This window comes from Antechinus flavipes, chromosome 1, assembly GCF_016432865.1.
Source record: "Antechinus flavipes isolate AdamAnt ecotype Samford, QLD, Australia chromosome 1, AdamAnt_v2, whole genome shotgun sequence".
Classification (NCBI taxonomy): Eukaryota; Metazoa; Chordata; class Mammalia; order Dasyuromorphia; family Dasyuridae; genus Antechinus; species Antechinus flavipes.
Window position 1 is genome coordinate 42,081,341 of NC_067398.1, and position 72,089 is coordinate 42,153,429.

At 35.2% G+C, this 72,089-nt stretch overlaps 1 pseudogene; it reads left to right on the forward strand.

Annotated features, from left to right (window-relative positions):
- The first annotated feature begins 45,190 nt into the window (after window positions 1–45,190).
- On the forward strand, window positions 45,191–45,797 carry LOC127548240 (60S ribosomal protein L14-like; annotated as a pseudogene).
- The last annotated feature ends 26,292 nt before the right edge of the window (window positions 45,798–72,089 follow it).

The following is a 72,089-nucleotide window of genomic DNA, read 5'->3' on the forward strand; positions in this document are numbered from 1 at the left end:
AGATCATCATACATGGCAACAACAAGATTATATGATGATCAATCCTGATGGACATGGCTCTTTTCAACAATGAGATGATTCAGATCAGTTCCAATAGTCTTGTGATGAAGAGAGCCATCTGCACCCAGAGAGGGTACTGTGGGAACTGAGTATGGAACACAACATGGCATTTTCACTCTTTTTGCTGTTGTTTGCTTGCATTTTATTTTCTTTTTCATTTTTTCCTTTTTGATCTGAGTTTTCTTGTACAGCAAGGTAATTGTATAAATATGTATGCATATATTGGACTTAACATATATTTTTAATATGTTTGGCAAATATCGTATTATTTGTCATCTAGGGAAGAGAATGGGGGGAAGGAGGGGAATTGGAACATAAGGATCAATCTTGAAAAATTATCCATGCATATATTTTGAAAATCAAAAGCTTTAATAAAAAGGAATACAACTCATTCCCCAATTGATAAAAATTGCTAGTGTCCACTCCAAGATATGCTACATTACACACACACACACACACACACACACACACACACACACACTTATTTATATGCATACTATCTTCTCCATCATAATGTCAGCTCTTTGTGGATCAGGGATTCTACATATTCAATAAATGTTTGATTGAGCAATACTACAAGATGCTTAATGATAAACAGATAGGTAGGTAGGTAGACAGACACAACAGACAGACGGATGGACTGATGGATGGATGGATAGATAGATATAGATATTCCAAATACCTCCATTTTATAGATGAGGCAACAGGTATTTGAAGAAGTGATGTAATTTACCCAAACAGCATGTATTAGAGGAATGCTTCAACACCAGGACTTCCAACTCAAAGACCAGATTCACTACTTCCCTCATGTAACACCCCTTTCTGGGCTACTTTATCCAACTTGTACATATTCACACTAGCACTTTAGATTCCCTGGGAATAAAGTCAAAGAGGGGAGGTGGAAAAGGTACCTCAGAGCAGTTTGCATTGACTCCTACTAGGACCGAAATAAAAATATCCAAAGAGTGGGAATTGTGTATCCTCTTGCTTTCTCCTTTTCTGCTGCATTTTTTCCTCTCCCTAGCCACCAGCTCCACATTCTAGAGGGACTGAAATCCCTAAATAACAATGAAATTCATCCTTGGAGCATGACATGGTCATTACTGAGAGGGTTAGTGTGTTCTCCATCACTACCACTTCCGATGCTCTGTGATTCCTGGAAGTCTGGCCCTCAAAGCAGCTGGTTAGGAAAAACACAGGCTCAGTTTGGCAATAAAGAGCTGCGGAAAATGGCTTGGGCCAGTGCTGGGGCCCCACCATGTCTGCAGTTTGTACAGCTGAAGAATTTGAAAAGGATCACGTTGGAAACAATCCTAAGGAATCTGCTGTGAGATCTAAATGACTGATGAAATAATTCACTGTTGCTGACACGCGGCACAAGGGGAGGCAGCTCAGGATATTGGTTTTACTGAGAGATCAAACAGCAACAGCAACAAAATATCAATGGCTTGGATGAAGTCAATGCAAAGTTCTTCAACAATAAAGAAACAAGAAAAAAACATAGGAGAGAAAATGAGATTATAGAAAATCAGAAAAGAAGGGAGAGAAGAGGAGCACATGATTGCTGAAAAAACATGCTCTATGAAGCCCAGTGTTTAAGAGATTAAAAATGTAACATACCTTTCTTTTAACTAAGAATTTCCCAGGCTTCCTTAGTAATGACTGGCAATCCTGGCTGGAGGTCTAGGCACCTGAGGCTCTCAGTAATCATGGTAAGTGGCTTGTAGCTCAACTCTCTCATACGATCAGACTTGTAACACTCATGTTCTGCAATCATTATAACAATAGATTGCAATATTTTTCATAAATATTAACATATTTCACCAATGAAACAATTTTTTCTTACCTTGCCCCTTTCCCACATTCTACTTTAAGTGGTATATTAATAAAGTGGGAGAAGAGATGGTCTTTCATCAGTGTGGGAGGCCCGAAAATGAAATTAAACAACTCCTCAGTAACTTCTAGCCTTAATTGTCTCAGGATATTGAAAAATCAAATGATTTGAGTAAAGTCACACACCCACTAAGTGTCAGGGGCAGAGCTTAAACCAACATCTGCTTGACTTTTGGGTGAGGAGCAAGCATTTATAAAGTGCTTACCATGTGCCAGACATTGTGCTAGGTTGCCCCTCCATCCTCTTAATAAAAATGTATTTCTCAAAATAATTAGATAACTTAAAATAGAGAAATAGGCCAGCACAACATTCTCTTTCTCGTTATTTTTTTTCTTCTATATTTCTAACAGGAATGGAAGAGAACATTGTTATTTGTCCTTAGGTGAGATAAGTAATAATGAACTGAATCAGTGTTCATTATTCAGGTCTCCTAAACAAGAGGCAATATTTTGCTGAAAGTGTTTTTTCCATCCTTGTCTTTTACTTCCTCCTCCTCCTCCTCCTCCTTCTCCTCCTCCTCCAGACATCCATCTTTACACTATGCTGAAGACACTCTGATGAGGTTATATTTATCTCTCTCCCACTGGAATGGTTGACTCTGATACTGGGAAGCTGGCAACGATGCGTGAGCTTTCATCATATCTTGTCAGGAAATCAGGCCTTCCAGCTATTTCCTAGCCATCTCTACATGCTACTACATACAATAACTGGCATAAAGGAAGAGATTAATAAATTGATAAATAAAAATAATTATCATCTATTTTTCATCTTTCTTTACATCTACTCCTTTTTTCTTTTTTTCCTCCCATTTCTCCTCCTCTTGTCTCTTCCTTTTCAACCCTTTGTCTCTTCTTCCTCCTGTTCTCTTTCTTTTCCTTCTACTTTTTCTCCTTTTCCTACTTCTTAGCCTTTTCTTCTTTTTGCTACTTCTCCTTTCTATTATAGTTGTTGCTATCATTATTGGTACTTTAGTAACATTTTAATTTTTTTTATCCTCTCCAGAAAATAGAAAGGAAATAGAGAAAGAAACAAAGAAAGAGGAAAAAGAAAGAAAGAAATGAAGGAAAGGAAGGAAAAAGTTTTTATTAAAATAAAAGTATATTAAAATAAAGAGAGGAGAGGAACAATGAAAGAAAGGAGGAAAGGAAGAAAAAGAAAGAAAGAACAAAAGAAAAGGAAGGAGGGAGGGAGGGAAGGAAGAAAGAAGAGAGGGAAGGAATGAAGGAGGGAAAGAAGAAGGGAAGGAAGAAAGAAAGGAAGGAAGAAAGCAGGGAAGAAGGAAGGGAGGAAGGAAGGTAAAGAAGAAGGGAGGGAAGGAAGGAAAAAGGGAGGAAGGGGGGGAGAGAGAGAGAGAGAGAGAGAGAGAGAGAGAGAGAGAGAGAGAGAAGAGGGGAAAGAAGCAAGGAAGGAAAACCTTTATGTCATATAAGCATAATCAAACAAAATAAATTTCTACATGGGTCAAGTCCAAAAATACATGTCTTATTTTGCATATCAATTCATAATAGTTTTGTTATTAGGTGGGTAACATTATTCTTTATTAATCTGGAATTTTGATTAATTATTTAGTTGATCAAAATCCTGTATTTTAAAATTGTTCATTTTTACAATATTATCATGATATAAATTATTCTTCTAGTTAATAACCATATTTCAGTTGTTATTTTTTTTTTGAGGAAAATCTGAGTAGCAATTTGATGGGCCCATTGTAAGCAGAATCATTTTTCAAATGTCACTTGGACTCTTGATGGCCTCTTAGATCTCTTACAGCTCTTAAATTTTGTGATTCTGTAATAATTCAAAGATTTGTGATTTCATTAGTGTGATTCATTCATGGAAAACACTTTTTATCGCTATACTTTAATCCCCATGTATTGCTGGGGGAGGAAGAGAAGGGGAAGCTATCAGTTGGTAGCTTCACCTCTCTCTCCAAACTTAAGCGGGTTGGTTCATGAACATTGATGGTTGAGAACAGCATCCAAATATTTTGCCCACTTTTGTCACACAGGCTTGGCTTTCAGTGATTCAGAATCACCTTCACATTGTGAAGCAGAACATTATGAGAGATTCCTATTATATTATTATTATTGGCAATAATAACATAAACTGAAATGAATAGATCACTTTACAAAGCATCTTTTTTTTGAGTTAATATGCTGCAATATTCACAGGAAAGGCTGTCACATACATCTCTCTGAGATGATTGTACATTACTTATTCAGAATTTTTCTATATTATTTCCTTTGAACCAAGAAAACTATAGTCCATCAAAATGCATCATTTCAGTGTGTTGTCCTTTTGATCTTGTTATCTTCATAGAATACAAAACATATCATTTTCTACAATGAGCTTATAAAAAGCATATTTTTTTTCAGTTTTTATTAAAATAAAGGTATATTCAGGTCTAATCAGGGGTGGAAGAGATCTTATTTAGTACAAGTCCTTCATTTTCAGAAGAGAAATTTTAAATGAGGAAACTGAAATCCACAGACTCAGAATAGCATAATGAATTAGGAAAACAAGATGAAGAAATGGAAATCCTGCTTCATAATGTGAAGGTGATTCTGAATCATTGAAAGCCAAGCCTGTGAGACACAAGTGGACAAAATATTCAGATGCTGCTCCCAACCATCAACATCCATGAACCAATCTGGTTAAGTTTGGAGAGTGGTAAATGCAGGTAAAGCAACCAAATTAATTGACTTATCTGGTATCGGAGACCAGATTTGAACTTTGGGAGATGTCTTTCTGACTACAAACAAGCCTGGCACTCTGTGCATTATGACACCACCTAGCCATCTCTGAGGTGCCTTTTCAACTAAAGATTGTGGATTCCTAAAACTATCAGCTATTAGCCCAATCAGATTTTCTTTAAAAAATAAATAAAACTGCACAAATTGCACAGTTAATGCATAAAAGTATAGTTTTGATAACAGTCCTCTTGAAGTTAGAAGATATGTGTTTGAGAGCTAGCACACAATTTGATATCTGAATGGCCATGGGGAAGTCCCTTCATCTCTCTCTCTCTGGTTTCCTTATCTATATGGTATAGATAAGGTTGCGTGCATTATCTCTTTTATAAAGAAGATCAAAGGATAAAACCCTTTACAAAGCTTTTTTATAACCACAAGGCACTTCAAGGATTATTAATATTAGAAGGTTTTGTAGGCAAGGGGAATTGGTACTACAACATAGAATTATTTTCTGATACTATATGACAGTTAATTTCATACTGAATTAGAAATTGCTTCCATGAATACTGGCATTTCCAATTATCACAGTGAGTATGTATATCATATTTCTATGAACTTTCTAGTTATCTAGTGAGAGTATATGTGTGTGTGTGTGTGTGTGTGTGTGTGTGTGTGTATGTATGAATGTATTTCTCTGGAGTTTCCAGTTATCACAGTGTGTATATTTGTATATCTGTTGATAATAAAATACTGTTGTATAGAACTAGACATGCTAGAAGCTGATGCAGGTTTATTTTAATTTTATTTCAAAATAAAATAGGATCTAATAGGAGACAAAAGTCTTTTCCTTTTAATCCATGAGCATATGCTAATATTTTTAAAGAGATGGAAAGTTTTAATACTACTCTGGGGAATATTGAATTATCTCTATAGTTACATTTATCAAGGAATCTTAGACTACCTTAACTTGAGAAACTACTTATTAAAGGAGAGAGATTTTAGGCTTTTTTTGCTTTACGGAATCAATTGTCTCTTTGCAATCAACAAAATATTGATATGATGGAAACTTTTATTTTCTTCACTTTTTAGTAAATTGTGTGACCAAAAGGATGTAGTCTGCTTCAGAAAATCATTGCAAAAGCCTGTCTAATCCCTTCTCCGGTTTTGGGGGTTTTTGTTTGTTTGTTTAGGAGATACTCTTGACGGCTGCTGTCTTTTACCTTTGTTGGAGTAACATTTCCTCCATTCTTTCAAGGGTTTTTTGTTATCATTGATGTTTTCTCTTTCTATAATATGTTGCAGAATGATCTTTAGTTCAGGAGTTTTTCACCTAGGACATGTGGACTTCCCAAGGAATCATAGAGTCTGTAAATTTGAATGGGAAAAAATATATATGCGTGTGTGTGTGTGTGTGTGTGTGTGTGTGTGTGTTTATTTTCATTAATCTTTAAGCATGTTCTTCAATAATTTAAAAACATTATTATGAAAAGACCATAGACTACTGTATTGCAAAGGGGTCTATAAGACATAAAAGAGTAACAAACTCTACCTTAATATTTTCAAGATTGGCTCACATACAATCTGTATTTACTTGGTGTTTATGTGGTTGGGTCTAATCCTTCTGATCTTATTTCCTAAGTTGTTTTTCTACCTTCTCATGTAGTACATTAGGACTGAAGTGTTTTAGATGGTAATAGATAGCAATGTGAATAGTGCATAGGATTTGAAGTCAAGAAGACTGGAGCTTGAATGCTACCCAGATGAGTGATTCAGGAAAAGTTCTTTCATTTGGTAAAAGGGGATAATAATAGCTTTACTGCACAGGGTTGTTGTTGTGAGGATCAAATGAGTTTGCATAGATAAAGCATTTTGCAAAACCTTATTTGTAGTCTACCAATGTGGTTATTCTGCCATTATTCAAGCTGAATATGAATTGTTGAAATATGACTATGCTGTAAGAAATTATGAATGTGATGAATAACATGGAAAGAACTACATAAATTGATGCTGAATGAATTAAACAAATGTGGGGGGAAACATATGCGATGATTACAAAGATGTAAATGAAAAGAATAACCATACACATAACAAAATGAAAAATGAATGTTGTAAAATGACAAATTTTACATGACTCAAAAGAAGAAAATGAGAAAACACTTCCAAATCACCTCTGCAAAAGGTGAGAAGTTCAAGTGTAGCACTGGGAACATAATTTCAAATTTTTGATGTATTGACTAGTTAGTCTAATTTTTCCTCTTAATTTTCATTTTTTGTCTTTAAAAATACTGTTTATCATAAAAAACAGTCTTCTATATCAAGGAAAAGAAAGGATGTTAGGGAAAACTACTGTAATATAAAAGATATCAATAAAAGATTGTGTTTTTAAAAGGGAACAAATAACTATAGAAACATTTACAAATCTATTTTGTTTCAGTCTATTTGATGTCCTTTTTCCAAATGCACTATGGAGATGGTTAGAAAGATTGGACCATTTAAATCCTCTGAAAACATATACTCACCAAAGGTTATATTATGGAGAATATCCTATTCATGGTCCAAATTTTAGAATAATTTCCAAGAGATAATTGTCTGCCAGTGTTTTGACTTACATTAGGCTTTGCATCAAGCCTTAACTCATTGGCTCAGTTATTAGAGTAACTAGGCTCAAATTTCATCTCCAATATTCATTAACTATTGATTGATGCTTAGTTACTTAATTTCTCTGGGTGTCATTCTTCTCATCTATAAAATGAAAAAATTAAACTATTTGAAAATGAGGTACCTTGCAGTTATATATATATATATATATATATATATATATATATATATATATACATATATATATGTATGTATGTATATATATAACCATGTGAAATTATTCTGAAAAGAGCGACCTAATAAGCCACAGAAGAATAACTATTTGAATCCTCCAATAGATGAATGAATTCTCCATTTCATCAATAGAGATGTTTCTCTAATGATACACATCACAACCTATCCATACCTGCCTATGTCCTCCCAGAAGTTCACCAGAGAAAGTTTATCCAATGTGCTAGGGACCTGTCTGACATTTTCTTGATAGTACAATCACACCAGTGGAGTATAAGGATTATCCATTAATTATTTCTCCCTCTTACCAAATGAATGGCCCACCATCTTTTTTCAGTGATAAATTTCTCTTCTGACTTCCTTTATCATGCTTTGCCTCTATCATTCCTTGTTCACAATGTTCAATTAAATCAAATTTAATAAGGATTTATTAAGTTCCTATTAGATTCCAGGAACTATGCCAGATACTAGGTATGCAAATTTTATTTTTAATTAATCATTTATTTGTTTGTTTTTTTGTTGAGGCAATTGGGGTTAAGTGACTTGCCCAGGGTCCCACACAACTAGTAAGTGTTAAGTGTCCAAGATCAGATTTGAATTCAGCTCCTCCTGACTTCAGGGCTGGGTAGATAGAACACCAGCACTGCACTACTTAGTTGCCCCAGGGATGCAAATTTTAAAGAAAAAGATATTCCCTACCCTCAAAGAACTTACAATCTAATAGAAAGAGAAAATATGCAAAACATGATGAATAGGTAAAGGAAGTCTCCAGAGTCATCCCCAATCTGGAAGTGGGGATGAGGGAATACAGTGCTTACTGGGGTTCAAATCAAGCAGAGTTATGAATGGAAAATAGAGAATTAGTTTGAAAATTCAGATCCCAACCCTTCATAAAGTAAAAATTTTAATGATCCCCTTAAAACAAAGGCCCATATTTTCAATATGATACTCTTCTAGTATTAATGCATAATGGTATATCAGAAAATAATGCAGGCTCTGAAAAGATAAAATTCAGCACTCACTAGAAGGCAATAAAAGGCTTGGAGATGGTGTGAATGAGCTATTGACTATGACATATAGTTGCTTAATAATTCCATATTACACTATTGAAAAGTTTTATTGAAAAAATGAAAATGAAAAAAATTTAACATGATTGATTCTTTGTTCATTTCAATAAGTTATGTATGACAACCTATATTTTTATTAAGTACTAGGAAAAATCATTTTAAAATAATTTCTACTTTCATTTTTTAAAATATCATAAACTTTTCACGTCTCATTTTCCCCCCACTACTATGAGATTTTAATTCCCATTGTAAAGGTATACAATAAGAGACTTATTTCTGTTTTTAATAATCCTAACTTAATAAAGATCTTTTTAAAAAAGGAAATAAGCAAACATAATAGTGGCTAATTGTTGATGTTTTGTGATTATCTTTGAGGGATGAAGGCTATCATAAAGACCAATCTTTTTTCCATGCCTTTAGTATTTTCTCTTGTCAGATATTTTGAGAATCAATCTCTCAAATCCTTTGATTTATAACATTTAACTCTCTGTGTTCATATTTTTTAATTATTCTTTTTAATACCAATTCCATATCTTCTAAAAGTATATTTTAGACTATGCCCTAAGATTCTAAATATTGCAGTTACACCATTCTTGATATTTCAGTGTTCATTATACATGTATTATATAAAAATATATTTGCAAATCTTTTCTATGTTTGCTTTATTTGTTGTTCTTTTTTCAGTTACTTCCTGAGATCTTGTCTGCATTTTCTTTAACTTATATTTCCCTATATTCCTTTTAATGTATTTATGAGATCATATTGCAATTAATTTTCCACCATCCTTTTTCAAAGCATTTTACATAATTTGTTTTCTGTGGTGTTGCCATTACCTATGGTATTATTCCAGTTGAACAACTAATTCATCCTTATTCAGGCCTTTTTTAGGTTTTTTTCAGTCTCCTTGTTATAGCAATTGATTTACATCATTAAACTTCTGCCAAAAATGGATGTTATCAGCATCAGTGTCTTTTCTTTTGTCCATTTTCCATTTTGTAACATCAAAAACTGTTTAAATAACTTGTGTTGTAATTGTTTAATTATGTCATATATTTTAATCATTTTTTTTATTTCTTCCAGCTTTCTATTAATTCTAATCTTTGCTCTAACTATCAGTAATCTATTTTACACAGATGGATAATTCCTTCTTAGTCCTAAATCAATAAAGAATGGATTCCTGATGATTAAAACAAAATTGGTTTCAATTTTTGTGATCCGATGTTAATATCTATTATGTCTAATGCCATTTTATTCTTTTTAAAGAAAGCGTTTCTGGTATATCAGTATGAGCTTTCTGTATAGTTTGAAAATCTTTGGTCTTCCTTATTGCTCATTCCTGAAGCATATTTTCCTAAAATATCTTTCATCATTCTCATCTATTGTTTTTTTTTGAATTCATACAATGAATACTGAATTTATTGAGGGTCAAATTTTAAGTTGATTTAATTTTTAGCATATTATCAAGATTTCCACAGAATTTCTTTATTTACTAAATAATTGTTAATACATAAAATGCAATTGTTTTCGTGGAGATCTTGCTGCAAATACTTATGAGCACTACAGTATGAAATGGCCAAATACACCATGAAATGAGATTTCTAGTTGCCTTTGGAAACACAATTAAACTAACTCCACCAACTCCTTTATTTGCCTAAAGGGAAAAAATATATGAGCCATCCTTCCTTTTAGTTTTAACTTCTTTCTGGCTTCTGATTTCATTTAGAGCATCAATTGCAAATTGATATAATTCAGTTCTTCCAGAATAGCATGTCCACTTGTTCCTCATCTCACACAGATTTTACAACTAAGAGTACCGTAGCCATTTAATGTTCATAGGTCTAAAAACTGTGATTCTTAGCACCCTCTGCTGTCTTTATCACTACTCTGCTACTGTTGTTGAGGAAAGAAGGAGTGCCACATGGGACTAAGAGATAACCTTGTATTTTTCTCTTTATGGTCAAGGAATTCATGATCAAATCACCAACTTACTAGTGTTCAGTATCTTTTACTTGTCTGACCTTAAGAAAACAGAAATATTCATCACAATGATACTTAAAGTTTTGTCACAATAGTGCAATGTAGTATCATCTTTAAGACTCAGGTTTACCTCCATAACCACAATGAGGCAACAGAGTAAGTAGTACTTGGAAAATGTCTCTTGTTCAGACCACACACATGTGGTTGGAAAATCAATTCACCAAATTAGTACCAAAATGTGTGTGTATGTGTGAGTGAGTGTGAAGAGAAAGAAAGACAGAAAGACAGATTGTGGATGTACAAATATTTCAGCCTAGAATTTAAAGGGAAAATTTGAACAGATTCAGATTCATTTGGGAAATTACACTGTGATTTTAATGACCCCACGCTGAACCCAACATATAAATTTATCTTTTTTTAATATGAATGCTCCCTCCTTGATGTTTTATGATTATGACTTTTCTAACAACATAATCTCTAAGGAATTAAAATGACAGATGACTCAGGGGCCAATGGAGAGATGACTTTTGGACAGAAGTAGATCGTACCATATTTCCAACAATGTGCAAGAAATGTCCCTCTGTAGTGGAACTACAGGCATGTGGACAAGAATCAATCAGGATCATAAGATATGAATGGTTTACAATCTACACCAATGAAGAAAATTCCTAATTAATGACATCAAAGATGCACTGAAATCTTTAAATAACAAAAAAAAATTATGAAGAGTCTAACCTTAAAAATGTTGATTAAAGAATATATGAGTTACAGAGTATAATAAAATATAATATGTATGAAAAGGGCTATGTTTCTCAAAATATCTGGGCTCAGAGTACAAATGATTATTGATAGAGGTCAAGATGACTTTTAGAAGAATAAATGAGGAATTACATGTTTGTGACTGTGGAGAATAATATTTTAAGAGGAATAGCAGGAGCTTTTACAGCTGAATTCTACATTGAAAGACTGAGAGATGAAGGCAATGAGACAACCTGGCTGTGGAAAAGTAACAAATTTTGGCTACTAATAATAGAAGCAAAGAGGATATGAAACAAGTCATGTAAGGAGTTATGTGGAGAGAGTGATAGTCATTTGTCTCCCTGTGAACTCAGCCTTTCACTGAAGTTAAAGCCAGCTGGTAATAACATAGGAACATAGTTACATTGCTGAGATTTTGCCCACCCCTTACCTGTCAGAACTTTGAATAAGAAGAATTAATTTCCCAGGTTAATTGGAGTGGTGGGAAGTGGCAAGAGGAGAAGGAATTAGATTGAACTCATTTAGGAAAAATACAGACTGATATTCTTTTCATTGATTTTCTAAGCATCTCCATACTGATGATTTATTTTTTCAATGTTGTTCTGTTGCCTTGGTTATTTAGCATGATAGATAACTGAGTACCTGGCCTTGAATTAACTTCAGAAGTTTCTAGTTTGTTTATTCTTGTTCAGCTGAATGAGGACAATAGTGAAACAGAAATAATAAGATAACATTGAAAATCTCTCATAATTTGAACTTGCACCCATGAAGTTTCTGAGGTTACTGTGAGGTGGCAAGGGGGAGGGTATATTGTTATTGTTGTTTAATCAGAAGCAGTTGGGTAAGTGTTGGAATCCTTACTAACTGCTAACTAATTGGAGTTGATCTAATCTTACAAGAAGATTTTGGCCAGAACCTGAAACAAGGTACTAAGTAGAACTAATCAATACAAGGCTTGTGTTCACACCTTTACTCATTGGAGTTCACAAGTATGCCAGCTTCACAAAGTAAACTTTCCAACTTAAAGGGAGTTCACACTCCCTTAAAGATCTTTGGACCAGAGAGCACTATGGGAGAAAACCCATAATCCCATTCTCTCAGAAGATTTGCATATAAGGAGAGAGAGCTATTCGAGAATACATTTTTTCCACTTGGCTGGCTGGTGGCAGACGAAGAGCTTTCAGAGGATAAAGCTACGAGTGAGAGTTCAGTGGACAACCAGATTCATCTTCATCTCACACCACTGTGGCTGAAAAAAGCAGAGGCAGAGGCTGAAGGACAGAACTTTTGGATTTGGAGATATTCGGAGGGCCCTAAGCTAAACCGGCTGTGTTTTGAGAACAAGAACTCCAACATTTGAACTCATAACAGGTAAGTTTATTAATTTAAATTATTTCAGCTTTTCTAAACCTCAATTTTTTTATCTGTAAAACAAAGTAATGTAACTCAGTTATCTAAGGTCCTTTCCAGTTCTAAATCAATATTTCTGACAAATTTAGCATTATATTATGTTACTATAAGTATTTAATATAAAGTATATTATAATCCATAATTCCATGAAAATATACTAAAAGAATATCTATGTATATCAATGAATTTGGAAGTTAATAAAGTTTACTAAGGGCCAGTTTGCTCAAACACCTGGTTAGTCACTAAGCTAATAACCAGTCAGTTGAGTCCAAAGTGTCAAAGCCTACCTTTTGTACTAAACGAAATCGAAAGGTATGGTACTGATTTTCCCTGAAGTGACTTCCTGTGGAATAAGTCGTAACATCAAAAATATAGTGGAAAATGTCTAGGGTTACTAATCTCAGCTTCTGAGTAAGAAAGCCGCCCAGCAGCCACACACTATAGAAAATTTCACAAGGAATCCATTTTCTACCTACTTACTAAAAAGGACTCATTTCATGAGGAGCACCAAAGGCAATAATCCAAAAGGGGACAAACTTTTAAGCGTAAGGCTACCTGCTAAGTAGAGAATAGTATCTGAAACTCTTTTTTGAAGACAAAATATGTCCCAAATACTAACCCCATACCACTAGTACCTTATTTCTTTGAATATTGGAAAGTCAGAATGTGAATTGTCATAGGCATCATTGTATAGTAGATAGAGGCCCAACAAATGGAATTTTACCTGAGCATGAAAAACTTTAGCAAAGACCAGGTAAATTAAAATTTTGCTAGTAGTCTTTGAAAGAAACAAAAGGGAGCTTCCAGGATATTGGGACTTGGGAATCGGTACTTCAATATTTCAGAAATCTGTGATGTCTCTAAGTCTCAATCAATCCATCTATAATTTGGAGATAATAATGATAGTACCTACTGAAACACATTTGATGTGAGGTTCATATGAAATAAGTGATGTAAAGTACTTCAGAGCTTTAAATGTCATTAAATTTCGTTCTAATATGGTGAGCCAACACATTATCAGGTATGCTGTAGCATATATGGGTTGAAATAGAGAACCAGTGATGTTCTTTTCAACTCTCAGATTCTGTGATTATGTGGGACATATAGGGAAGTAGTGACCAGGGAAGAAAGTATTGATCTAGGCAGTTACAGGAATTATGAGTGGAGCCATGTGACAGTCAATTACAATGTTTCTGCTAGGAGAAAAGGTAAATGGTACTTTGTCAGCCTGTCTCAGCTGTCTCCTCACTCTACTTCTCTGACCCCTTCTCCCACTGTGAATTCCTCCTATAATCTCCATTTTGCAGAAATCCCCAAGACCAGCTATCCCTTATTTTCTGCACTATAACATCATACCCATTTATGGTAACCTTTCCTCCATTTTTCAGCTTCTTTATTATGTGTTGCCTTCCTTCATTATAAGTTCCTAAAGAGCAAGGATTGTCTTTCTTTTTTGCTTAAATTTGTATTTCCAATGCTTAAATTAGTGCCTGGCATACAATAAGTACTTAATAAATGCTTATGGATTAAGCGACATTGATTTGATTATCATTTTCAAAGCAAGAGGAAAAAAGTGGAGAGTAAAGACAAGTATGTACCTGGCAAATTCAAGTAGGCTTGGGTTTCCTAGTGGAAGATGGGATGGTATGTGAAACATGAGGTACAGATGGATTAGGGATTATGGTCCTCATTCACTCACCAATGAAGTCAGTTCATCCCCAGAGCAGAATTCCAAAACTGAGTAGTGGGCCAACTCCTCCATGGGAAGGGGCAATGAACTCTGGAGGTTTAGTCCAGAGGGTGCTTCTTCAGGTAAGGAGAAAAGCCACAACAGTAGGTTAATTGGCATAATGATTTATTGATGGGTGAATTCTTTAGTATAAAGAATCCTTCTAACAATGATGACAGTTGGGGCTTTAAGAGATTAAGTGATTTGATGAGGACCTCATAGTCAGCATGTGTTAGAGGCTGGACCTAAATCCAAGTTTTTCTGACTAGATGATCAATTGCTATAATATAAATTAATTATTTGCTAATGCAAAGGACAGAGAATTAGCCTCAGGATAAGAAAAAAACCTGGGTTGAAATTTAACTTTTGATTCTATCTAACCGTGTGACCTCAGCATAGTCACCTTAATTTCCTGGGCCTCAGCTTCCTCATCTGCAAAAGAAAGGGTTGGATTAAGTAGCATTTGAGATCCTTTCTAGATCACATATTATATTCCTATGAAATCCTACTTGTGTAATCCTTGGCAAGTCATTAAATCTCTCAGTTCACTGGACAGCCTTCTAAGATTATCATTGGCAGAGGATGTTCTAAATTGCATTAATAGAGTTTGAAAGAGTTTCCTCTTTGGAGCATCCTTCCATCAGTGAAATAAGAGATCTGTACCCCATCCCAAAGCTTCACTATCAGCATCATCAGTACCATCATTATCAAAATCACTATCTTAATTATTATAAGATGATATGCTTTTCCAAAGTCAGCAAATATTTACTAAGCACTTATTATGTACCAGGCACTAGCTCTCAACCATGTGCAATCTCTTTTTCTTTGGGCAAGTACTTTAATCCTTTAAAGACCCAGTTTCCTTGTCTTTAAAGTGAAGGAGATGGAATAAATGGCCACTAAGGTCTCTTCAAGTTTTCAATCTATTACTCTATGATCAAACACCAAAAATTTGCTGAACAAGTTCTACTGAAGCATGAGGTGTAAACATCCTCTTTTCCAATCTCAGAGTCCTCAGGTTACTCAATGGGGTCCTTAGTATGAAATGTTAAATATTTGAGATTCCCCCCTTTATCATTCTTTTTGAAAGAAAAGATTATTTTCTTAACTCTCAGCTGATGAGTATTCCACATTTGCTCATTGAGTAGAAGTTATTAGCTTCTTTTGATTATATTTAGGAAATAGATGTCTTTGATTTGTACATACTGCAAAGGAAATAATGGTTCTCTTCCTGAAAACCTTAGCAGCTTCCTGGTGGAAAAAAGACTTGTGGTGGTTTATTTTTTCTCCCTATGTGCTATTTGGATTTAGGGAAAGAAAAAATATTGAGCAATGCAAATAATTATTATCAATTGTGCCAAGTCTATGTCCATTTAAAAGGACATCAATACTCAAAAAGCTTATGTTCAGAAGGCATTTCTTTCCTTTCTTATCATATATTAACCAAAGGGATTGGATTCTGGCCTCCTGGAGTTTAAAGACATGTTAAGATGGAAAGCATGAAAGAGAACACTAAAGTCCTTTGAAGAAGTATCTGGAAATGAGGACTGGAGGAATGGGTTCAAGGCAAGCCTATGTATAATCCAAAAGGAGTTTTTCACAGCAGTGGATTCAAGTCTTCTGGATGCCTTCATCTTCATAAATCTTGGAGAGAAAAAAATGTGCAACAGAGAATTGCCCTGATACTTTGGGGCTTTGTCTATCCTCAGATCCAAGACACAGTACTGATTCACAGTCCCAGAGCAAGGAGGAGCACACTAGAACTTAAAACAAAAATGGATTGGAGACACTCCTAGAAATCCCAGGGCATAAAAAAGTGTTTGTGGTCACTCATTGGCCAGTTTATAAGAGTAATAAACCATCTTCTCCTTATATCATACCACCTTTGAAGAACTGAAAATAGCTGTACAAAATCCCTGAAGCTTGGAACATCACACCTCTACCCTAGAGATAAGAGCCCTACTTTAACAAAGAACTAAAAACTGAGTAATAAACTGGGAAAATGAGCAAACAACAGAAAAAGATTCTAACCATAGAAAGTTATTATGGTGACAAGAAAGATTAAAACACACACTTGGAAGAAGATAACAAACTCGAAGCTCCTCCATCCAAAACTTCCAAGAAAATGAGAATTGCCCTGATGCCACCATTTCTGTGAGAAGAAATAGAAGAGATGGCCCCAAAATAAAATTAGAAATGCCTTCTCCACTGTCCTGATTTGGTTGTGACTTTTAAGATTAGTGAATTTTTCATTGAAGGTTGCAGAAAAAGACACTGAGTTACAACCTCAGTTTTATGTAATTGTGTGGTTTATATCATGAATCACAGGGTGGGAAGAAAGGACCATATGTTTGGAGCTGAAAAGAAACTTGGAAGTCTTCACATTTAATCTTTTCATAATATAGATGAAGAAAATGAAACTCTGGGAGATATGATTTACCCAAGGTTAGCCAATTAGTGTTAGAGTCAGCATAAAAATCCAGGTCCTCTCACCCTCAATCACTATATCATACTAATTAATCAAACATGATAAAATGTCTTTTCTGTACCAAGTACTATGTGAGGTGCTGGAGCTACAAAGACCAAAAAAATGGGGGAAGGAAGGAAGGAAGCAAGGAAGGAGGGAGGGAAACATAAAGAAAGAAAAAAAGAAAAAAACAAGCCTTATTCTCAAAGCACTTCAGTATTTTTAAGTGCCTACTAAGTGCTAGGCCCAATGCTATTAATTCTCATTAAGTATATGACAAAATTTCATTAAGCAAGACTTCTTTTCAATATTTTGGAGTTAGTGATAATTTTAATTAATTTAGCATAAAATTTGTCTTAATGCTATATGTGAAAAAAAGGCTTTTTCCTCTAAGCAAATTAATAGTATAAACATAATCACCAGGAGAATGCTTAACCTAATTACTATAGGTATGGATTTCACTTGTTATTTATGTTCAAATGGTTCTACAAATTAAAACCACTTTCATTTATTCATGACAAAAAGTCCTACAAATTCTCTAATTTAGGAAGGGAAAAAAAATCTTGGGTGGGACTTTAAATAAATCCCTAATTATACAAATGAGAAAAACAAGCCTAACAAAACAAAGGAAAATTTTCAAGGAGCTTCAATTAAAGTAGTGGCAAAATAAGAATGGGAATCAAAGTAGTCTTCTTGCTCTCAAATACTCAATCTTTCTGCGTCTTTTTCAGGCCTAAGTTATCACAGGCCAATGCATCTTATCTGAACAGCTCTCTACAAAGACATCTGGATCTACCTTCAGGAAAGATATTGGTGTAGATGAGAAGGATAGACAAGGTAAAGTGGGGATGTAAGAGCCTTCCATATTCATGAGCATTTTTCTGAACACAAAAATAAAGTTGAATAAGCTTAAATTTCTTGTCAGAAACAATAGCTCCGGAAATAACAGTAAATATCTTTTTCAGACATTGCTGATCAGACCATTGTTGGGTGTTTACAGGCTATCTATAGTATAAGACACTAATCTGACAACTTTGAGATTCACACCTTCCAGATTGGCTAAGAAGACAGGAAAAGAAAATGATGAATGTTAGAGGAGATGCAGGAAAACTGGAACACTAATACATTGTTGGTGGACCAACTATTCTGGAGAGCAATTTGGAACTATGCCCAAAGGGCTATCAAATTGAGCACATCCTTTGATCCAGCAGTGTCTCTACTGGATCTACATCCCAAAGAGATCAAAAAGAGAGAAAAGGACCCAGATGTGCAAAAATGTTTGCAGCAACCCTTTTTTGGCAAGGAACTGGAAATTGAATGGATGCCCATCAGTTGGGAAATGGCTGAATAAAATATGGTATATGAATGTTATGTAATATTATTGTTCTTTAAGAAATGATCAACAGGATGACTTCAGAAAGGCCTGGAAAGATTTATATGAACTGATGCTAAATGAAGTAAGTAAAACCAAGAGAACATTGCACACGGCAACAACAAGATTATGCAGTAATCAATTCTGATCCATGTAGCTCTTTCCAAAAATGATGTGACTCAGGTCAATTCCAATAAACTTGTGATGGACAGAGCCATCTGCATCCAGGGAGAGAACTATGGTCACTGAATGTGCATCAGAAGATAGTATTTTTACCTTCTGTTGTTGTTGTTTACTTGCTTGTGTTTTTTCTCATTTTTTCTCTTTTAATCTGATATTTCTTGTGCAGCATGATAAATATGGAAATGTTTAGAATAATTGTGCATGTTTAACCTATATTGGATTACTTGCTATCTAGAGTATTAGTTGGTGAAGAGATAGGGAGAAAATTTTTGATGAAAAGGTTTTGCAAGGGTGAATGTTGAAAATTATTTTTACATGTATTTTGAAAAATAAAAAAGCTATTATTATTTTTAAAAATAACAAAGACATTGTACTGGATATATGAGAAAACTCACTTGCTTCTACAAGTCTATATTCTGGGGCATGGAATGGAGAAAGAAACCTATTAATAGTTTGTTGTTTGATAATTTTTAAATCTCATCTCATAAATATAGCAGGGCTATCACTAGCAATTCTAGTGCCTGTGCCAATTCTGAGAATTATGGGAAACTTTGGAAGATGATATCCTTGGGATTTTGAGTGAGACACTTCAGGATATTGCCCCATAAAGCTTGTGACAGAGACAGACCCAGAGACCATCATTAGGGAGATGCCTGCATGGAGAAGGAGCATGGACCATCTAGGAATACCCTACAGATATAGAAACATATGTGGCCAGTTGGAACAAGCCTTTGCTTTTCATTGTAGTTGAGGCACAGATTTCAGTACTCTCCAACTAGGTACAATTGTACTGGGTTAGAAGTCATTTACAAAAAATAAGTCATATCTCCACACAGCTAAAAATCCCATGGTAGGAAGGCCTAGGAAAATAGCAGTAGAAAGAGGGCATGGTGGTCTGCATCTTCAATCCTAGGATCCAACAACATTCCTGTGGAAAATATAATGGACATTAGGTCCTAAAATAATGGTATATTGATGATGGGGACACTGGAAATTAGAGATCCAATGTTGAGTGAGGAAGTGGAAGTGACCAGGTCAAGGATTTATAATTCCACCCTGAAAGAATTACCAAACATGACAGTACCACCAGAGAAATAAAATATATGCTATCTAGTATCAAGTACTCTTGAGATAAATCTTCAGTTACTAAATCCCCAGTGATAGTTCTGACTCAGAATGCCAGAACCAAAAGAACCCAAAGAGATGAACTTCATGTACATGATTTAATTTAATTCTTAAAGTGATCATGTGAATTATATGTTATCATTGTCTCCAGTGAGGAAACTGGGACCTAAAGGGATTATGGGATTGTAGATTTAGAGCTAAAAGGAAAACATGTAATTTAGTACAATTTGACATATAAGGTAATAAAATCCAGAAGATGACCTGTGAGATGCTCAAGTTTATACAGTGAATTACTATCTCTCTAGTAACACAATAACGAGGGTTCACAAACTTTTGCAAGATTGTTTCCCTTTCTACACAAAGCTACTTTGTTTTTAATTTGGCAATATGATAATTAAAAAGAAGGAATTCTATGTGAATCCAGTGTTATTGTCACCTATCTCTGCTTTTTCAATAAATTTCACTTTTGAGATAAAAATCAGAGAGAAGCCCCCACTAACATCCATACACCAAAAAAGGAAAATCAGTAAAAAGTAAATTATTTTTTCTCTGGGATTTCAAAGCATTCTCGATGGCTATTTCATCAAAATCCAGTTCTGGGAGGAAGGAAAAGGTTTTCTTCCTTGGGGATCTGCATTTTTTTTAGACTAATATGTTCACATTCACCCTAAAGCAAATTACAAAAATATCTAACTGGTGGGATTTCAGTAAATCTTCAAACATGTTTGTAAAGAAACAGGGGAAAAATCATATCTGATTCTTCAGATGTAGCTCCTTGAGCTTAGCAAGGTTAAATAACTTGTTGGCAATCCAACAAATGTCCTGTGGAAGGCTCAAAACCAAAATCTAATTCCCTAGATGCTCAGAGAATGGCAATAACAATGATGTGGGAGCTTCTCTTTGACAGAATATAAAGGATTCTGACACATAAAAGATGTAAGTTGTTTTTGGACACTGAATCTTTTCTTCTGTCTCCTCCCTGTGCTGTCTCTTCCTCCTTCACTGTCTAGTCTTTGAACTTACGCCAATGATACAGACATATGAAAGGTTATATAACAACTGTTACATTTGTGAAAATTCCCCTAGCCATTTATATTCTTCTGTTCGAAGGTTCTGCCTATTGACTGTGCTTCAAAGCTTCTCCATTTCAGGAAACAGACCTGATTCCTTCCAAAGACTACATTTATTTACATAACTACGTAGCTATTGATTTTCTTTAGGATAGAAATGCTCCCAAGTTAACTCCTGTTTGATAAGTTTCCATTATGGCTTAAACTCTTGAACTACCACTTCTTGTGTGGACAAATGGAATTGGACTCAGTGAAATGATAGATGCTATTATTATCTCCAAATTTATTCTATAGCTCTCCACCCTTTTTTGGAGCGTCTGTTACAATTGGCTGTCTCCATTTCTTTTCCTCTCATTTACTTCTTAGTTCTCTGCAGTATGTCTTCTGACCTTACCATAGAAACTGTTTTCTCCAACGTTACCAACTGATGCCTCAAATGATAAATTTAATTTTTTTATCAATCATCATCCTTCCTGACCTCTCTGAAGCCCTTGATTCTATCAATCACTCTCTGCTCCTTGATTTTTTCTGCACTTTATGTTTTCATGACACCATTTTCCTATTTCTGAATGACCACCCCTCAATCTCTTGTTGCCTTTTTGTGTCAACCATGCCTACTAATCATAATATCCTCCAAAGCTCTGTATTGTGCCCTCTTTGGTTCCCTCTTTCTATTCTATTTCATTTGGTTATTTTATCACTTTCCATTGAATCAATTCCTCTAGTCAATAAGTTTCAGTAAGTCCCTATTACTACCAAGATCAAATGTAAAACCTACTTGGTTTTTTAAGCTTTCCTAACCCGGTCCCTTCCTACCTTTCCAGTCTTCTCATTTTCTTCCATAAATTATTCTACCATTCATTGAGTTTGGCCTCCTTACAGTTCCTTACGCAAGATACTTCAAATCTCAGTTATGAGTCCATCTTCTGAAAGAAGATTTTCCTAATTGCTCTTAAAGTGACTGCCTTACCATTGTGATTTTTAATTTGACAATTTATCCAGTAGTAGTTGTTATTATACATTATTGTTTGCATATTATCTCCCCTATAAATTATGAAGTCCTTAAGGTCAAGAACTATTTTTATATCTTGTTATGTCTCCAGCACTTAGCACAGTGCCTGACACACAGCTGGAATCTAATAAATGTTTGTTGATTTGTTGACTTGACCATTATCTTCTTGTCTCCAAGTTCAATGCTATTAATTGAAATGTTTTGATTTCTTCTATGGTGTAACATGTCCTAATAATATTGATGATAGTAGCTTATATTTATAGCACACTTTCTGGTTTACAAAGAACTTTACATGTTTGATCTCAATTGAGCTTACTCACAATACTGTAGAGAAAATTATTAACCCTCATTTTGTTCAGGAGGAAAGAGAGACCCAGCATGAAACAGACCATGAATTTAGAGCTGAAAGAGATCTTAAATATCATCTTACCCAGTTAACACAGATATTTTCAATGCTCAGTCATAAGTATTCATTCTATCCACTCATACTGATAAGCCATCATTACAGTAAAGACTTACTTTTTCATTATGGATACAATCTTCTGAATGCTAATCCAAAGGATGCTCTTTCACTGTGGACTCACAATACTAGACCTCCCTCCCTCCATAATGTTCAAGAAGAACCTGGCTTATAGTATTCCTTTGTCTTCTTCTCTCTCCTGAATCACAAAGTAACTAACCTGATCTCATCACACGCATGGCGATGATTTTAGTGGAAAGGGGAACATATTGTGAATGGATCAAAGAAGCAGAAAAGATTGTTGGGAACTTGTGCATCTCCTTATGCCCTCTTGTCATAACAAGACCATGTAATCTGCATCTCAATTTTTTGTCTGACAACAACCAAAGGGAATTTAGATATTCTTCCTACTGTGCAGGAACCCAAGTAGGAATAAATTCTGTGGATTCTGTAATAGCTAGAACTAAAAAGTTACAGCATTTTAAATTTAAATGGCCCATATGTTAAAGTAAGCCCAAACCACTGCAGAAATTCTCAGATATTGGAAGCTCATTTTCCTTGGAGCTAAGACAACTTGGTCAAATGCTTTTGAATCTGAGTTTATTATTGTCACAGGTCATTAAGAAGAATAGAGCCTCGTGGCTATACAGAAATATGAAAGAGATTTTTAAATAATACATTTGGTAGGGGGAGGAAACTTTATAGTTATTCATATTTGGAAATGTATACATTTTAGTTTATAATAAACACTAGAGCCTAAACTAGAAGAGATAACCAGTCCCTCAGAATGTCTGACTATCAGCCTTGTGGTCATTAGAGAATAAGATTAATCCTGGACAAAGCAATAGAACTATTTTTTGTGAGAGGAGGGCTCTAAGTGTTATTTTACCTAATGATATCAGGACATAGTACAAGTTCTTTGCAATGACCCTGTGGGGAGAAAGTACCCTCTCTCATTCAGAAGGTACATGGCCCTAAGAATATTAGTATCCTAAATCAAAGTCATGGTGGCCTTAAATACTGCTTAATTTCCCTGTGCCTCAGTTTCCTCATCTGTATTGTGAGGAGTTTGACTAGATAGCTTCTAGAAACTGTCTAGTTTTATATCTATGGTCCTAGTTATTCTTCTTCTTTTTTAAAATATGTACTTCTGGACTAGTTCAATTAATCAAAGATTTGTGCACTTTCTGAAGAAACAGGAAATGACTCTGTAACACTTGGGGTTATATTTTAAAATGAAGCTAAAATTAAGATGTACAGGATTAGGGGATGATGACACTGGCCACTATTACCATAGCATCACTGACCATAAGATATACAGCTGTGCTATATCAAGCAAGAGATACTAAGCATCAATTAATTGGTATAATAACCCAGAGTTTAATGATTCACTGGTCTCCATGCTTCATTGAGTTCTTTATGCCTCAAAGGAACCATGAGAACTTTATAGATTATGGAGCAAGCAGTAAAAGTAGAATGGAGTATTGCCCATGGACTTTTGCCTCTGGTTTAATAAAGGGCATTTATGACCCAGGATCCCTGATTAGTTCTTTAGCCACCATATGTGAACTTGGAGATAAGGGGTGCCAATATCAGGAGAAACCTGAATTATAGAGAGGTTATATACTCTTTAAAACCCATTAATTTCTGTTTGTGGAGTTGTGAGCTGATCCAACCTTTCTGGAGAGCGATATGGAACTATTCCCAAAGGGCTATCAAACTATGTATACCCTTTCATCCAGTAGTATCTCTACTAGGCTTATATCTCAAAGAAATAATAAAAAGGGAAAAGGACCCATATGTGCAAAACTGTTTGTAGCAGCCCTTTTTCTAGTGGCAAGGCAAGGAATTAGACACTGAGTGTATTTTCATCAGCTGGAGAATGGCTGAAAAAAAATTTTATTATATGAATGTCATGAGATATTATTGTTCCATAAGAAATAATCAGCAGGATGATTTCAGAGAATCCTGGAGAGATTTACATGAACTGATGTTAAGTTAAGTGAGTAGAATCAAGAGAACATTGTACACAGCAACACAAATTCTATACAATGATCAGTTCTGATAGACATAGCTCTTTTCAACAGCAAGGTGACACGGCAATTCTGATGGTCTTGTGATAGAGCCATCTGCATTCAGAGAAAGGACTGTAGGGACTGAATGTGGATCAGAACATAGTATTTTTACTTTTGTTGTTGTTGTAGTTGTTTGCTTACATTTTGTTTTCTTCCTCAGTTTTTCTTTTGTGATCTAATTTTTCTTGTGCAGCATGATAATTGTGGAAATATGAAAGGATGAATGTTGAAAACGATACATGTGTTTTGAAAATAAAAACCTTTATATAACATGGAAAAAATTAATTTCTTTCCGCATCTGCTATAAATTCATCAGAAAATCTACTTACATAATCTTTACCTCTTTATAGCAGTCCTTTCTGTGAGATTTATAGAAAGGAATGCAACTTTCAGATGTGTGGACATGGGTGGAGTCACAGATGGCTATTTTCCATAATTTCAGGTCATTAGAATTGATTAAAAAAGAGAGAGATTTGGTTCAGCACTGCCTTTCTTCCTTATCTCTGTATTGTTCATGCTGGTCTACTGGTCAGAATCCCAAAGGAGGAGCTTTTGACATTAAATGTGCTGGATCCCAGGAAGCCCCATTCTTATTTGAAGGCTTAATCCCCTTGACCAATTATAGTATCCAGACTAGCTTTCTGGAGGATCCCTGGATGAGCCTTGATCTTAAGTGGAGAAGTGATGAAGGTAAGAGAGCCATGAGGATGGTCAAAGATGGAATCCTAAGTCATCTCTGTATCTGTGGCTGAGAATCCTCTGCATCTGTGTCTGAGACTCCCAGTTCCCAGTCCTCTCAGCCCTTAAATACCTCAGTATGATTATATCACTGCAGCAACTGAGCATGTGCCAACTGTCGCCCTTACATCACCATATTATACTAAGTATATGTCAACTAGAGTGATTACATCATTACATCTCATTAAGTATATCTTTAACTAGAGAACTATTACCCTATCAATCACACTAAGTAGGTGCTTAACTATAATCACCCTGCAGTCCTTGATTCAAATATACCTTTCCAGAGTTTCAGCCCTCAACAACCAATTAAATCTCAAGAATGGTTTCAAAAGGCAAACTAGCCTAGCCTACGTGGCAAATATTGCTTCCACCATTAGTCCCTTTCAATTTTGACATATTTTATAGTTTAAAGTACATGGGATTGAGGAACAGGGGACATGAGCTCAAACTTATTTTATATATGACCTTGATGATTTATGTCATGTATAATCTTGGTGAAGACACTTGACTTTTTGGGGGGAAGGGATTATTTGTGTATTTTGTTTTTGATAAGAGGATTTTTTAAAATTAAATAGCTTTTGCATTTATCTCTAAATCCATGAGCCTATGATGATATCCTCTCTCTGATTAGATAGATCTCAAAAGAACTCCTAGGTCAATCATTTCTCATTCTTTTGCACTCCAGACATCCTCCACTATGCCTCAGATATTCATTCTGAAGCTCGCACCAGCCATGGAATCCAGACTCAGATTTCTCCTTTCCTCCAACTAAATGGCTTCTACAAGGACTTCCAGGTAAGAAAAATGTCCACGCCATCTATCCTCTCCAGACTACAATTCTATCATGTCACTTAACTAGATACCTTTTCCTCTCCCCTCCCCTTTTAGCTTCCTTTTACTTATTGTCTTCTCTCATTAGAATGTAAGCTCTTTGAGGGTAGGGCTTGCTTTTCTACTTGCATTTGTAAACTCAATCTTAATACATCTCCTGGCATTTCATTGATATATGTCTGACTCATTGATATATGTTTGATTCTCAGATTTTTTATCCATATAATTGCTATCATAGTACTCATGCTGCCTACTAAGGAAATCATTGTGAGATCCATAAGAGCTCTCATATATTATGTCATGAAAAAAGGCGTAGTTTTATAAATTACACATGATCACATAATTTTTCAAAACCGCACATTGTCTTGTGAACAGCTTATTATTGCGGAGTTGGATTTAGTCAAGTTTAAACCTTTTAAAGCTTGCCCTCTGTTTTAAAGAGACAGCTTAGACTAACTACACAACAATATACTACATAAAACCCGAGCTTTCACTTTCTGCTGTGTCTAGGTGAAGATAATGTTACAAAATGGTATCCATTATCACCCCCCAATGTATCATTAGCTTGCAGAATGATGCAAGAGCTTGAGATAACATCACCTGATTCTATCTTTGAAATGACCCAGCAGTAAGCAGTGATAATGTAGTTTAACTTTTGGCTTAATTGGCAGAACATTAGCATTCTTGCTATCTCTCAGTTGAAAACAATGCAGATCATCTAATAACAGAGTAGGAACCCACAAAGGTGAAAGGAAAGGAGAAATAGTTCAGCAAGCTTGGACAGGGAGTTAGGAATCCTGGCTTTCTAACTGTATGTTATGTATGATTCTAAAGTCATATTGCCTCTGGACCTCAGTTTTTTTACCTGTAAAATGATATTACAGGACTCAATGATCTCTAGGTCCCTTCCACTGCTAAAATTCTTTGCATTTAACTATGATACTATAAGACATAGTAATCAAAATTGGGAGACTGGGAAGGATCGAATGCCTGGGACAACTACCTTGATTATTTGTTTCCATTGGATATAGAATACTCTAAATGGAAATTGTTTCTTGAAAGATGGTATGAACTGACATTTAGGAAACCACTTCTGCTCTTCACTCTACCATCCTGGGCAAAAGACTAAACCTCTTGAGGTCTCAGTTTATGTATCTGAAAAATGAAGTGATTGGATTAGGTGATCCCAAAAGTCCCTTAACACATAAATTGTTAAAAATTCATATGATCTGCAAAGTCAGAGACAAGAAAATTAGGCTTGGGATTAAGATGATGGGGAAAGGGAGACATGATATATACTGGCAATGTTATCCTGGATCCTGATGAAGAATAGTTGATGATATGAATTCAAAGGATTGGAATTTCTCTGGATTAATTCATAGGTGTAAAATTCATCCTGTCTACTCTTCTCCCTTCCCCCAAAAATAACTGCATGAAACTGATAGAAACTGGGGCTGGACATGACATAGAATCTATCCTCAAGGAGTTTATAATCTACTGGGCGGGGTATTTGACATGTACCCAAGTAACAAATTTATTTCAAGGAAGTATAATGCTCCCAAAGGAGAGACAAATTTCTCTAAAAAAATCTAAAAAGAGAAAGCACTTTTTGCTAAAGGCAGTGAGGGTTTTGTGGTCAGAAAATGTTCATGAAGAAAGTGGAACTCTTCTATACTTTGAAGGAAGAGAAATTCTGAAAGTCATTATTTGAACTTCCTTCTCAAAAATGACATGACACCAGGGAGATGATGTCTTTACATGCAAGAAAATTGGATTTAAATAAGGGAAGGTTGTGCAAAGTCACCAGCCTCACTATCTCCTTAGAAACCATCTAGACTCAGTGTAAAGATATAGACCAGGATGATGACTGGAGATGGTCCTGGAATGCAGTGGGAGGCCCTGACTTTTTTAAGCTTTAACAGGTCTGAATTTAACTGAGGCAATGCTCAATCAGTGATTAAAGCCAGGCAGACCATCAATGGGGGAATGGCTGAATGAGTTGTAGTATATGAAGATAATGAAATATTATTTTTCTATAAAAATGATGAACAAGCTGATTTTAGAAAAGCCTGGAATGATTTACATGAACTGATATTGAGTGAAACAAGCAGAACCAGGAATACATTGTATACAATAACAGCAAGAATATGTGATGATCAACTATGAAAGATTTAGTTCTTCTCAGTAGGTCAATGATCCAAAGCAATCCCAATAGACTTTGGACTGAAAATGCCATCTGCATCCAGAAAAAGAACAATGGAGATTGAATACATGAACACAAGCTATGCTTACTACTTATTCTGTTTTTTTTTTTTTCCTCCATGGGTTTTCTGTTTGCTCTGATTTTTTTCTCTCAACATGATTCTTTTTTTTTTAATAACTTTTTATTGACAGAACTCATACCAGGGTAATTTTTTACAACATTATCCCTTGCACTCACTTCTGTTCCAATTTTTCCCCTCCTTCCCTCCACCCCCTCCTCCAGATGGCAGGTAGTCTTATACATGTTAAAGAGGTTACAGTATATCCTAGATACAATATATGTTTGCAGAACCGAACAGTTCTCTTGTTGCATAGGAAGAATTGGATTTAGAAGGTAAAAATAACTTGGGAAGAAAAACAAAAATGCAAACGGTTTAGATTCATTTCCCAGTGTTCTTTCTTTGGGTATAGCTGCTTCTGTCCCTCCTTGAAACTGAATTAGATTTCTTTGTCGAAGAAATCCACTTCCATCAGAATACATCCTCATATAGTATCGTTGTTGAGGTATATAATGATCTCCTGGTACTGCTCATTTCATTTAGCATCAGTTCATATAAGTCTCTCCAAGCCTCTCTATATTCATCCTGCCAGTCATTTCTTACAGAACAATACTATTCCATAACATTCATATTCCACAATTTATTCAACTATTCTCTAATTGATGGGCATCCATTCATTTTCCAGCTTCTAGCCACTACAAACAGGGCTGCCACAGACATTTTGGCACATACAGGAACCTTTCCCTTCTTTAGTATCTCTTTGGGGTATAAGCCCAGTAGAAACACTGCTGGATCAAAGGGTATGCACAGTTTGATAACTTTTGGGGCCTAATTCCAAATTGCTCTCCAGAATGGCTGGATGTGTTCACAATTCCACCAACAATTTATCAGTGTCCCTGTTTTCCCACATTCCCTCTAACATTCCACATTGTCTTTCCCTGTCATTCTAGCCAATCTGACAGGTATGTAGTGGTATCTTCAGAATTCTCAGAGTTAATTTGCATTTCTCTGATTAGTAATGATTTGGAGCATATTTTCATATGGCTAGAAATAGTTTCAATTGCTTTGTCTGAGAATTGTCTGTTCATATCCTTTGACCATTTATCAATTGAGAATGGCTTGATTTCTTATAAATTAGAGACAGTTCTCTATATATTTTGGAAATGAGGCCTTTATCAGAACCTTTGACTGTAAAAATGTTTTCCCAGTTTATTGTTTCCCTTCTAATTTTGTCTGCATTAGTTTTGTTTGTACTTTTCAATTTAATATAATCAAAATTTTCTATTTTGTAGTCAATAGTGATCTCTAGTTCTTCTTTGGTCATAAATTCCTTCCTGTTCCACAGGTCTGAGAGGTAAACTATCCTGTGCTCTTCCAATTCTCAACATGATTCTTAAAACAATATGTATTAAAATAAGTAAATTGAAAAGTGAAAAAAAAGGAAGTTACCTCAAAAAAAGAAATGAGGCAGAAAATGGTCTCTTCAACCTAATCAAATATTTATCTATATCTACATCTATCTATCTATATCTATATCTATCTGTATTCATATATATATATATATACACACATATGTATGCATATAACACACATATATAAATATCTGTGTATATAAATCTGGGAGGAGAAAACCCTTAGAATTTCTGGGCAAAAAAAAAAAAAAAATTACTGTTTACATTCACTCTGAGCCAATCAGGACCCAAGCAATGATCAAGTAGGGCCTAATCTGGGACATTTTGTTGGTCAATCAATGAGAGCCAAAGTGATTTCAGGCTGGGCCTATCCAACAAAACCCAAGATATCTTGTTAGGTTTCAGTGATCAAAATTTTTATTACTTTGGGCAGAATTCCTGCAGGGAAGGGTCTAATACTCTATATGGATAGAGTGAAGGGAAAGAAAAGAAAAAAGAAAGAAAGGAAAAGAGAAAAAGAAAAGAAGAAAGGGAAAAGAAGCTGGGTTGCCCAAGTGGCCAATTCCAGTTGGATCTCCAGTGGGGCAGCTACTATTCCTACTCTCAGAGGTTGTTTTTCATTCTCAAAAATTCTGAAAGACAAATTGGAGGAAGTAGTGATTTTCGGGTCTACACAAAGATTTTAAAAAAGGAGATGGAGACAATATTGCAGGCTAGACCTTTAAAATCAACAACATTTCTATACTAAAGTAATAAAATTCAAGAAGAAAAATAAAAAAGGAAATACCAATCACATTTTTAAATGTTGTGAAATTACAAAGAACAAGCATGACTTGAAAGAAAGATGTTCCCCATCTCACCTCTTTGCAAAAAAGGGAAGCCCATGAATGAAATGTATTGTACAGGTTTTCAGATATCTTTGATGAAATGATTAGTTATGCTGATCTTTTTTTTTCTTTAAAAGCATTACTTGCTATGTGGAATGGCTCTCTGATGGAGACAAAAGGAAGAAATACTAGGGAAAGTTGCAATTATATAAAAATGATATCTGTATAAGTTTATTAAAAAATAAAAAACAATAATCACATGAATAACTTCGAAACTTTAATCAATCATGCTCTTCAAACACTGGCAAGAACTCAGGCTCTCTAATTCTCACAGAACAAGCCTGAAAAAACAGAATAAGAAACAAGCAGATCGTAGCAAGAGAACAGGAGGGCACCAAAACCCATCTAACAAGATTGGCATTTAACTATACCTATTCAACGATCTCCAAGGCTAAAGATATTTTTCTTCCAAAGCTATAGGCTTTCTTAGTAATTTGATTTACAAGAGAGGAGACACACATAGAGTGCTATTTCTGTAAGGGAATACTGACATTCAAGTCAGACAAGTTAATCCCAGGGAGCTCATTCTCACTGTTAGCAGCAGGATTCTTTTAAATCAGAAAATGAAATTGTTTTATGGCATACATCCTCCCTCTCTGTCTCTCTCCCCCTCTCTGTCTCCTCTCTGTCTCTCTGTGAATGTTCACTGCTTAAATATTGGTCTACAGCAAAACTTCAACTATCTTTCAGGTTGAAGGACTGAGTCTATTTGGAGATGCAAATGTTATGGATAGTTAAGTGCTGATCTTCTAACATTTTAAATCTCTGTGTCTCTCTGTCTCTGTCTCTTTCTGTGCCTCTCTCCCTCTCTCTCTCTTTCTCTGTCTCTCTGTTTCCGTCTCTCTCTGTTTCTGTCTCTCTCTCTCTCTCTCTCTCTCTGTCTCTGTCTCTCTCTCTCTCTCTCTGTCTCTGTCTCTCTCTGTTTCTCTCTCTCTCTCTCTGTCTCTCTGTTTCTGTCTCTCTCTGTTTCTGTCTCTCTCTCTCTCTCTCTCTCTCTCTCTCTCTCTTTCTCTCTCTCTCTCTCTTTGACTCTCATTCTCCTTTTTCTGTGTATATGTGTCTCTCAAACACATACAAGCACACCAGAACATTAGATAACTAAGTAAATATATATATATAATATATATATATATATATATATATATATATATATATATATATATATGTTTACACACAAAACTATTTTAGATACCTTTTGGGTTCACAGTACAGAAATAAAAAGTTGTTAAAACATTGGGAATCACATTAAAAATCTTTTTAAAACAAATCTTCCATGTCCCTATGGAAGGCCTGTCTTAGGAGCTATCAATCTTATTTAATTGTATATTGTGATTCAAATGGCTTCAGATTTCATAGATTTCAAAACTTTTACCAGGTTTCTAACTTAAAAGCATGAAAGTTGAGGAGAGTTGACCATTTACATTTAAATACTTGTTTGTATGGAGGATGGTGGGAAATAGGAGAAACTGAGGACTCCTAAACTAGCACAGTCCTGGTACAAACTGATCTTTTATATCTTGAGTCATTAACATGAAAAAAACAATGGAATTATATAGTATGATATAACCATAATTCAGACTACTGCTTTTAGCCCATAATCTCAATTTTTTAATGTCAGAAGAATCCGCTTTCTAACATGTTCAATCTTAATAGTATTGAAGTCCAGGAATCTGTCAGTACATTAAATATTGATATAATATATAATTTCATAAACCTATGTGCTATGGTTAAAGTGCAACTCTAGACAGTGCTAACATAAGTTAGACATAAATGACTAGTATTAAATCTTATCTCAAAATCAAAAATTAGCTGGCCTAAAAGATGTCTCACCTATGCACTTATAGTGCTAATAAGTACCATTCTATCGTTAATAGCTATGCAAGGTTAATGATCCTTGATTTGGTGTACATGATAGAGCAATATACTTGAAGTTGAAGAAGTCTAGCACTTAATACAGTGCCTAGCAAACAGCAGGCACCTAATAAATGCCTGTTGACTTGTAATTGTGCCTAAGATGTGGCCTCATATGTTTGCTAACTGTATAAACATGAATGCCACTCAGTTTTTCCGCTCACTTTTGTCCCCTGTAAAATAAGCATGATTATATTTGCACTACCTAACTCATTGGGTTGTTATGAGCAACCCTTCACACTTGGCAAACTTCAAAATATCTCATTTGCATAATGAATTACTAATAATATTGCTCTAACTTCTCTTTGTTTATTTTTAATATTCAACATTTACCAAACAATATTGGTTAAGAATATAATAAGCAAAAATAATTTGAATTATAGACCATATAAACTAGGCTTGAACTTTTTGGGGGTCCAAAGCAATGTCCTTCCTTACCAGTATAATACAGGTTGTAGTTTTGAAAGAATGTTGGTTTTAGTCAGGAGACATGCATTTAAAACACAACTCTGCCATTTACAAGTTGTGTGGCCCTGCTTGGGTCTTAGATTCTTCACATGTAATATGGGAAAGACTTGACCTAAGAACTTTGAAAATGCTAAAGCTTTTTTTTTTTTTTTACAAATGAGTTAGTTGTTAGTAGCAAGTGATCAGGGTATGCTAAACCATAAAACATTTCCATTGATGCTTCTAAAAGAGACTTAACAAGGCATTGTGGGACAGACAGTGGGAAAAGAATCAGGTTTTAGAGTTTGGACATCTGGGTTCAAAATGTACCCATGATGCTTACCACTTCTGTCCCCTTGAGCACTTGACAACTTCCCTGGGTATAAGTGTACTTTAGTGTAAAATGAAAAGTTTTGACTAAATCTCTGAGGTCATTTCAGCTCTAAATTGATGAGTCTATGAACATTCTTATTCTCACATTTATCCTTATTTATATACTCTAATGATACAGAATTGACTGTCAGTTTCCTAATCTGGTAAAATCAAGGCAGGGGCAGAAAGAAATCGATACCTTCAGACAGTGGCACTTTTGAAAATCACACTGCCATATTTAAAGTTATGGTTTGGGTCTGCTCTGTCTCAGTCAAAAAGGGTAATGCAAAAGGAAAGTTGAATGGAGAAAGTAATATTATTAGGAAAATACTGACCCCAGTCCAGTGCTTTAAAGGGGGGCAATTAGAAAAGGCAAGTGGCCATACCAAGTACAAAGCCGTCCAAGAATAAAAAAAAAGAATCCACAGGAGAACACAAAGACTCTGCTGAATGCTGTGTGACAACAGTGCAGAGAATGTAAATCCATTACCTGTATGCTTCTTTCTAATAGGAATAACTCTAAATGTCTAGCTTTGCTCCCCAAGGTGTGGCAGTTGTAAAAAGATAAAGGAATTGAAATGAATAGGGGATCTCAGTCTCCATATGCTTTTGCTGGAAATTTTTTTTTTGCAAATTTCTCTTTATTCTTTAAACATTTAAAGTAAGCCTGATTTGAAACATCCTATGTGTTATATCAAGTCATCAAGCATATATTAAGTACTTACTATATTCCAGGCATTCTGCTAATCACTGGGGATATAAACAGACAAAAACAATCTATACCACAAGATGCTAAAATTTTAGTGGGAAAATAAAAAAAAAAAAACATGCATAATAAAGCTTTTTTTAAAAAAACAAATCTTAAAGACTCCTAGAGTTAGAACTGGTAAAGGTTTCCAAAGTCTTCTAATTCAGCCCCTTTATTTTGGACCTGAAGAAGAGGTCCAAAGAAGGAAGATCATTTGTCCGAGTTTACATAGACATAAAAAGAGCAGTCTGTATCAGTCCCATGTAGTATAATGCCAAGTTCATTTCTTTCTACTGAAATGCATGCAGTGAATTAAAAAATTTTACCCCTTGAATTACCCAGATGATTGGCCCAATTATGCACTTCAACATTACATTTTGTATAGACAGAAGATCAAAATTTAACATGATCTATCACAGCTAAGAACAATATGCACAATCCATCTTAAATCCAATACAATGGGACTTATTCCTGGAAATTCCACAGCAACCTTATAACATCTAGTTTCATATTTTCTATGTTATCCAAGTGTGTTTCTCAATGCAGGGGTATTGTTATCATGCAAATGGCTCATATTTCCTAAATCCAACTAGACAAAAGTAGCATTTTCAAGAAAATTTCCATTATTAATATGGAAATTATAAGTTTTTGCCACATTTGACTTAAGAATTATAAAAAATGTAAGGACTCTAGATATATTCACTTTTATAAAGTTTTTTCATGAAAATATCTCTTCATACTCAAAATCATCACTTATATAAGTAATTTTTTTTTTAATGAGCCAGCTCAATGGTTTCAGGATTACATTTAAACAACATCTAGAATGTTTTAATAGCTATTTACTAAGATTTTGAACTTCTTGTAAAACCTGCTACCATAGTAATCTTTGCAAATAATTGGTTCCTTGGGGAGATTTTGCTGGTTTGTAACTTCTAGTTGAAACAGAAAATAGACATTAACTGTGGTGCATTTATTACATATACCTTATTGTCCACTTTATTTTGTAAAAGAACATGTAATTTTTTTAAAAAATGTCTTTCTACCATGTAAACTAGCTGAACATGAAAAATATTTCATTTTACATTGATTCATTGGAAAATGGAAAAATAACTTATTGTAGAGTATTTTCATTTTTCAATCATTTCAGCTATATCCACTCTTTATTATTCCATTTAGGATTTTACTTGCAAAGATACTTGTAGTTGGCCATTTCTTTCTTCAACTCATTTTACAGATGAGGGAGCTAAGGCAAACAGGGTAGTGACATGTCAAACATTACACAACTAATAAGTGTCTGGGGTAAGGTTTGAACACAGGTCACCCTGACTTCAAGCCCAGAACTTTATTCACTCCTCCACTTAGATGCCCAGATAGCATTCATTATATAGAAGCCTGGATTACATTCATTAGAAAAATGAGATCTTACAAATCTAGGACCCCTTTCCTGAAAAAAAAAAAGAAAGAAAGAAAGAAAGTTGGAGTTGGGGAGAGAATATAACATAAAGCATTCAATTCTACTGCCAATTTATTCACTGCACTCTAAAACCCTTTGAAATAGCTGTCCTTTCATGAAAAGACTAATACCTCTTAATAAAGCAGAGCTATAAAAGGTAGCCTTTAGTGATAAAAGACTGATTTGTATCTTCTAGTGTTAGAAGGCTATGAATACATATTATTCAGAAATGTATTCATGATTAGGTATCCTAAATTAATTTCATGAGTCTTAGTAGACATGGATAACAATATAAGGTACAAATGTGTTAAAAGTAACAGAAGAGAGAGGAAGGAAGGATGGAAGGAAAGAGGAAAGAAGGAAGGGATGAAGGGAGGGAGGGAGGAAAAGAAAAAAGGGAAAGGAAGGGAATAGGAGTAGAGAAGAAAAAAGGGAGGAGAGGAGAAAAAAGAGAAGAGAAGGGAAAGAAAGAAAAGAAAAAGGAGAAGAGAAGGGAGAAGAGAGGAGAGGAAAGCATTGGTGTAATAGAGATAGAGCTAAACTTGAAATCAAGAAAACTGTGTTCAATCTTACCTCTGACACATCTCAGCTGTGCAGCCTTGGTCAAGTCACATACATTCTCAGTCTCAATTTCCTCAATTGTGAATTGGATATAATACCTCTATAACCCACATCACTGGGATGACATAAGGAAAGTGCTTTGGAAATCTTACACAATATATAAATGTGAGGTTGTTGTTGTTGGTTTTTTTTTTTTTTTTGTGGCTACAATTGACACTATTTCATCCCAATACTTTGTATCAGAAGCACTTATACCAACATAATGCTTTGTAAGACTGATTGATATGAGTTTATATCATTTAAGACAAGACAGCGCTGATCTGTATATAGCAGTCCTGTGACAAGAGATTCTGTAACCTAAGACCTTCATAGAAGCCATTCAAGTGTGTTTCACTGACAAGAATGTCAAAATGACCTTATTATAGCACTTGCTCACTCTTGTTCTGAAACATGGACTCCAAAAGTAATGATCAAACTCGCAGCTTCACTATACATTAAGGTGAGGAATATTATTCATTTGCCCAAGTACAGAGAACTACTAAGATTCATTCAAAAGCACTGAAGCCTGTAGCTGCTATTTGAACAAAGTAAAATAAATGATAAAAGGTGTCAGAAAAATTCTCTTATGTCTTACTTATATGTTTTTTTTTTCCCTAATGATTACATTGTTGTGTTGACTAACAGCTTCAAGTTACAAGTTATTTGACATGTTCTTTAATATATGCATGATTCAAAAGTGTTTTAACCCTTCTATTCTTTTTCAGTGACTCTGAAGAGTGACTCAGTTGAGGTTACCTCTTGGCAAATGGACACAAGTGATAAAATGGAAAAAACACTGCTATCAGGACACCTGAATTCAAATCCCAACACTTCTACTCATCCCCTCATAATATTGGGCAAGGCATTTATCTGCCAAGGTATCAGTTGCCTCATCTGTAAACTAAGGGATATGGAATGAGTTATTTCTAAATCTAATTTCTAAAGTTCCTTCAAGGTCTGCTTCCTATGATCAACATTATCAATGGCATAGGAGGATAGAGATGTATGTATCTAAGATCCAAATCTGGGAGTATAAGAAAAGTAGATAGATAATACATATAAGACCTGACAGGACCTGGCTAGAAACTCTCCAGGAGATCTTTATCAATCAATGGTGATGAGACCCTATTTGATAATTATAGGCTGATTGGACACTCTAGTTTAATTGTAATATGCCTGAATGGATACAGTTCTGTTCCTTCTTCTTGGAGATTTGAAAAGCGTTTCAAGCATCACAGAGTTCATATAATAATAATAACTAAAATCTTCTGAACTTTGACCATTTCGACAGTTTTTCTCATTGGGATCTGCTGAAGAAGTCATGGTTATCCTCATTTCCCCTTCAAAAGACACATAGGCTATCACAGAAACATTTCAACGCTAATAGCTCTAGAAATATTTAATACAATTTTGTCAAAAGAATAAAAAGGGGGTTAGTAAATTTCTCAAAAGTTCTATGCAATTTTTTAGTCAAAGCAACTGAGAGCTACTTTTTAAAAAATTACCTCTCATTTTGCTTTCCCATTCTGTTAGATAAAACTATTGAAGATCTGAAATGTGTATAAGGTCAGACTATAGTAGAGCTCAGTCACATTTCAAAATTCATTTGCAATTATTGTAATAATAAAATATTAATGAGACAAAAATTGCCATTTGCTATTGAAAGCCCCTCAAACAAGCTATGGAAGTACCTTTTCAAACATTCAGAAATATTATTTGTGAATAATTTGTAAATAATGAAGCACAATTTCAAAGTCAAAAGTTCCATGTTCAATATTATTAATTCAATATGTTTATTTTAAAAAATCTTAAAATTTTAAAAAAATAAAAACTAAAAAAATTAATAAATAAATAAAAAATCTTTCTGATCTCTTACTTATGAATCTTAGTCCCTGGAAATGATTTTTGAGATCCAAAAAAATCCTTGGCATTTCTGATTTCCTATTAAAGTGTCAAGAAAATTTTCTCCCTCCAAGCAAGAAAATGGTCTTAATTCACATTCTTATGTTTTCAAGCTATCATTAAAGAATGAGTTCTCTGTTTGAAGTTTCATGTAAAAAGTAAGAGTTTGTTAATGTAATAGAAATCCTCAAAAGTGTGATACCCATTCTATTCTTTTCCAATAACTCTGAAGAGTGAGTCAATTTACTTTCCTATATCCTGATTATAGTGAATACTAAACCGGATTCCTATCAAAAAGTACAGACTACCTGGAATTCAAACACACTTGAGGAAGCAAAATACATTTTACTTACTTCTGAACACTAATGACCTTAATGTCAAAAAGGCATCATATTAGAAACAAACATAAAAAAATTTTATATTCATCAATAAGCAATTATTATATACCTGCTTCATTGCCGGGACTATTTTTGGTGTTGTTGATAAGCTAAAAAGTAAAACCAACTGTGCCCTTTAAGAGCTTATAAAAAGCATCCTAATTAAAGCTACCTATATATCTGCCAGTATTCGAGATTTATCCATGAAATAGTAAAATACAAGTTGAAAACATGAGAAATAATATATTTCCCAAAACAGTAGATAAAATCATTCTTTTCTAGTTCTACCTCAGTCTAGGGTGTCATGTTCACCAAGAGATATTTTCAATTACATATGCATTTCCTTCAAAATAAGCACAATCTGTCCTTCATTTCATTTACTGCCCCTCCCCCCATAAAAATTATATGTAATTCAAGTCAGTTCATTAAGCCAGAGTTATTATGGCTTTTTCCTCAATTGAAAGAGCATAGCTCAGAGTTCCATCCAAGGCCCTACAAATCTTAAGGTCCTGGGGATGGATCCTTGTTGAATTATGTAAAAATGGTACTTGAGTTCACTATAGTACAAAGAGTCTCTCCTGGTTTGCCAGCACTCCAGGCTCTTTCCAATTACATTCTAGGGCATTTCACAAAATCCTTCTCCAGTCAAAATAATAATTTAATTCAATTCAACTTTTAAAATATATAAACTCTGTCAAGGCAAGATATTGAATCTCTAAAAACAAAAACAAAAACTTGGGAACCACTAAGTGGGATTTGTGTGTGTGTATGTGTGTGTGTGTGTGTGTGTGTGTGTATGTGTGTGTTTCTTTATGTGTTCCTTAGTTGTTTTTCTTTTTTACAAAATCAATCTACTGAAGTGTTTGGAAATGCTAATAAAGAATATATTGTGGATATGGGCAAAGAAGGCATAGCTCTCTCACTCTCTCTTCTTTCATTAATCTAATGACATTTCTTAACTTAACAGTGGAGAGTACTAGCCTTGGAATCAAGAAGACTCATATTCATGAATTCAAATGCAGCCTCAAATATTTACTAGCTGTTTGACTCTGGACAAGTCCTTTAATCCTGTTTAACTCGGTTTTTTCATCTATAAAATGAGTTGGAGAAGAAAATGGCAAACCACTTCTAGTATCTTTTCCAAGATAACCTCAAATGGGATAATGAAGAATCAGATATGACTGAACAACCACCACCACCACCATAACAATTGTGAGCCTAATCTTTTCATGGATCCAGAGCTTTTTCTATTCTTGGCTCTACCTTCAGCAATCCTCCTGATACTTACCTATTGGATCTTAGGAAGTCATTTTATCTTCTGATCTGCAAACTGAGGGCAACAATATTGCATGAATTACCTCATGAGATTATTTGGAACATTTTTGCAAATTACAGGGTTAAAGAAATGTGATTTTCAACTACTAATGATTCTCTGCCCTCCCTCCCTAAATCCTCAACAAATTTAGATCAAGATGGAACTTTCTCTAGACAAAGTTACTATTGATATTCTTCTGGTGTGAGGGACCATGGCCTCAGTATGAATAGCCATGGATTTAAAATCAAGAGGAGCTGGATCAGAATTCCATTTTTGGCACTGAATAGTTAATATCAAATGATACATTTCTCTTATTCTCAGTTTCCTCATTTGTAAAGTTAGCTCAATTATGCTTGCATTGCCTACACCAAAGGTTATAAGGAAAGTGTTTTGAAAACAATAAAACTCTGTGGTATTCATTATTAATATTTTTCTATCATCTATAGGATTTAGCATATTATCTTGCCCTATGTCATTGTTCAGTAATTTCAGTTATGATATCATTTGGGGTTTTTCTAGGAAAGACTGGAGTGGATCATTTCCTTCTCCAGATTGTTTTACAGATAAGGAATTGAGGCAAATTGGATTAAGGATCTGAATGTTACAAAGTGTTAAAGTTAAAGGATAGATTTGAACTCAGGTTCTTATGACTCCAGTACCCAATAATCTTCTTAAGGCCCCCAAAATGTTCAGTAACTCCCAATTGTTTCTGGGATTAAAAAAAAACAAACTCTTTAACTAGCATTTAAAGCCTTTCATAATTAGGTACCAGACAGACTTTCCAGATATACTGCATATTACTTTATTTCACACATTTTATATTCCAACTGAACTAGCCCATTTGCTGTTCCATTTGGCATGCTGTCCCATGTTTGGCATTTGATCTTCTGTCTCAGTATCTTTGTATAGGCTGCTTTTCATCCATGTATACATCCCCTTCTCATTTATTCCTCTTAGAACTTAGCTTCCTTAATGTTCAGCTTATATGCCAATCCCATCAATCAACCAACAAATATTTATTAATTGCCTACTATCTGGCAAGCACTTTCTAAGCACCAGGTGCTACCCTCAAGCTTGAAAATCTCTTCCTCCACATTTTGATCCCCTACCTTCCTTCTGTTCTTTCAAGTCCTAGATAAAGTATATTTTTCTATTAAAAAGTCCTTTTCAGTCATCTTTAATCTTAGTACCTTTTCTCTGTTGGTTATTTCTAATTAAATCTGTATTTATCTTTTTTTATACAGTTGTTTGCATGTTGTCTTCTCCCATTAGACTATGAACTCCTTGAAGGTAAGAACTTGTCTATTGATGTTGTTATTGCTATTGTTCACCATTGTTGGGCACATAATAAGTATTTAATAAATATTTGTTGATGACTTGTTAACTTGAAATAGTACTTGCCTTCAAGAATCTTACAATCTAACCTGGGAAACAACATGTACTTTTAAGAAATATTTATTGACTATTTTATGTAAGTAACTAATATATACAAAAAGAATATTAAAAAGTACATTAGCAGCTAGAAGAAGGGTTTCTTGTAAATCACATTTGAGTTGAGTCTTGGAGAAAGCCAAAGGTGACAAGAGGGGAAGATGAGAAGGAAGTGACTTCAAGGCACAGGAGACAGCCAGAACAAAATCATAAATAGGAGAAATAGACACACAGCAAGAATTAGGCGAGTGTGGCCAGATTACAGTATGGAAGGATATCATATATAATGACAACGAAAAAGTAGGAAGGGACAAAGCTGGAAAGAGAATTGTCATTGTTTGTCCTTCATTTTTAATAAACTATTAAATTGTTCTCTAATCTCTGTCTTGCTCAGTTTCTCCGGCATTACAATATCTGAGTTGTAAATGCTCACACTGAAAATTTAACAATCAAGCTGGTTAAAGCTGGGTCCAGCACAACATTGGCTTTACGAAAATCCCTTTGGTAATTATTGTAGACAGATTGGCAAGGAGAAAAGATTGAGGGAGACCAAAAAGGAGGCAACAGATGATGAGGATCTGATTTAGATTTGCAACTCTGAATAGAGAAGAAGGGATGCATTAAAAATGTTGTGCAATTAAAAAAACACAATATTTGGCAAGAGTTAGGCTATGGCATTAGTAAAAGTAAAAAGCCAAGAATAGACTGAGGTGATAAAGCTAGATGATAGAGAGGAATATGGTACTCTCAATAGCACTATAAAGCTTAGGTGTGGGTTTGCAGGAAAAGATAATGAATCCAATTTTGAAAATAAGATCATTTACATGTAAGTTGAAAGGGACTGTCATGAAATCCATTGCCTTCATTTTATAGATAAGAAATTGAGAACCATTGATTTTAAATAACTTGTTTAAAGCTATCCAGTAAGTGATAGAAACAGGATTGGAACCCATGCAATATCTACAAATAGAGCATTATTTCTATTATATCATGCTCTTTCTTCATGAAGGAATTTAGATGTATATATGAAAGAAAGGCTAAGTTCCTTTGGGGAAAGTATCCAGATATCACTAATTGTTCTCTCTTTCTGTTGTCACATAACCATCTAAATGTTGTACATCCTCTAGAAGAATAAAAACATCTTTTAGTCAGGACTGTTTGAGTCGAATACATTTATCTTGCAATGCTTATTGGATTGGATTGGACTGAATAAAGCTTATCAAAAATCAAAACTACAATCCATAATCTTCAAACAAAGTCTTGTAAACTAGAGGTGTTAAACTTGCAGTGTGGCCCAAGGGGTCATACCAAAACTCCTGAGTGTAAAAGAATCAGATTGAAATATAATTGGAAAAATATTTGAACACATTAAATATAAAAACAAAACAACATGAACATGTTAATTTGTGGTTTTCCAAATCAATATGCAGCCACAAGGATTTGTTTCCATTTGCATTGAATACCACTGATAAAAACCACCATCTGTGATGGAAAAAAAACAACCAATCAATAAGCATTTATTAAGCACCTAGTATTTGCCAAGCACCAAATTAGGTGTTGGGGATTGAAAGACAGAAATCTAAAAGACCCCCATCTCAAGGAATTTGTGTTCCATTGAGGGAGACTATATAGATAGAGAAACAGATGGGGAGGAAAAGATACATACATATATATATATATATATATGGAAGGGGAGATGGAGAGAAAGATCTATGTCTATAAACAAAACTCTATAGACATAGATATACCTATAAGATATACATATATATTATATATTATATGTGTGTACATGATATAATAAAGATTATATATGTATATGTAATATATTAAATAGATATAGCATGTCTCATGATATAATAGATGTATTTGTAAGTTAATTATTGTTATTAGATTGGATTATGTTGAATTGGATTAAATAAAGCTTATCAAGGAATACACATATATTCAAAATAAATTCAAAATAACTTTCAATATTTTTTTAAAAGGAGAAGAATGTCTGGACCTGTTCTCTGTAGGATTTTGGTACCAGCCCGAATACTGATCATGAGTGAGGAGTGAAGAGGCAGAACTCACATGGATGGTCAAACATGGAGTTTGTTTATTCAAAATTCCCTCAGCCTTATTTACCTTATATCCTTACCTAACTATAGCTCACTGCATATACACTAACTATACACTGCACATGTGGGACCACATAAACAACTTGCTATTGTGTGTTGATGTCGCTTTGCCATTTTGTATAACTCTGCTTTAATTACAACACCAGTTGTCACGCCCCCTGACTTCTCAGGAAAACTGAAATGTCCCTGGGGCTGATGGGGAATCAAATGAAACACATCAGCAGGTTCCCTGCCTGGACTGGAGTGTTTTATACCTCACCCAGAGTTCCCCTATTATATGTGACTCTCTACAAAAGAAGGCATTATTAGGTGCCAGGATCAGGAGATTTTCATGCAGAAGGTACAAAGCCCTTTCTATTGACAGAGGCAGGGGACTCAACCCTTACTTTGAACTTTTCAAAATTTGCCCATTTGTCTTTGGCAACCTTTACCTTCCTGTTCCCCAGAACGGAGAACTTGCTTTCCAAAGGAGCTTTTGCCACCAAAGGTAGCTGTGAGCTTCACAGTAGGAAGCAGATCAGGAAATGGACCCTCTCACAAGAGCAGATAGTCCTTCCAAAAAAGAATCTGCAAAAGATACCAAGTAAGTATATGTTAAATTCAAATTAGGTTCCTGCTGTCACTAGAGAAAAAAAAAAAACACTCCCTGAAGAAAATAGCAGGATCCCAGTTCCCAGTGGCAATTTTGTCTTTGTTTAGCTCTGGAACTGCCTTAAGCCAGAGCCTATGTGCTCTCTTAATAGGACATGGTTTGCATCTTTTTAAGAGAAGAACTTTGTTGCCCCATTGCTAGGATCAAAGATTACAGGCCTGGATCATTGCAAGAGACAAAAATCAAAAGCCCAATAGATTGTCAGTTCCCTTTTAAAAAAGAGAAAAGCCAGCTTTCTCTGAAAAGCCTCTCCTCAGATGTAGAAACTCTTTCAAGAAGAGAACACGATGTTCTGTTTATCATAGTCACAGAAAAGCTTCGAGCAGGGATCCCTAGACTTTTTTTAAGGCAGAGTTACTTTTTATTTTCCTGAAGATCCCTGGGGAAATTCAAGGGTAGTTGACATTCAACTTCCCCTAGAAAATCAGACTCCTTTGGAGGCTGGAGAAGAATCCTGGTAAACCATGGAAGGGAAGACATGTAGAGAAAGGGGTATGGCAATAATGCTTAGCACATAGATCTGCAATAACCATCTACTCATCTAACCTGCTTCTAGCTCCACACAGATACAAGCAAATAACACATGAAGAAATGAATGAAGGACAGGGGATGGGAAGGGAGGGGGAAAAAAAGGAGTTCTTCAAAGTGGAAATCAGGGCATCCTATTTTATTGTAACTTTTCAAACTTTTATTTCAAATTAGGGTCTTACAAACCAAATAAACCATCAATGAAAGGGATGTTTATAGGATGAAAATGTGACCTGGTGCCTAGGGTCCCCTAAAATTCTATACTCACATATAGAGTCAAATATTAGGAACTGACCCCAAAGATATGAATCTCTTTTTGGCTCATTGCCTGCACTCAGCATTTTTTCTGAGAAAATTTCCAAATATAGCTTACGCTTAACTCATATCTGGATTTTCACAAATGTTTAATAGCCTTTATTTCACCCAATGGAAAAATGCCAAAGATGCAAAGGACTCATAGGAATCTATAAACAGATAACTAAATTACAGAAAGCATTCAAAAAAGTTCCCCTTGGAATAGAATTATGAGTTGCCTGCAGGATAAAACTGATAAATCAGTGAAACCCTAGCTCTTTTATAGCTTCCTACAATACTTCCCAGAGTCATTATTCCCTGAGTATTTTGGACTTGCCCCACTTCCCAAGGAATCAAACATATTCTGGGGCTCCTGGACAGATAACTCTCTTCCCATTGGACTTATACTGTGTTATATTCAGCAGTTATATCACATTTCATGTGTATCCTATCAGTGTAATATTGGGCAGTTATCAAAAGTCAAATTTCTTGCTTCACAAGATCTAACTTTGACTTTTACTGTTCCTCTGACTACAGAGGCTACATGGGTAATATGCTTTCTTTGAAAGACACAGCTCAGGAAATTCCCTTCTCTCTCTCAGGTTTGATCTCCAAACTCTTAAATTTGGCACAATCCTCACAACCACCCCAAAGTTGCTGCTATCCAAGATACTTTTCCTTTATTAAGAAGACTATCTTCTAGACTTCTGGTTCGGTGTCGCCAACATGGTGTACAAGTGCTATGGGGAAATTGGCTACATAGCCTGCATTTCCTTTGGGTCACATGCCAGCAAACTGATAGCTCCTGGGGATGTTATCAATCAGAACTGAGCTTTGGTTGATGGCTCAGTGAGGGGGTGAGGTGGGGGGGGAGGCAGGCCATGCCATTCAAATGTGTGCAACTTACAGACTTTGTCTTCAAATTCCCACACAACGCTCATCAGAATTACGTCCAAGCTGCTTGGGAGAAAGAAAAGATCAATACTAAATGGAGAGCTACAAGATGGGTCAAGAAGATTGAAACTAGAGAAAGGAAAGTTAAGATGATAGATTTTTAACTATTACAAAGTCATGAAGGCGAAGAAAATGAAAAACAGAATTATCAAGCATGAAGTGAAGAAGGCCTGGACCCTGAAGGGATTCTCTAAGAAGGGAACTACCCAGAAGACACTTCATCTCCACCAAAAAGATCTCCTCAAAGAAGGCTAAGGGCCAGAAGACAGCCTCCAGCCAGAAGGGTCAGAAAGTCCCCTATCAGAAGGTTCCAGCCAAGAAAGGACCTGATCAGAGGAGGGCCCACGCAGAAAGCAGTTCTCCAACAGCCAAAAAATAAAAAGCTGCCACCAGAAATGAAAGGTTTTGCTTTTTTTTTTTTTTTAAAGATAACTATATTCTAGAATCACTCCTTAGAAAAATCAAATTTTTCCCTTTGTCTACATGAGAGATTGGAATCAGAAACATGATCGATGAGCAGAATTCTTTTTTGCTCTGCTATGTGCTTCTACAAAAACTCAAATCATTTTTCCATTGCCACTATAACTTGGACTGGAAAAACCCAAGGCCCCTCAAGTCTCTGGTGTCTGATTCATGATCAGAAAGCATCCTGTTTAACTCCCATGGTTCCAACCCAAAGCCATTATTAAGCATGGACTCTCCAGACCTCAGAACAGGTTTGTTCTAATCTTATACATTCTCTTTGATACTCTAGCCTTCACTACCATGCCTCAGCTAACTTCTTCCTGAGCACCTCTGACAGTCCCTTTCTCTGACAGTCAATAAACATTTATTAAGCATCTTATGTGCCAATCACTTTGCTAAGCAATGAGATACAAAGAAAAGCAAAGGATACTACTTTTGGAGAGTTCACAGTCTAAAGGGAGAAACAACATGAAAACAATTCTAGGGCTTCTTGTGGAAGATAGGATTTTTACTGGAACTTATAGAAAGCTAGGGAAGCCAGTAAGCAGGGCTGAGAAGGAAGAGAATTCCAGCCATGGGAGACAGTTGGAATAAAGGCCCAGAGTTGGGAGAGAAAGTATCTTGGGAGGAGGCTAGTCTCATTGAATCAAAGAATATGTGGGGGACATGAATGGAAGAAAATGCAAGGAAGCCTAGTTGTAAGAACTTTGATCGCCAAACAGAGGATTATGTATTTTATCTTGAAGGTGATAGAAAGTTACTGGAATGGATTGAATAGAGGAATAACAATGGTCAGATCTTTGCTTTAAGGAGATCAATTAAACAAATTAATGGAGGATAAACTGAAGTAAGAAGACTTGAAGAAAGGAGACTAATTAGTAGGTTATTGACCAGATGAGATATGATGAAGATCTCAGAACTTCCATTTTGAGGAAAGGTCACAGCAGTCAAGCTTCATCCTCCAGGCTTCGCCTTCTTGTCCCCACACAGATATTTTTTGATGGCTGATAATTTAAAGACAAAGTACTTCAAATGTGCCTCATCCTTCCATAGCCTACATCCTTCTATATACCATAGCAACCCCTGATGGTTACAACTCTCCCACCAAGCAGGACCAGGAATTCTTCATACTGCTGCCCTTCCCCATTCAAACTAAACATCATAAGATTCTCTAAAAATCCTTCTTCCTTCTTCCTCTCCCTCTCACCCAATATACAAACACTCATTAAGGAAGATAATCAACTAGATACTAAAGTGAGACAATGTGGATCTATTCTGGCCGGTGTCTGGAAACCTAGTACTTCTAATCAAGGAGGTCCCAAAATCAACCAACCCCTATTTTGATCACCAAGCAAGATAAGGTACTCATCATCTAAGTAGCTACATCCCCCACACTTCATGACCCACTGCCCTCATTTCTATACCTTGCTCAGGAACTTTTAAGCAAATCAACAAGTAAACTGCCTATGTGAAAAAACTAACAATCTAGTTTCTCATGAAAAGAAGGAAGGAAGGAAGGAAGGAAGGAAGGAAGGAAGGAAGGAAGGAAGGAAGGAAGGAAGGAAGGAAGGAAGGAAGGAAGGAAGGAAGGAAGAGAGGGAGGGAGTGAAGAAAGAATAAAGGATTTATTAAGAGCCTACTATGTGCTAAAATGGGGATAATAGTACTTATCTCCCCGGAATTGTTAAGATCTAATGAAATAATATTTCTAAAGTATTTAGCATAGTATACATATTATATAAGAAAATTGAGTCAGAGAAAAGTTAAATGACTTGCCCAGGATCACATAGGTTATCAAGTGCTTGAAGCCAGATTTGTATTCAGGTTTTCCTGACCTTAGGTGCTACATTCTATCCATTGATACACCTAGCTGCACATAAAAATGAATATAGGTCTATTATTTCACTGATAAAGGAATATCCTTAATGAGAAAATTCCCTCTACCAAAACAGGTCAGCTTCCCTCCCTTTTATAATCAAGAGCAAGAAGTCAGCTGATAGTGTCCAACAACCTATATAATTCAGAGGGAAAACTGAAATCCAGATCTTCCTGGGATCCAGGCCAAGTATCACACACTAACTATACCAGGCTATCTCTAGGAATGGAATATAGTAGGTGTCTAATAAATGTTTGTTGAACTGGATGGACTCCAGATTAGAATCTCATATCAAAAAGTGTGCCAATACCACAAAAAAATAGAAGACAATACAATTGAAACAAATCAATCCCAAATTAGTTAAACAAGTAATTGATGAACAAAAATAAAGACTAGTAACCATGACACCAATATGATGATTTTTTAAATTAACCATTGTAAATTACTTGCCACAACAAGGAGACCAAAGAGCCTAGAAATCCAGAACCACCTAACTTGCTTATCAAATCCATTATTGGATTAGTCTGAATTCTCCTGCAAAATTTTATAAAGAAGAATGGCAGATGATCATGAGCAGTATAACATCACAGAGAAAGAGAATCAAGGAGAGGTAAATCCAGTTTAAAGAAAGCTTGAAAAGATATTCAACAAAGCAAAATCATCCCAAGGACATATAAAGCTGAAAATGATAGAACAACAAACAGAAGAAAAATGAGGAAAGAAACTTAAAATATCATTAAAACAAACTGTTTTTTTCTATTAAAATATGAAGAAATGTAATTGAATGTGAGGAATCTTTGAATCAAATTCCTTTTATGAGGGTTTGTTATCTAAAATATATAATTATCTATATGCATCTATGTATATATGACAAATAACCCTTCCCAATAAATAAGTGGTCAGAGGATACGATCAAACATTTCTTAAAAGAACTGAAGAGTATTCACAACTACATGAATGTTCCAAATCACTGATAAGAGAAATGCACATCAAAATCACTATGAAGTTTTCACCTCACATACTGCAATTTAGCAAAGATGACAAAAAATGATAATACACAACGTTGGAAGGGTTGTGGATAATATATTGCTGATATAGATGTAAATTGGTACAACCATTTTGGAAAGCAATTTGAAATTATCTGAATAAAGTGACTAAAATGTCCATATCCTTTAAATCAAAAATTCCATTACTGGATGTATGCTCCAAGAAAGTCAATGAGGAGAAGAAGAAAGCACCCATACATTCCAAAATAGTTATAGACGTTATGTTTGTGTTAGCAAAGATTTGGAAATAAGTAGGTACTCAATGGCCTAGAAGAGCTAAATAAATTATGGTTTATAAATGTAATAGAATATTTCTGGACAATAAGAAATGATGTGTGTGTGATAACTACAGAAAAGCATAGAAAATCTATATGAACTGATACAGAGTGACATGAACACATTCCAGAAAACAATATACACAACTACAACAATTTAAATAAATTAATAAAATTATAAAGATCAAACAGGACTCAAATCAAGAAATATGGAGATCTACTTCTTTGTGCAAATAAGAAATCCACAGATTTTAAACATTGCATATGCATTCAGACTTTTTTGATCATTTTTATGGTCATTTTTTTCCTCTTCAAAAAATACTTTTTGTTGTATGGAATGGCACTCTGAGAGGGAAAGGGGGGCGGGGAGACATTTTAGATAGTTCTGATGATGTAAAAAAAAAAACCAAACAAACAGAAGATATCCATTAATTTTTTTTTTAGATTGGCAATCCAAGACACCAAGTCCCCTTAATCTTGCCTTATGCTTTTCCACAAGGTCTTCTACTGATTGATTAATTCCTGACACAATATGAATTAATTATTCATGAATTGTATTAAGGAAGGGTGAGGCTCAGACCTATGATTTCACTAGTGACAGGATCTCTCAGTGAAGGAGTCTCTTGACAAATGAAGATTGGCAATTCATCTGTAGTTTATGTTCCTCATGTCTTGCCTTTGGACTTCAGAGATTTGATGTAATATAGCCAGTATGTGTTAGAGGCAAAACTTGAAATTAGTTTTCCTGAACTAGAACATCAAACTATTGCTCATCACCCATATACAAATGATGTAAACTCTGAAATCAACTTACTCTCTCCCTTTTTCAAAAAATGCTAAAATGCTCATCCTGGGAACTTAATTTTCCAATTTCAATAGTTTTGAAAGTATGTTGATTCAGCATCTCATTATTTCTATTCCTGCTTACCAATCAGTGTTGGGGGAGATTCTGGTGGGGAATGGAACTGCAAGTCTATAGTTTTTTGTATCACTGCTTTTTGTCATGTAGCCCTACCTATAAATTGTCACATTTGACATAGTTTCTTACTATCTTGGTTAAGACAAGTATGATGTATCCAGACTACCTTGATTAGCATGTTTAAGATTCCTTTAAGATACATATGATGGGAACCCAAGAAACGCAGACATCCTTTGTTGGTATTTTCAAGGTAGTCTCAATGTCTTAATGTACATCCTTGTTCCTGCTTTTATTTTCCCTCCTCCCCAATAAACACCCAAGGTTACTTCCCCTATAAAAGAGGTGCTTATGATGATCTTTGCTAAGTACTTTTCAAGACTAAGCCAACTATGAGATATTCTCTCCCTTCTCATGGTGTCTTCCCTTTGATGGCATCTTTCTCCTTACTATTGCTAACTCTGATTATTCTACTAAACTTCTCTATGGAGTTAGTCTTGCAGTCAATGACATACTCACAGTCTCATGATGTATTCCTTTTAAGGGCTTCTTCCAAACCTCCTTGACTTGCTAACACTATTGTTCTCCCAAATCTATTACTATTTCCAACTTCTGATGCCTATTTTACCTCTTCCATTTTGTCCGCAACCTCTTCTCAAATCAAGATACATTTTGGCAAGGAGAATACCCTTGAATTGATCACATGTGCCTTGTGCCTTGTATTTCAAACTAGGAATTGCTATTCTGACCTCATTACTAGGGTTATATAGTTAAGGTTGAACAACCTATAATATACAAAGATACAACCATAAAGTCTGTTCATTTTTGCTAAAAGATTTCTGGAAGATTATGATAATTTTATTTTGTATAGCTCAATGGTCATTAGTAAAATTCAACTCAGGGAGAAGATACAATGGAAAAGTCCCCAAATTTGGAATTTTGGTTCAAATCTTGGCTCCAGCAGTTAATACAACCTTGGTTTTGTCATTTAACTTCTTGGAGTCTTGGTTTCCTCTTATAAAATGAGGGAATAAGAGGATCAAGTAAGCTCTCACATCCCTTCTAGAGATAAATCTAATTTTTTTTAAATTTACTGTTGTTCAGACATTTAATCATATCTAACTCTTCATGACCCCATGAACCATAATATACGAGGCTCTTCTATCCTCCACTATCTCAGGAAGTCTGTTGAAGCTCACAATCACTACTTCTATGACACTAGCCATCCATCTCATCTTCTGCCATTCCCTTTTCTTTTTTTCATCAATCTTTCCCAACATGAAGTCTTTTCCAATGAGTCCTGTCTTCTCATTATGTGGCCAAAGTATCAAGTTTATCTTTTAGCTTTTGACTTTCCAGTGAAGAGCTTGAATTAATTTCTTTAAAATTGACTTATATGAGCTCCTTGTTTCCCAAGGAATTCTTAGAGTCTTCTCAAACACCACAACTCGAAAGTATTGATTTTGATCAAGTTTTTCTTATAGTCCAACATTTCTTATACCATACATTGTTACTGGAAAAACCATATCTTTGACTATACAGACCTTTGTTGGTAAGGTGATGCTTCCTCCATTAAGTACCTAAAACACCCAATGCTCATGTGAAAGACAGTAAAAAAAAAAAAAAAAAAGCCCTCCCTAATTCAGGATGACCTCGGTTCAAGTTTCACCTCAGAGAATACTGGTTTTGTGGCTGTGGGCAAGTCATTTATCCTTTAAATTCCCCTAGGCAACTTTTTAACTCTAAAAAATTATTAAATGCTAGCTGGATTCCTAGTATAATTCTAGACAAGGCAACTAGTATGGTCCTTTATCTTAAGGAGTTTACTTTTAATTAGGGAAAAAAAGAATAGAGATAGTAAGTAAACAGAAAGCAAAGACTGAGTAATTTCCAGGAGCAGGACTCAAGATCTACTATGCAAGATAGTTAATAAACAACAGGCATTCTAGAAGGCACAGAATGATATGTTCTCTTATACAGAAGTATTGCAACAGAAGCAAAGAATAGTAGAAAGCTCTAAAATGAGAGAACCCAAGTTCAAATCTTCCCTTCCCCCAACACACACACACACGTAACACTAGGTAAGTATTTCCTTTCTTTAGGCCTTAATGAAGTAAACTAGATGGTCACTGAGGTCTCTTCAGTTTCAAAGTCTTTGATACTATGATCTGCATGCTAGAAGTTGTTTCTTTACATGTACAAATGAAATTAAATATTTGGAATGGATTAATTTATATTTAATGTGTGTATATATATATATTTGTAATGTACATACATACATGTATTTATGTAGGTAAATAGTGTTGAAAGATATGTTGATTCAGCATCTCATTATTCCTAGTCCTGCTTACCAATCAGTATTGGGGAAGATTCTGGTGGGGAATGAAACAGCCAGTCTATAGCTTTTTGTGTAACTGCTTTTTGTCATGTAACCCTGCCTTTGGAGAAAAATTGATATACAAGTGTTCAAGCTCTTTTGCTGAGATGGATTAAAACTGAATTGTCTTAAACTGAATTTATCTTAAAATTACCTATTAAAGTTATCCCTACCTTAAAGTCATTGCTGGTCTTCAGTGATCAGTTCATCAAGATGTTGCTACCTTGACATACATATAATAAAATCCATTTTATTCTCTTTGGCTTGAATTTTGCCTTGTTAATCAAGATGAAAGCCCAAAAGGACTATTTTTGTTTTGTCTTTTTAACCCTAGTATTTATGATGATCTACAATGCTAGATATATTAACAAACACGTGTGTATATATACATGCATATATTCTGATATATAATCAGAGACTCTGAGACTATAGGTGTGTATGTATATATATATATATATATATATATATACATATACACATACACATATTTACATATATACATATTTACATACATACATGTGTATATATATGTGTGTGTGTATACACACATGTTTAGTTGCTGAGGCTTCAAGACTATAAAAATAAATCTATATGTATAGATACATACATGCATGTGTATTTATAAACATACCTTTCATTGTATATTGTGATAGCTGTCAGAGTTACAATAACAAAGCAAAAATAGTACCAGACCTTTAGGGAGTCTGTACCTTAGGTATGATAGTCTGAAATTTTTTACCCTAGACTTATTATATCACAGGTCTGGCCTATACCTACTAATTATTTAACTCAGTACTAATTAGTCCTATATATCTCAAGATATATTACAGAATGATCAATTTCATCAAAACTAATTTTTCCCTTTTCTATTAACTGTATCAGTGAGGATGAGCCATTAATTCTGAGAACACTAACATCTCAGAGGGAGAAATTGCTGAGGAGCCCTTGCCTGTGACAGGGAAAATGGCATCCCTATATTAATTGCTTCCCCTCTTTGCTAAGATGATTTGCTGCCAGTCTGGGAATCTTCAGTGGGTGAAAAGTAGACTCTATTATGGAACATCTAATTGCTTTCTCCTCTGTCATGTCTCAACACCCCACGACCTTTGTTTTGTATCTTAAACTCTATTTTTTCATCTGTTTTAAACTTTCTCAGCAGGTTCAGCTGATGTGTTCAGAGGCAAAAGAGAAAGCAACAGCAAGAACTATCATACACAGGAAATTAGTGGTAAAGGCTCGTTGCAATGGAGGAAAGGTGCTTTGTTAAAAGAAAATATACAAAACCATATGCCTCTGACAGCATTAATTTATATAAAAGGAAAAATACAGAAAAAGTCAACTTCGGTATCCTCCAGGCAGTAATCCAAGCAATCTTTTGTCACTGACAAATGTCCAACAAGACAATTGGGAATACAACTTCCATCCCCAATCTGACATAGGTTTGGGAATCCTGTGGGGTTTAGAATAGGACAGCCAATTCGTTTGTTTTATGAACTGGACCACAAACAAACAGCAAGGTAAGAGAGATAGGGCTGCTACCTGGTACCCTCCAAATCCCCAAAGAGCCTTTGCCACACAATAGGAAAAGTAATTGAAAGAGCTCTAACTACATCAAATTCCCACAGAACCACAGACCCCAAAATGAAATGGCAATGATTTAACCAATAAGCACAATTATCTGAAATTTTATAGGGACAAAGGAAGAGGAACAGATGCATATTCAGTCTCTAAACAAGTCAGGTGCCATAAGAGGCTTTAAGCTTTTCAGTTTGGTATTTTGATATAATCATAACAGCAGTGATATTTATAGAGAGTTTATGATTTGCAAAGTTTTCTAGACAGAGAGAGAGAGAGAGAGAGAGAGAGAGAGAGAGATTCACACACACATAATCTCACTGGGGCTCATAGCAAATCTGTAAGGTAGATAATACAGGGAATATTAATCTCTCTTAACAGATCAGGAAAGTAGGCTTAAAAGAGATTACATGGTCAAGCCCTAAGTCACAGAACAAGACTCATCTTCCTGATTTGAGGTCCAACATTAGATCCAGTGTGCCAAATGTCTCTAGATTGGAGAAGACTAATAGATTACATTTGCATAATGCTTTAGTGTTTTACATATAGTTTCTCATTTGATTATTACAGCAACTCTGGTGTTTGGGGGGAAAGTTATCATCCCCATTTTGTAGATGAAAAAGCTGAATTTCACTAAGGTTCAATAACTCATTCAAGACCAGACAGCTGGTAAATGGCAGTGAAGTTATATGGCTCCCTCATCCACTGATAACTCCACAATGACATACTATTTCTCAGTAGAAGTACAAAGATCATCACAGATAGAAGAGAAATTAGGAAGAGAATCATAGAATCTTGGAGACAGAATGATCTAGTCTGGGCTTCCATTTTTGTGGATAAGGAAACTCATGCCAGAGAATTTAAATGATTTATTCAAGGTCACATTACCTAGTAATCGGCAGAACTTAACTCATACCCTGTTGGTTTTTTCTTTCTAATTTTCAGCTAGCTACTCTGCCTATTCACCTGCTAGGTGGTGCAAAGGATAGAGCACTGGGCCAAGAATCAGGAAGACTCATCTTTCTGTGTTCAGGTCTAATCTTATTAGCTATGAGACTCTGGGCTAGTCACTTAACCCTGTTGGCTTCTATTTCCTCATCTACAAAATGAGTTATACTATATATGTGGGTGTCTGTATATGTGTGTGTGTACATATACATACATACATATATATAAATGGCAAACCAATTAAGAATCTTTGCCAAACAAACCTCAGATAGTCTCAAGAAGACTCTGACAACCAGAAAGACTTATACAAACTGATGATGAGTGAAGTAATCAGGAGGAGGAGAACACTGTGCATAGTAACAGTAACACTGAAATGATCAACTATGATGGATCCAGCTCTTTAAAAACATTAGGTCATGATCCAAAACAACTCCAAAAGGCTCATGATGGAAAATACTATCCATACCCAGAAAAAGAACTGGTGGAAGCTGAATGAAGATCAAAGCATACTCTGTTCACTTTCTTTTGCTTTATTTTTCTTTTGCTCTATTTCTCTTTCACAATAAGACTAATATGGAAATTTTTACATAATTACACATGTATAACCTGTAACAGATTGTTTCTTGTCTTGGAGAAGGGAGAAAAAAAGGAGGAAGAGGGAAAATTTTGGAAATCAAAATAAGTATTTTTTTCTAAAGCAATTGAGGTCAAGTGACTTGCTTAGGGTCCCACAGCTAGTGTTTGGTATCTGAGGTCAGATTTTTTTTTTTTTAATAAATTTTATTTTATTTAATAATAACTTCGCATTGACAGAATCCATGCCAGGATAATTTCTACACGACATTATCCCTTGCAATCACTTATGTTTCGTTTTTTCCCCTCCCTCCCTCTTCCCCCCCCCCCCAGGATGGCAAGCAGTCCTATATATGCTAAACATGTTGCAGTATATCCTAGATACAATACATATTTGCAGAACCAAACAGTTCTCTTGTTGCACAGGGAGAATTGGATTCAGAAGGTAAAAATAACTCGGGAAGAAAATCAAAAATGCAAATAGTTTACATTCATTTCCCAGTATTCCTTCTTTGGGTGTAGCTGTTTCTGTCCATCATTTCTCCAATGAAACTCAGTTAAGTCTCTTTGTCAGAGAAATCCACTTCCATCAGAATACATCCTCATACAATATCGTTGTCGAAGTGTATAATGATCTCCTGGTTCTGCTCATCTCACTTAGCATCAGTCCATGTAGGTCTCTCCAAGCCTCTCTGTATTCATCCTGCTGGTCATTCCTTACAGAGCAATAATATTCCATAACATTCATATACCACAATTTACCCAGCCATTCTCCAATTGATGGGCATCCATTCATTTTCCAGTTTCTAGCCACTACAAACAGGGCTGCTACAAACATTTTGGCACATACAGGTCCCCTTCCCTTTTTTAGTATCTCTTTGGGGTATAAGCCCAATAGAAACACTGCTGGATCAAAGGGTATGCACAGTTTGATAACTTTTTGGGCATAATTCCAGATCGCTCTCCAGAATGGCTGGATTCGTTCACAACTCCACCAACAATGCATCAATGTCCCCGTTTTCCCGCATCCCCTCCAACATTCATCATTGTTTTTTCCTGTCATCTTAGCCAATCTGACAGGAGTGTAGTGATATCTCAGAGTTGTCTTAATTTGCATTTCTCTGATCAATAGTGATTTGGAACACTCTTTCATGTGAGTGGTAATAGTTTCAATTTCTTCATCTGAAAATTGTCTGTTCATATCCTTTGACCATTTATCAATTGGAGAATGGCTTGATTTTTTATAAATTTGAGTCAGTTCTCTATATATTTTGGAAATGAGGCCTTTATCAGAACCTTTAATTGTAAAGATGTTTTCCCAGTTAGTTACTTCCCTACTAATCTTGTTTGCATTCGTTCTGTTTGTACAAAGGCTTTTTAATTTGATATAATCAAAATTTTCTATTTTGTGATTGGTAATGGTCTCTAGTTCATCTTTGGTCACAAATTTCTTTCTCCTCCACAAGTCTGAGAGATAAACTATCCTATGTTCCTCTAATTTATTTATAATCATCTGAGGTCAGATTTGAACTCACATCCCACTGACTTCAAAGCTAGTGCTCTATCCATTGCATTATCTAGCTGTCCGTGGAACTCAAAGCCTTTTAAAACATGAATGTTGAAAATAAACTTCATATCTAATTGGAAAAAATAATAAAATACTATTAATTTTTTAAGAAACGTGGTTTTTTTTAAAGAGTCAAATAAAACTGGAAAATGACTGAACAACAACATTTTTCCCATTATGCCACATTACTTCAAATCTGGAGTAATCTCTAAAAGGTCTTTGAAAATGGAAAGGACTATTATACCAATGCTCTCTGATTTCTTTCAGAAACCCAAAGAAAATATATTTACATTGTGTTTAAAATAAGGGCTTAAAATGAGCAAAGGAATTCTTACATCAAGTATTGTTAAAGCCTGAAGGTTTAGATTCTTCTTCTTCTATAAATACTATAAAAGGTAGCACCTGATCCATCCTAAGTGATTTCAATAGAACCCTTATCAAAGACAGAAGAATGGACTGCTTGATTTCCCATGTTCGTTTAGCAAATTTTAACCCCCTCAAAAAAAAATGTTATTTACTCAATCTTCCAACTACTAGGAAAATACTGATGGCCAGGTAATAATTGTCCTTAGTAAGCTCCTTAAGAGCATAAGAAAGAGAAGGGGGAATAGAGGAGGAAGGGAGAGAGAGAGAGAGAGAGAGAGAGAGGAGAGAAAGGAGAGACAGAGAAAGGAGAGAGAGGAACATGGAGATAGAGAGACAGAGACAGACAGACAGACAGAGGGAGAGAGTGCATTTGTTAAATGCTTACTATTTGCCAAGCATTATGTTAGAGATTGTTTCATTCTTCATATTTGTGTCCCCATTGCTAAACACAATCTAGGTGCTTAATGAAAATAGAATATTATCTGCATTAATTCCTATAGACTTACCAGCATCAACATTAAATTGAGGTATAAGAACAGTCAATTCAGTTTATTTTTAAGTGACTAATATATGAATGTTAACCAGAAATCCAAGGCCAGGGAATAAGAATACAACCAGTGATAATATATTACTAATGAAGCAAAATCTATTATAGTCACATTTCGCACTCCATTCCTAGATGCCTTAGAGAATGATGCCATGGAAACAAGACTTTCATTGTAAATTCTCATGAAGAAGCCTAGGAAAAACCTATTTGTAATCCATGTATCCTTCATTAAATAACTTTTTTTTTAAATTTACTTTTATAATGAACTTAAAAACCAACATCAAGCATTTCAAAATGCAAAGAAAAAAACTCACATGAGAAACTATGACCTATTGCAACAATATCATAGTATTTAATAAATGTTTGCTGGTCTATTGATTAATTCAAGTTTAATTTGTTTTTAAAGAAATATTATGTGTATATATTTGTTGCAATACACGGGAGCCACCTGACAATGGCTGCTGGAGATCCAACCCAGAATGGATCTCCTCTTCTGAAAGGATGATACAAGGAGACTGAGAGGCAATTGCTGTTCTCTGACCTCTCTGACTGAAAGGCTGTTGGGTTTTCTGCTCTCTCTCCTCTTCCCTCTGACTCCAATTTACCTCATTTCCAGTCCACAAAACCTGTGTCAGCGAAATATATATATATATATTTGTTTCTGCTATCATATACTAATCTACCACTTCTAGGACTCTATTAAGAGGAAACTCTTTTTTGGAGCAAATATCTAAGGTGAGGAATAACCAAGCAATATTAGCCATAGCTAAAAATGTCAGTCTCACTCTGTATCTCTAGTCAATTACCAATGTCAAGTTTATTGCCAAGAAATGGGAATTAAGCTTTATCATTATCACAGATTAGAAATTATTTGCCCATGTTATTATTTTTTAACACTGAGAGCTGGAAAAGCCTTCAAGAGCCATCTAGTCTAATCTATGGCCAAAATCACACAAAAGGCCATTCCTTAATGACCAACAAGTGGTCATTCAGCCTCTGCTTGAAGACTTCTGGGGAAGAGTAATTAACTACCTCAAAGAGTAGCCTGTTCCATTTTTTGATAGCTCTAACAATAAGCTATATTTCCCTTGATATCAAGACTATATTGCTTAAAGTTGATATGCACGCCCACAAACATTTACTGAAATATTGAATAATATTAAACTAAATTGGATCATGAGATCACAGAGCTAGAAGTGGTCAAAAGAAAGTAAGCCTCAGAAAGCAGGGTTTCATGGTTTTTTCCCTCTATCCTCAGAACCCAACACATAGTAGGAATTTAATAAATATTTGTTAAGTGAATGAATGAATGAAACTAGCCTAATTCCTTCATTTTAAAGTTGCAAAGATGGCTCCCACACTAAAAGGAAAAAAGAAAACCTCTCTTATCACACACCAAATCCAAGAAAAACTTTTGGAAGTAGTTTAGAAAACTGTCCGCAAAAGAAGCAACTTTATTTTTTAAAAAAGAAATCCCTTTTTCTATCTGTATAGTTACGGAGGAAAACCTTCACTCTTTTCCACTAAGACATTGCATGAAGTGCCTACTGCCACAATGGAAAAATGGAACAATCACTTTTCCCCTAGAGAGTCTTCACAGACTGCGCTTTCCCCCACAGCACTCAAGGACATTTCCTTTTTGTCTCTATTAACATGGAGTCTAGCAAGGTTGTGCTAGCTAATAAAAGCACTCAGCTGACAAAAGATGCTTTTGAAAAGTCACTCCAAAAGGGTGCTCTTTCGATGGCTTTATTAAAATAAAAAATGCCACGTCCTTGTGAAGTTAAAAGTTTGGAGAACATAGTTTTTTTAAAAAGTCACATAGCATGGTAATTGTAGATACAATGGGGTGTCTGTTGAGAGTCGCACTCAGCTCTTAAACAGATTCATCCAAACTCATTAGATGGAATATGAATTCCCACTCTGCTCAGTCAGACTTTCATTTTTTCTTCTCAATCATTGAGCTAGCAGTAATTTCTAAGGGATTGTCCTAAAAAAAGACCAATTTATATAACAAAGTTAAAAATCAAAGAAACCAACCTCTGGCTTTTGAACCCAAACTGCTTAAGGAAATAAAATGAATGTACCCTACCCCTCAAAAAGAAAAGCATCTGGATCCATAGCATTGTCCTAAGAAAAAAATGGCTTCTGCCCTCTATGAGATTACAAACTAAGGGATGTGCATGTGCATTGTGTATGCTTGTATGTGTGTATATGTGCATTTGTGTGCATGTGTGTATACATATATGTGCGTGCATATGTATGCATGTGAGTGCATTAGTGACACCCTATTGTCTCTTGGATAAACTAAAACCTCTTCAATACACTATTTAAAACTCTCCATCATTTGCTTTCTGTATACTTTTCCCATCTAATTAATCATGTAATACTCCCTATCAAAGCCTCCATTTCAGCCATTTAATCTTTGCACCTGAAATTTTACCTCCCATTGCTATGTTTTTGCCCAGGTCATGTCTCCTGCCTTGGACAGTGTTCTTCATCTGTGCCTCTTAAATACCCAGATGCCTTTAAATTTCGCTGAAAATGTTCATGTTCTAATTCCCCCAGTTATTAGAGCTTTCCACACAACCCCAAATTATTTTACATTTATTTTGTATTTATGACTTAGTGTATATGTTTTCCACCACTCCCATCCCTTAAAACATAAACTACCTCAAGGCAGAGATTGTTATTTCTTTGTCTTTATATCCACTCTGCACCTAGCATGATACCTAATACAGAAGAGATAGTTAAATGTTTGTTGGAAAAAATCACCTAGAAATAATAAACATAAATAACAAAAGGAAATAAATTGGGTTTCAAATTATATAGTATCATTAGGGCCATGTTTAGAAGAGCAGAGTTCATTTTTAAACAATTTCCCCTCAAAAATCTAAAAGAAAAGGCTGCTATTCTTTCTTAATCTGATTTGTCCTGTCTTTTCTAGTTAGTACATCTGGAATAGACTGAAAAAAAAAAGGCAAAGAGATTTAATCCAATGGGACCACTTGTAGGCATTGATAAAACCTACGTGTATGTACATATATGTGTATAGATACATATATGTATACATACACCTACATACATGTTAAGGACCATGTGAAGGGGCAGGTTAATTCTCCGAGAACCTCCATAGCTGTGGATCATAACATCTGAAGGAGTTGCAAGGCAGCCTTTACTGACTCAAGTGTTGCTTGTGGACTGGGAATGAAATAATTTGGAGGCAGAGGGAAGAGGAGAGAGGTCAGACAACACAGCTGCCTCTTAGTGGAGAGGTCAAAGAACAGCAACTGCCCCTCAGTCTCCTTGTATCATCCTTTCACAAGAAGAGAACCATTCTGCAGGTCTGAGTTAGACCTCCAGCGGCTGCTGACAGGTGGCTCTCATATCACAACATATACATGCTATACACACACACCCCTTAGCCATTTTCATTTTTTATCATTTCAAATTGTAACTTCTGGCTAGTATACAGTACCAACACTTCTTTTCTAAGTTTATTTCTGTGAGTTTTCTATATTTAATATATATTTTGTGTATAAAAAATGAAAACCTGCCTCATACCAGTTTCATAGTGTAACTTAAGGAAGCATGTGCTGTACCCCTTGACCTTGGCATTTAGTGTGTCCCAGACATTTTCCTGGATGATTCTAGCCACGTGTGACAGCACTAAAAAAACCTGATTCTTAGAGAAAACCAGGCTGTATCATTATGGACAAATGAGTTAGAAGAACTGATGACTCAGGGGAGGTTCAAAGGGAAATGCTCCCATCTGCACAACTTTCTTTCACACAATGAATCCTATCTGGACTGTTGCTAATCACTTCTTTGGTTTCCATGAGGAGTAGAAGAGGATGGGACTGTCCTATCTCCTACCTTGACTACCATGTGGTCACAAGCACATGGTAGATGAAACATGCTTCCTACCTACTTAAGCCTAATCTGGGTTTAGCTTATCTCTTTTGTACTTATTCTTAATATTAAGGAAACAAGAATAACATGTCTGTGTTTGCAAATTATGGTGCCAATTCAAAGGGATCAAGGAGTTATTTTCGTTTCCTTTTGAACAGATCTGATCATTAGCCAAGGAAAGAATGCACCAGCACTCTTGGAGAAAAATGACCATCAGCAAGAGAATGATCCCAACCCTGGCCCATTTTATCAGAAGGCAGGAACTCTGAGGGAGATAGCTAATGAAGAGCTAAGATGAAAGGCAAAATGTCAAATCAGCAGTTCTGTAAGACATCACAGTTTTGATCATTTCAAGTAGAAAACCTTCTGGCGAAATATAACAGTAGCTAGTACTGCCACATCTTTTCTAAGTTTATTTCTATGAATTTTCTGTTTAGCCTATGTGAAAAAATAAATAACTGCCCTTTTCAACAATGAGATGATTCAGGCCAATTCCAATAATAATGATGGAGGGAGTCACCTGCATCCAGAGAGAGAACTATGAGGACTGAATACAGATCACAACATAATATTGTCAACTTTTTTGTTGTTGTTTGCTTTATTTTATTTCTCATTTTTCCCTTTTTGATCTGATTTTTCTTGTGCAGCATGATAAATGTGGAAATATGTATAGAAGTGTACGTGTCTAACATATATTGGATTGCTTGCTCTCTATGGGAGGAGGTAGAGGGAAGGGAGGGGGGATTTGGAACAGAGGGTTTTGCAGGGGTTAATGTTTAAAGCTATCTTTGAATGTATTTTGAAAATAAAAAGCTATTATTTTAAAAAAAGAAAATAAAAACTGCCTCATACTAATTTCATAGTGTAATTTGAGGAAGAACGTGCTATATCCTCTACCCGGCATTTGATGGGACCCAGACATGAGCCTAAATTCAGGCTTTATATAATTTGCCTCAAGAAGATAAGGGTATGGGTTTAATGAGCTAAAGAGTGTGAGAAAAGGAAGCCTGATTCCCTTCTTTTTAGAAATCAGACCCACTCATGACTAAGCCCAGTCTAAATAATGTGCTTATGTCCATAGCAGAGGAACCCCTTAAATGGAGAAAGATATGGTATAATACCTATGGATTTCTTAATATGAAATAGACAACCAGTGAGATCCAGAGAACTCACCAGCCTGCAGAAGAATTTAAAGAGGTTTTTCCTTGTTGTTTGCCCTCCTACATGCACACATGGCACAAATAAACCTCTCTTTCTCCACAATTAAGGCTAAAATTTTCAGTCTTGGCAAAGACTAAAAGTTCATTCAGCAAAGGCAAGAGAAGGAAGGTACAGCTACCCTCTGCACGTTGCTTGTAAGGCTGAGAGGAGCCCATGGTCTTTCCAAATCAAACACCTGGTCTAATAATGGAGAAAAAGCAACTCAGCCAAATGCCACAGGCTACTGGAGACCTCCCTCAATAGCAGGCAATCAGTTCAGGAAGGCCTACTAGGCAAATAACTAGCTTCCAGGAGAAGTGGTAATTAAGATGGCTGTTTCCCAGGGAGATAACAACTCAGATGCTCCTAACAGAAGTGGGTTACGGTGGAAAAGGTTGCCATACGCACTAGTAAGTGCACATCATGGGCCATCTCACTTATTCATCAAGTGAGGAAACTGCCAGTCATAGAACACTGTGAAGACTAAAGATGAACTTCCCTAAAGATTAGTGAGGTTGTAGGAATAGCTTCATTCAAACATTCAGCAAGGATTTATAGAAATGTTACAAAGGTGCAGGTACTGTCCTTGGTCCTGGCTATTCAGAAATATGAACCAAAAATATCCCCTGCTATCTGGGAGTTTATGCCTCTGATTTTTGTTCAGTGGTTCTTGCCCAAAGAAAACTAAGGTATTACTAATGATGTCCTGCATCCTTTGTTTCAATGTATTAGGCCTTCAGATTAAAGTTTGTGGCCTTCAGTTTCTATTCCTTTTTGGTGCACATTAAAAACATTTTACACTTATTAAATACAAATTTTAGTGTTATTAGAGGAAATTTTCATGAATTAAAATAGCTATTTAATGTGATTATGAAAAGAGCCATATAATGTAATATATGTGTATCATGATTAATGTAAATTTCGTTCAACTCTCTTTGACTAGGGAGCCATACCCATTTCAATTCAGGAGCAATGACAAGGGATTTAAGAATAGTCCAGATCATGGCCAGATCACAATAGGTCTTAAATTGTCTCCCAGAAAGATGTCATGTTTTCAATCAATTGTTCTTGAAATTAAGTTGTTGGAGAAAACTGTTCAGTTCTGCATACATATATCGTATCTAGGATATAATGTAACCTATTCAACATGTAAAGGACTGCTTGCCACCTGGGGGAGGGGGTGAAGGGAGGGAAGGGAAAAATTGGAACAGAAGTGAATGCAAGGGATAATGCTGTAAAAAATTACCCTGGCATGGGTTCTATCAATAAAAAGTTATTTAAAAAATTAAGTTGTTGGTAGTGAATTTTAATAAAGATAATGATGGTAATATACATAAAACATCAGGGATTTCAAAGTACTTTATAAATCATTTCATTTGACTTCACAAAAGTCAAGGGAGGTAAAGGGTTACTATTATTCCCATTTTGCAGATGGAAACAGAGGTTGAGAGGACTTAAGTGGCTTATCCAGGATCATATAGCTTATTAGCCTAAGGCAGGGTTTGAACTCATCTTTCTTATTATGAATCCAGTTTCCTACACACTAAAGAACCTATCTCTTAGAGGTAATCTGAAGTAGAAAATGCCAAGAAAGGCAATCATGAAATGCTTCAAGTATAAGGCAGTACCTGAACTGAATCTTCAAGGCAGCTTCAGATTCTCAGAGTTGGAGATGAGAAGAGAACACCTTCAAGGTATCAGGGATGGCCTACAAAGACATAGGCACCAAAAACGAAATTCTAAGTTTAGAGAACTCAGCTTGTTGTCTAGTCTGGCAGGAGTGAATGAAAGTCAATCACATGCATAAAAGAGAATATTCTATAAGTCAAAGGAGATAAGTTGCAGCCAGATTGTGGAGGCTTTAAATGCCAGGCAGATGAGCTAGGTTAAATACAACTGCTCTATTTCCAGAAGTGATTGTGCATCATAAGTTTTCACAGAAATCAGAATAGCTGAAGAAGGTTATTTATATTCTTATCGGAAAGCAGTATTTTAAAATATTTGCTTTGTTTTAAGACCTCACATGCATAATCTCAGCATTACTTCTCTACCTCTCACACCTGTTTTAGTCTTTTTCTGACATTTAAAAATAAAATGAAAAGTTAATTACTTCAATTAGTTCATTTTTCTTTAGAGTTTCAAAAGACTTTGATTACAAGTAAGTGTGATTTGGGGGGAGGGAAATGTTTAATTTGGATTCAGAAAATAAGACTTCTTAGATCTATTGGTGCCCATGTGAACTCTAGGTCTCAATTACATTATCTGTAAAAATGAGAAATTGGGTTAACTGACCCTTAAGTTTAGTAGTTCAGTGATGTTGTAATAAATTCATTTGTTATTATGAATTCAATTCTATTTAACACATTTATTGTGCCTACTATATGCCAAGAACAGTATTAAGCACAAGGGATGCAAATAAGAAAAAAACAAAAAAAAACAAAAAACGGTCCCTGACCTCATGGAGCTTACAATTTAATAGGGGAAGACAACATACAAAAGGAAACTGGAAGTAGGGGAGGGATACCAGGAGTATGCAAAGGGGCATCTTTTTCCATGGGGGTATAACCAAGTACTGTACATGGAAAATAATACAATTTCTGATCTCTAGAAAGGAAATCTTTGGAAAGAGTTAAGAACTCTACTCTCCAATCCCTTATTATAGAGGATAGAGGTTGAAGAAAGTGGGAAGGTGCTAAGTAACCAAACAACAGCAATATTGTATCCTGCTTTCTAGAGCCTCCAAGTTGGGGTAACAAAATGTATTATGCTTTCTAGAGCCCCCACACTGCAATGAAAAAACATAACCATCTTAGTGAAGGAGTGATGAGGCAAGACTATGTAGGATGGTTACAATATGAAGTCCATTTATTCCAAGTTCTTTCACCCTTATATACCTTAATATCCTTATATAATCAAAGCAACACTGTGCATGCGCTAAGTATATACTGCACAAGTGGGACCATATAAATAATTGCTATTGTATGTAAATTGCCACCTGGTTGTCACTGCCTCCTAACTTCTCAGGAAACCCAAGAGCCCTTAGGGAAGATGGGGTGCCTAACCAGACATTTAGCAGGTTTCCTCTGGGCTGAAGGGTCTTATACCTCACCCAGAGTTCCCCCACTGTCTGCAGCCCTCTACACAGCCAGATGTTGACATTAGAATTGTTGGCCTAATATTTTCTTAGATTTTTGTCATCATCTGCCAAATAATGAAAGGCACAGTGTATAGAGAGCTGGGATCTGAGCCACAAAAATGTGGTTTCAAGTCCTGCTTTTGATAAACTCTGGTTGTGTGACTCGACAAATCACAAATTCTTAGGACTCCAGGAAATTCCACAAAATAAAAGTTGCTGAAATCATGCCAGTCCAGCTTTATAGAAAGAGTTACTTCATTTGGGAGATTTCTACATCAATGAAATCATAAATCCAGGCTCTACCTCTACCCTCCATGCAATCAATGGCTGAAGAACTTATTTCAAAATAAATCCTGGAAACTGAGAGCATCTCCATGCTAATGTCTAGAACACAGTGTGGAATGACTACTACAAAAGCATAACTAAGAGACCCCATTTTCAAAAATGATTATATAATAAAGGACATTCTAAGGTCCATTCTGACCCTGTGATTATTCTGGGCAAAGATCCAGAATTTTAACTTCCTTAGGCCATATGTCGAATGAAAACATGCCACCATGCATAATTGATGAGACTAGTTTTAAGTCAATGAATAATAAAGTCCCCAAATACATTAGGGGAGAGTGGAGAAATGGGAATTGAGTAAATAGATATGTTATAAAAAAAAAACAGGATGCTAGATATGTTTGAGAATCATGGATACTAGAATTGAAAGAGAACAGTTGGTCTAGTCCTCTCCCTTTAAGTAAGTAAAGTTTTATTTTCTTCAGTCTTAGATGCTATTGAAAATCAATCTTTAAAGAAATTATGGCATAGTAGACATTGTGGTTGATTAGGATCGTCTAAAAACATGTTCAACACTTATCTTTGTGAGCCTAGAAAAATAATTTAATTTCTCTGAGTCTCAGTTTTCTATCTGTGAAGTAAGTAGAATTGTAACGTGTCTCAGAGTTGCTGTGAGGATCAAATGAGATAATGTGATCCATTTAAAGGGCTTTGTAAATTCTATAATTTTAAAGTATTATTATTATTATTATTATTATTTGAGTTAACTTAGTCCAAAATAAGATTTTTACTTATCCATGAGGCTAATTAGAAACAGAAGAAAAGGACTAGTCTTCTAGTACTCTGCTCCTCTGACTAAAACATGTTGCTTCTCTGCTCCATCACCTTCACATAGGCTGACCCCAATTCCACTCCATCATACTTGGACTGCTCTTCTTTCTCTTCTCAACATCTTAAAATAATTTCATTCAAAGTTCAACACAAGTGCGTGCCTCCCCTAGATTTTTTCTGTTCTTCCAGTTGTTGGGTCTTCCAAAAAAAAAATTCATATTTACTTTTATTTACTAATCAGTTTTCCTATTGTCTCTTTGACAAACGAATTGAAACTTCTTCAGGACAGATACTATCTCCTTCTATCCTTTGTAGTCCCAATACCTAACCTCATGCATTACACATATTAAGTGTTTTTTAAAATGCTTATTGAATTGAATTAAGAAAAAATCATCTTACTTATTTTAACTTAAAAACCAACGCAAAATATCCGTACCATGGTAATACACTTAAATCTTTTAGAAATCTACTTAGGATAGCTCAAGAGCACTTTTCCATATAACCAGAATCTGCTACCATATATTCTTGTAAGATTAATAGATGAAATAGACAGGCAGATGTATAAAGACAGTGGAGAAAGACTGACAAAGACAGATAGACACAGAGAATTTAAGAGACAGAGACTGACAACCAGTGACTTTAAATGTTTATTATGCTCCAGGTACTGTTAAGATCTGGGGTATATGTATGTAATGCAAACAAAAGTCCTTCTTCCCAACGAAGTTTATATTCTAATGAGGAAGGCAACACAGAAAAGATATTTGGAAAGGGAATGTAGGAGGAGAGATTTGAGAAGGTTGCTGGGAAGGATGTGAAGAAATCCAGAGAGTGAAATAAGCTGGGAATAAGTCAGCTGACCCTCATAAATCAATGGTCTATGCGTGAGATTCACCAATCACAAGAGCAGGGCACCATTTTGCTATATTCTCCTTGGACTTTATAATGTGAACTAGAAATACAGCACAAGTAAGACAGTGAATTTCAGAATAGAAATACTGAAGGAATTCTTCAATTCCCTTAAATCTTCCACCACAAGAAATGTTTTCCTCCAAAAATATAAACATTTTCACCTATCACACTATCTTCAGTGATTTAAATTTCTATTCTGACAAATTCATAAAGTCAAATCCCTTTCTGACTACAATCTCATAGCTCATAGAATAGTCTGAAATCAAGAATCTTTAAGTACAATTTAGTATTTATTAAACAGAAAAGTGGGAGAAATGACTCTTGAGCTCTTCTTTCAGCCCAGGACACTGTAATCCATTTTAAAAGTGTTAAACTCAGCGGTAAGTGTGAAAACGAGGGGAAATGAGTGGACTGTCACAAAATGCAATGAGACAGTAAACGAATATTAATGCCCATAAAATTCTTGGCTTCTCAGCTTTATTGTTGCAATTTGTCACTCCCATGAATTACAAAGGAAAAAGGCATAACCATGGACTCCTTAAAATAAAGGTTTTATTAAACCATATTATGACTAAAAGGCCTTAAGACATGCTTTTTCCCTGACCTACCTATCAGGTGGAGTTAAAGAAATAGCCCATTAATCTAGCCTGATATTAGCAGATCCTGTATATTCAAAAGACTGCCAGATGAGCCACTTAATAAAAATATCTAGACATCTTGATCCTTCAGGTTCTTAACTTTTCTTTACATCTTGACCTTTCTTTATAATATCTTAGCACTGAATGAATGTCTAAAATCGCTACTACAACAATTTCAAAAAAACTAGCTTTTGAAGGGGAAAAGAAACATAATTAGAACCAGGGTGAAGTGACATGAGTTTGTCTCCAGAGTACCAAAACTTAGAGGACACAAAAATGTATACCGGGATGAGCTCCCGGTCTGAACTTATTCTCTCCAATTAGAGAACTCCTCAGGGGCAACTTCAAATTATCTCAGAGTCTAATGCCCAGGTCTTTGGATACTAGCCACTAAGATTGAGGTGAAGGGGCAATTAAGGTTGCCTGCTTTGGGCTCTAAAAGTGCTAGTGAGAGTTCTGGGCAACTTCCCCATCCCCCAATCCTTTGTGAGTCCCAAGTGAAAGTAGGAACCTATTCATGTATTAAATACATTAAAGTCAAGGACCAGCAACAGCCTTCTCCCAGTCAAAGAGACACATGAAGCCTTCACTGGCTGAGGAACTGAAAATGATAGGGGGGGAAAAAGTCTTCCTTGTCATTTTTAGATTCAGTAAAACATTCTAGCCTGTAGTAATTCTTGCAATGCAGATTCTGTCATCCCAGGTATATTTTTACTCCTTTCAGCTTTGTCCATGGAATATTTCTAAAATTATCAAGATCATTTTGGCCAACTTGATATCTTCACTACCGTGGTTTGATTAGTTGCTATTTAATATAAAGTTGCTTCATTAATTTAATGATGGAATACAATTTATTCTCATAAACGCATGTATCAATTTGCTAAAATACGTCAGGAAATGGACAACAGAATGTTCTGCTTAAATATTGGTCTGCAGCAAAACTTCAGCTATCTTCCAGGTTGAAGGACTATGCCATTTTGGAAATGCAAATGTCATGGATAACTAAGTGCTGATCTTTCACCATTTTAAATCTAAAGCAGTCTCAATCTCATATCTCTCTCTCTCTCTTTCTCATTCTGCTTCTCTCTTTAATGATATGTGTGTGTGTGTGTGTATATATATATGTATATGTATATTTATATATACATGTATATATAAGTTTGCATATGTGCATATATATGTGTAAATATATAAAGAATATAATGTGATATATAGATATAAATATCAATCATATGGCATATTCTTTTTTACTTAATTAAAAGTAAGTCCTAGGTTCTAGGACTAGAATCTTATTCTCAAAATTTTAGGACTAGAAACAACCTGAGTTCATTCTGATTCAGGCCCCTCATCTTTACAGATAAAGAAACTGAAGCACGGAGAATTTAAATGGCCTGCCCAAGGTCAATGATTCATAGTCACAAGACTGAGATTTGAGCACAAACTTTCTCTTTCTAAATCTAGGACCTTCTCTTCTACCCATTCTGCCTCAGATGTATGCAGCATCCCATAGAACATTATATCAAGTAGTCTTTAAGATGGTTTTTCTGCTCCAACATAAATATGGCAGTACCTTGTGGCTATATCAGTTCCTTAGTTTGAACATCTCTTAAATTAGTTGGTTAAATTATTCAGGACATCCATTTTTCCCACTTTCTTACTACTGAATATTCCTGGTTGATCTATATATCTAAGGTTCTTAGCACTGCTTCCTGGTTTTTGGCTAGACTATAAGTAACAGTATCTTCATAATATTAATTCCAAGCTTCAAAAGATGAAAACCAATTCTTATTACCTTTTCCACTGCAGCTTTAAGACAAATTTCATTTTATTCTCATTATTGTGCTTATGTTACCATGAGACTTAGGCCAAGATATTGATCTTGCTTGGGCCTCAGTTTTATCATCTATAAAATTTGGAGTTAGAATTTATGATCCCTTCTAGATATTAAAAAAATCTATTGGTTTAGAAAGTATCACTGCCTAATAGAAAAATTGTTGACACTAAAGTTAAAGGACCTGTGTTCAAATTCTACTTCTAAGTCTCACAATTTGTATGATTTTATTGCCAAAACCCTTGATCCTCAGTTACCTAATTTGTAACATGAGCAGCTTATATAAGATAGTCTTTGGTGTCCCTTCAAGATAACTTGATCCTAGAATTTTTCTCTATACAGAGTTACTTCTTAAAAGCTAAAGGTACAAGCAAAGATTTTTCATCTTATTATTGATCTTTCCAATAGTTTGCTCATAAGGAAATGGCATTTTCCCATTGTCAAGTCATTTCCATGGTTACCTATTGATTTCCTATAGGAAGCATACTGTTTACACAGCCAGAACATTTTTACTATGGGTAAATCACTTTCCAGATTCTTTCTTCATATGCAGCCTGAGCCTTGTAAAAATGAGCTCTGCAAAATTATAAGAACAGAAAAAAATAAATGATTCATGTGGGTTGGTTTTGCATGAATAAGTGATTAATCCTTTCTCTCTACCTTGTTAAGAGAGAATGCAGAATTAATGGTGCCCTATGCAAATAGAAGCCACTTTTTTTCTGCATTCTGACCTAATTATAGGTTTTTCCTAAGCAAAATATACATGACATTTCATATAATTTTTTGAGACTAATAATGCCATTGCAAAATTAAGAAATCAAACTCCCACAGAAAGTCTTAAAAATTAGATGCACGTAAATGAGATTAATATCAGTCCCAAGCTTTGGGGTTCTTTTTCCTAGAAGTCATGGCCTTGGGAAAACTCATTTTAAATCTTTGCTGAGAATGTCTCATTTAGACTTTTATTCAAGATAAAACACACTCAGCGATGTGAACAAAAAGAATTGTTTTCAGTTTTGGGGACAATGTGCCTGAAAATTTGGTGATTTAGTAATCAGGATGTTCCCCAAAGACATAGAACACACACACAGATAAGATTAACTTTATTTTGGAGTCAGAGGATTTAGAAAACTGGAGGACAATTCAATTCAAAAAATATTTCATGAGCACCCACTGGGAACAAAGTCCTATCAGCTGCTGTCAGCAATACAAAGACTTATAACACGTGGTCTGCTTAAATAAAAGTTCCAACCTGGTCCTTGATGCATTTTTGTGGAAAAGTCAGAAGTGCTCTGGATTTAGGGTCAGAGAACATTACTTCAAATCTCAGTTTTATGAACTACTTCTATCACTTTGGCAAAGTCATAACCTTTATGAACCTCATCTATAAAATGAAAA